This window comes from Schistocerca serialis, chromosome 5, assembly GCF_023864345.2.
Source record: "Schistocerca serialis cubense isolate TAMUIC-IGC-003099 chromosome 5, iqSchSeri2.2, whole genome shotgun sequence".
In the NCBI taxonomy this organism is placed as follows: domain Eukaryota; kingdom Metazoa; phylum Arthropoda; class Insecta; order Orthoptera; family Acrididae; genus Schistocerca; species Schistocerca serialis.
Genome location: NC_064642.1, coordinates 488,015,868 through 488,087,956, shown reverse-complemented (window position 1 = coordinate 488,087,956; position 72,089 = coordinate 488,015,868).

Here is a 72,089-nt window from a genome sequence, read left to right as displayed (position 1 = left end):
AGTGTAGCTCAGAATTGTTTAATAACTATGTACATGGGACTGGTTAATGTTGTACAAAATTCGCTAGCACGGAGATTTTTGTCTTATTATCGAAAAAGATCGTTTGCAAGCATTTTGCACAGCCCTTCCCATTGGTGCCCAGGAATTGTGTGGACTTGTAAGGAGAAGAGGAAACACTGTGCTGGTAGAGAAGTTTGGCTGCAGACCACGTTGCAAAATATGTGCAACGTGAGGAATGCCACACAAAGAGATCATGTACCACAAGTTCTAAATGCCGCTGTAACACGTTTCCAGGCCGTACCCGTCGGTAAGTGGTGCTCCCTGTTTTCAGCTTTCTGGGTACGGCGACCTCAGGTCAAGATATAAAGGGCCAAAATGTCCCTAATCTAGTTAAACAGAGGTTGCCTGTCCCGGCTTTGTGACAGTTTTGCTGAGTGACACTTGTGCGAAGATGGGTTGTTACGATATTTCCGATGAGGCCAAGGCACATCAGGTAGTGTTTCACATTCGTTGTCTTCTTCAACATACAACCAGACTGTCACTTTCAACCTGACCTAGACTTCCGGCTAAACTGCAGGTTAGTAGAACCCGGTTTCCAGCTTCCACATTTGTTAGCTTTGGCAACTTACAAACGAGCTGTCAAATTCCAACCTAACCGTGACCTCGTCTGAAGCGTCTGAAGATGGGTAAACCAATATCAGACTGCTAAGAGCCAGCTGGAGGAAATGTGTGTGAAATCTTATGGGACTTAACTGCTAAGATCATCAGTCCCTAAGCTTACACACACTTAACCTAAATTACCCTAAGGATAAACACACATACCCATGCCCGACGGAGGACTCGAACCTCCGACGGGACCAGCCGCACAGTCTATGACTGCAGCGCCCTAGACCGCTCGGATAATCCCTCGCGGCAAAAAAGAGCCAGCTGCAGATTTAAAAAAGTATATATATTATATTATCTGTTGTGTTCTGTTCTGTTTGACATGCTATACTGTGAACTTCTCAATGACTGACCAGATTTAATTGAGATTGTCTACTTATAGTTTACGTCACTGAAGTTTAAGTTCACAAATAGCGCTATACAGGCTGAAGAAAAATTCGTGCACTCCGACTCCGTAGAGTAATTCCTCGTATACTGGCAATACAAAAATGTTCATCACAAAATTTCGCCCTGTGCATATTTTGGGCAGTAAATGGACGCTAAAGATTTACAGTATGGCAACACTGTTGTCACATTTACGTTAACTACCTCAGTCGGGAGATAGACCAGTACTGTGGAGTTGGTGCATTTGATAGCGTTTACGATTAGCATCCGTGAGGTCGAGGGATCCATTCTGGGTCGAGACTTATTTGTTATTACTGGCAAAAGTAGTCTGAGTGGTACAAGTGTTTACAGAGTGTCTTCTACAAAATATTTGCATTTACGTACTATGAACACTGGTTACCTTTTAAGGAGCCTTTTGCACATCGTGGACTCTAATTTTTTCTCGCCACTGCATCTACTAAATTCCTAACCTGTTTCCTGAGTAGCTTCCCCGAATGGGCTCATGGAAATTATTTGCAAAGCACGTTGCTAGCCCTACTGATGACCTAAGGCACTAACGAAATGTAATGGAACTGAACATGCCAGGAATAATAATTCGTGTTAATCAATGGAACCACTGGGGAAGGTTCACACTAAACAAGTTTGGAATCAAGCAGATGCACTGGTGCGAAGAAATTCGCCTCCACGACGTACAAAAGGTTCTTTTAAAAGCTGACCAATGAAAGCGATTGTATTTCCATTTTTGTGTTCACAGTACGTAACTGCAAATATTTTGTAGAAGACCCACTGTAATTGCTGTATAACGATTAAGATGACAGGTATCGTACCACGCAGACTGCTTTTAGCAAATAAAAACAAAAACGCCTCCACCCAGAATCGAACCCTCGGCCTGTTGCAACCTAACCCAAAATTCCATCCAGTGCACCAACTACACAGCATTACTGCTGAGGTCTGACGGAGATAGTTACCTTAAACGTGATTACAGTGTTGCCATATTGCCAGTCTTTAACGTCCATTTACTGTCCGAAATATGAGCAGGACGAAATTTTCTAACAGACATTTCTTTATTGTTAGTACGTGAGGAGCCGCTCTGCAAAGTGCGTGGGCGCGGATTTTACTTCACCCGCTATATGTATGGAATTTCAAGAATAAAAATGTTTTTCTGCTATGGTTATAATTACTGACTTGTGATTGGTAGATTGCTAATATTGAAGTGACTATATTGTCATGTAGTCTGAGTTAAAGTTGAGCAATTTTGGTTCATTTAATGATCTGAAACCCTTACGCAGAATTGACAGTTATTTACACTTACGCAGGGCTAGATACTCTGTCAAAGTTGTGCATTCTGAAGTTGTGTGACTACAATTTCATGACTACAACTTACCTTGATTATTTTTAGATTAGTCACATTATTACAACAGTGTCAGGGCTCGACCACTGTTTAAAAGGAACTATAATTTTAGCTGGACTCTACTGGTGCCCGTAGAGTGTGCCATCTTGAGACGATAACATGATCGTAGCGCTCACAGGTTTTAGTGGGAAATTTAGTGGCTGTAATAACTATACTAGAGGTTAGTAATAGTCCAGAAATCTGCATCTACATTTACACAGCTACGGAATGGTGCGTGGCGGAGTGCACCCTCTACTTCTACTAGTCATTTCCTGTTCCACTGTTAAACAGAGCGAGGGAAATACGATCATCGTGGTCCTTATGAGCAGTGTATGTCGGTGGCCGTAGAATCGTTCGGCAGTCAACTCCAGATGTCTGTTCTTTAAATTTTTGCAATAATATTCCTCGAAAAGAACGTTGCTTTCCCTCCACGGATTCCCAGTTGAGTTTCTGAAGCATCTCCGTAACACTTATGTGTTATTCGAACCTACCACGTCAGAATTGCTTCCATGTCTTCCTTCAGTCCGACCTGGCACGGATACCAGATACTCGAGCAGTACTCAAGAACAGATCTCACCAGCGTCCTATATGTAGTCTTCTTTACAGGCGAACCACTCTTATCTAACATTCTCTCTGAAACTAAAGCCGACCATTCGCCTTTCGTGTCACAGTTCTCACATGCGCGGTCCACTTCACATCGCTTTGTAATGTTATGCCCAGTTTAAAAGACTTGACTGTGTCTATTAGGATAGTAGCAATACTGTACCCAAGGCTGCAGGCTTATCCTTCCTATTTACCCGCATTAATGTGTATTTTTCCACATTTAGTTTACACCACAGCATCATCAGCAAACACCGCAGATTGCTGACTACCCTATTCGACAATTCATTTATGTATATAGAGAACAACAGCAGTTCTATTACACTTCCCTGGGGCATTCCTAACGACCCTTCCCTCGATAGGACGTCCGCCACATTACGTAATTAAAAGTCAGAAAAGTTAAAATTCAGTTCAATCAAAACGCAGTTTGTCCCAGATAGTCATCCTACTATCATTAGTCCTTTGTACTAAATGAAGATAAGAAAATATTTTCGTCTACGGTGAAGAGTCTAAGTGAAATAACAGACGAAAATCTAAAGTGATAGGAACACAATCCTACAACTTCGAGAAAAGCATAGCATCCAACGATCGACTGCAAAAAATATAGAAGGTCTTCTCATGATAACTGAAAAAGAAACGTGTTTTTTTTCATTAGCTTTTCGTAATTATTTTTGTTTTGTTTATATCATACTTCTTAACTTTGTTTAATTTTTTATATCTACACACATTTTATTCAAGTACGCATGAGACTGTGTAAGCAAACATGTGAAAAACAACCACAAATTCTTAGTGCAGAGCCCAAAATAAACGAAAGCGTAAATAAGATACCGAACGAAATATTAAATGCTGTGGGAAGTTCACCATAATAATGTATGTAAATAGTTTATACGACTTACATGTACTTACGGAACGACCATATTACACCGATAAACATACTTAAAACCTTACTGAATCGCAAGCTGAATGATTCGTGGCACAGAAGCCTATCTGATGAAAAGTATACATCTTGTTATCATCTCGTATCTTAAAATTCTGGTGATTGTTTATTTAAATTATGCGCTAGTAAAAATTGAAATTGGTAAACCGCTAGAAAAATTCACGTGAATAATTTTGGCGTGAAGAGTGGCAACAGCCAATCCGAATTAAGTATCATCCTGATTGGCTGATATAAGAAGATCAACTGCCAAACAATGTACGTACGTCAAACTGCTATCAAATTTTGAGTCCTGAACGAAAACTGACGAGCATAAACTTCTTTTGTATGATAATAAATTTTCATCAAGATAACACAGAATTTTTTGAAGGAAACTAAGTAAAGCATTTTATGTTGATTAGAAAAAAGGTGATCTTTAATCTGAGAATCAATTTTTCTTGTAGCGATTTTCGGGTTAGCTAAATTCTTTGCTTACTCATCGATAAAACTTTAAATACTTCATGAAACAGCATATTATTTTGTACAGGGCTGGGTATAATTGTGGTTTGGTACATCGTTTTTTTTGCATATCCAAAGATATTTTGGTGATTTTAAGCCATTGCTGAATAAAACCTTTGATGTATAAACAACGAAATTATAATCAACTGTAATAACCATTTTTTAATTATGTCGAAGTACAGCCCTTAAAATATAAAGCATTTCTACGAAACAGTGTTTCTGTACACACTTGTGATTTCTCGCAGGTAAAACCAGAACGATGAAGATTTTTTTGTGAAGACTTCTTACAGTTACCGTATGAACATATTTTTTAATATCACCTGCATCGCTTTAAATCATCTCAGCCCTTGTGTTTCACGTGAAACCGGATTTTACATACTTTCTATGTGCAATATAAGAGCGCTGTATCTTGCCCGTGAAATCCGAATGAAGCTAAGTTTTTGAATGCGAGTTTTCTATTTTAACGTAAGAATTCATTTCTTTCTCTTTGTTTCACTTTAAACCATTTCCACGCATTCAGTACGCGTAAGAGCGAATTTCACGTGTTACATTATGTCGACTTTAAACCATTGTATCTTGACAAAGGATGAAGATCATCAGATAAACAGACATGTTTAGCTTTATAAATTTGTCTCGCTTCGCGCGAAGTTTTATCCGATTCGTACAAGTTGAAAGAATGGAAGTGGTGCGCTTCTAAAAACTCGTAGAAAAACGTGGATTTTGCATGTTTTTGCACGTAAAATCCAAACAGTGCACATTCAGAAGGCAGCATTAATTTTAGCCCAATTAAAGACTTTTTCAAAAGTAATGAATCAATTCGCACAATTTACCTGGGCACCAGCTCCCGTTTCGTCGTTCAAACCTTGTTTAATCTAATATAACATAACTACAATAAGACAAATGTCTGAATCGCTGCATAAATGGCTGCTGGTCTGGGCTACATCAAAAACATTTTACTCCATGTTCTTTGCTGAAACACGAACCTCCCCCCTACCAAACTGCGATTCTGCTCTCGGCCTTTCATACATACTTGTTACAGCACGGAAGCACTGTAACGATAGTTTCTTAGTTTGAATGTGGAATAAAAGCATACAAATCGGTAAAGAGACTTTATATATAAATCAAATGCGTGAAATCTTATGGGACTTAACTGCTAAGGTCATCGGTCCCTAAGCTTACACACTACTTAACCTAAATTATCCTAAGGACAAACACCCACACTCATGCCCGAGGGAGGACTCGAACCTCCGCCGGGACTAGTCGCACAGTCCACGACTGCAGCGCCCTAGACCGCTCGGCTAATCCCGCGCGGCCTTTATATGTAAGAGATTCCCCAATGGTACTACAAACTATGTTAAAATTAACATCTTTATTTGAATACTTAGTACTGATGTGAGTATTTAGTTCTGAAAACTATTTTATTTTTAATTTGATAACAGTTGCTTTAACGCTGCGTGTAATTCTTCTGCAAGGGTGAGAGAAAAAGACACTTAATTCTGTGTGTTGAATGAATAACATTATATATTATTCAAGTCTTATTATTGCTTGTTAGGCCCCTTGTTCCATACTAGTCCGATTTTTGCGATAGTTGCCTGCAGCTGCTGTTCGTTTGTATACAAATAATATTACTATTCTGTCAGCCACTTGAGCCGTACCGAATTATCCAGCTTTAAGTGGGACCTGGGCTTAGTAACTATTGTGGACAGTTTTCGAGGGCTGAGTTTAGCAGCGGGCTGTGTACACCGAGCGCCGACTGCGGGCTCCATTAGCGTAACCATTAGGCGTGTTTGCGCGCTACGGAGTCCGCCTGCTATGCCTCTTCCAGCAGCGGGCTCCACCGTTTCCGCGCCGACCCCGGCGATCGATAACTTATTTGCCGACAATGCAGGGGTCTACAAGGATCGATGCTAATGTGAAATAAGGACGGTGCTCAACGCTTTCAGCGATATCGCCTTGCTTCTGGAAACGAAGCAGTAAGGCCGTTAAGTAGAAAATTCAGTTACACGTTTCTAATCTCTCACACTAATTGTTCGGAGTTGATGAATCTTAATGATACTCAGTAATACTGTCTAATACGCCGTTTTAGTTGCAATTTTTTCATTCGTAACCTTAGTGGTTACAGTTAGTTTCAGTCGTTGGAACCTCAGTTTGTTGATGTTGTCGCGGTCTTCATTCAGTTCCAAGGATGGTTTGACACAGTTCTCCACGTGATAGTACATTAGCAAAATCTGAGCATTTATTTGGAATTGATATCTTATTTTGAGTTCAGCAATAGGAACATCTGAGTGGTTTGAAAACTATATTTTATCATAGTAAATAACCGAAAGTGTTGAAAGTCTTTAGCTTTCATACACTTCAAGACGTAGATACATTGCAATTTTTTATTGACATAAACTGTAAATTACGCGTTCTGGTAGACCGTCAAAATTGGATTCATGAACAGAGTAAGGCAAAAAGGTTATTCCGGAGTCATGGCTTAGCCACAGCCTGGGGGATGTTTCTAGAATGAGATTCTCACTCTGCGGCAGAGTGTGCGCTTGGGTATCTCAGACGGTAGAGCACTTGCCCGCGAAAGGCAAATGTTCCGAGTTCGAATCTCGGGCCAACACACAGTTTTCATCTGCCAGGAAGTATCATATCAGCGTTACTCCGCTGCAGAATGGAATTCTTAGTCTGGAAACATACCCCCGGCTGTGGCTAAGCCATGTCCCCACACAATCCTTTCTTCCAGTAGTGCTAGTTCTGCAAGGTTCGCAGAAGAGCTTTTGTGAAGTTTGGAATGTAGGAGACGAGGTACTGGCAGAACTGAAGTTGTGAGGACGCGTCGTGAGTCGTGCTTGGGTAGCTCAGACGGTGGAGAACTTGACCGCGAAAGGCAAAGTTTCCAAGTTACAGTCTCTGTCAGGCACACAGTTTTATCCGCCAGGAAGTTTCAACATTATCAGAAAGTAATGTAAAAGTCTGTGAAGAAGTAAATTCCCTGAAGTGACTATATTTTTGTATGCAGGAATTTTTCATCAGTAACAAAACTGTAAATTGCGGGAAACAAAGAACAACTTGCGGAGCACACGTTGTTATAGAATAATATGTTCAACTTTTTAATCTATGGCCTCCAACATGCATCAGTCGGTAAGGCACACGTCCCACAGCAAACTCACTTATTCTGAATGTTTATTGCTTGAGTCTTGATATTATCGCGCTTTAGCTGTTGTAAAGCACGTTGAATACAAGATCCATGCAAATCATTGGTAAGGTCCTTATACTCAGTGGAGGAATCGATACTGCTATCAGTACGCCTAATGATATGTTGTCTGTTGCAGAGTGGGGTACACGATAAGAGGGTTACGAAACTCTAAACAATAGAAAACTATAGTAAAACTGCAGGCCGACATCATCAGAAGATATCTATGTATCATGTGAAAGAGGTCACATACAGATAGGAGCACAGTAAATACTGGTATTTTGGTCACCATCTCCATTGTTCATGAGTATAATTACGTGTGTAGTTGCATGAATGGTTGTGGAAGAATGAGAACAGAGAGGAGGCCGACAAATGACGAAGAAAGTACCAACAAAATATCAATACTTGGGAGGTAATTATAAACGACTCTTTTCACTTCATGCCTCACTAGATCGACTGTACACTTCTGACCCTCGTTCGCTTCCGTTTGCACGAAACGAGCTATCGACGTACCATTCTCCACCTGAAAAATAAATATCATTTCCTCTCCCTTTCCAATAGATCTCATAATAAGCGATGGTTCCAACCAAAACAATAGCTGTTTATCTATATTCTTCATATAACAAATTTCTTTTAAAAATTATATGCCCCCATCTCAAGACCGATTAAACAGTAAGTTTGGTCTAAGAAAGAAAACAGTGTTAGCAAAACCCAGAATAAGATATTCGCTTCAAAAATGTGAGGTGCAGAAATAGCAGGGTCTTCTCAGAAAGAACGGTCAGACGGAGGCTGCGAAAAATTACATGCATTTCCTCTGCCACTTCCCAGGAATACTTCAGGAGCAGGAGTGTAAAACAACAATGACTGCATAACGTAGACGGGGAACGTCGCGAGACGTGCGTGTAGCTGCGGATCTGCGTATGCTCCGTGGTACGTGGTGGTGGTGGTGGTGGTGGTGGTGGTGGGGACGGAGGGTGGTGCTCTGGACGGAGGGTTGGCGAAGGGAGGGAAGGGGTGAAGGTGGAGAGTGGGTGGAAGTCCTGAAACGCGTTACCGTTTTGTCTGTCCCAGCCAAGCAGTACAGCCCCGGATGGAAACAGAAAACTGTTCTGTAACTTCATTTTGTTATGCATGCTCTTATTATAAATTTCAGCATCATATGCGAAATAGTTCTGCATTTTTATCGGTAATTAATCAAAATCTAGTTCTAGCAGGAAGCAATGTGCTCTTAAACAGCTGTTAAGTGAGTGGCTGATTGCCAAAGTGACCTTTCTTTCCTGGAAGGTATTCAAAATTAGCAAAATATACTAAAATACAGAGATGTATGAAATATTACTTAGGAAATTTGACTCATAAAGACATATACTGTCCGTCCATAAAGTTCCGAGATGTATTTTGCTTCTGGTGCACAAGCAACGTGAGTGGTACACTACTGGCCATGAAAATTGCTGCACCAAGAAGAAATGCAGATGATAAACGGGTATTCATTGGACAAATATATTATACTAGAATTGACATGTGATTACAAAAAAAATGGTTGAAATGGCTCTGAGCACTACGGGACTTAAGTTCTGAGGTCATCAGTCCCCTAGAACTTAGAACTACTTAAACGTAACTAACCTAAGGAAATCACAAACATCCATGCCCGAGGCAGGATACAAACCTGCAACCGTAGCGTCGCGCGGTTCCAGACTGTAGTGCCTAGAACCGCTCGGCCACACCGGCCGGCCATGTGATTACATTTTCACGCAATTTGAGTGCAAAGATCCTGAGACATCAGTACCCATAACAACCACCTCTGGCCGTAATAACGGCCTTGATACGCCTGGGCATTGAGTCAAACAGAGCTTGGACGGCGTGTACATGTACAGCTGCTCATGCAACTTCAACACGATACCACAGTTCATCAAAAGTAGTGACTGGCGTATTGTGACGAGCCAACTGCTCAGCCACCATTGACCAGACGTTTTCAGTTGGTGGGAGATTTGGAGAATGTGCTGGCCAGGGCAGCAGTCGAACATTTTCTGTATCCAGAAAGGCCCGTACAGGACCTGCAACATGCGGTCGTGCATTATCCTGCTGAAATGTAGGGTTTCGCAGGGATCGAATGAAGGGTAGAGACACGGGTCGTAACACATCTGAAATGTAACGTCCACTGTTCAAAGTGCCGTGAATGCGAACAAGACATGACCGAGACGGGTAACCAATGGCACCCCATACCATCACGCCGGGTGATACGCCAGTATGGCGATGACGATTACAAGCTTCCAATGTCCAGTGAAAGGGTTGTACAATTATAGTGCCATCTATAGTGTCAGGAGAAACCACCGCTTCTTTTTCTTTGTCAGAACGCCTTGATATTAGGGGACATGTCCGCTGTGAGCGTTAAGTTCAGTACAATATACCTTTAATAATCAAATTTAATTTCATATTATATAGTTTTGTAAATTTATTTGCATGCTTAACCGTACAAGGCGTTCTTGATAATCTTGTACAACAAACTTGTTGGCAGATTAAAACAGTGATTATTACTAGGACTCAAAACTGGCCTTATTTAACCACAAAAATGCTCTTACCGAATGAGCTATAAAGTCAAGACTTAAATCCCTCCTCCAGTCCAGTCGAAAGGTCTTGTGGAAGCAATTTTGTTTACTTAAGTGCGTTAAGAGTGATAAGTCTCAAGGTGGTAGTTTCGAGATGTTGGGCATTAATATTTCGTAACTAAAACATTTCAAGAACATGCACTGTGATTTTGTATTTGAGTGAATCACTGTTTCCAAACTAACGGCTAATTTTTAAAATGGTGAATTCTGCCCAGTCGGTACTTAACATCGTTTAGTTACAAACTGAGTGCTCTTAACAAGGGTTGGCATTGATTTTCCACTTATTACTTACTGGGTGAAATAACGCGCGAAACTTCTCGAAAAACGAATTTGAAAAGTCCGAACTGTTTCAGTTTTTGATGTTAAGACATGCGTTAAAATTTTTTGCATTAATAAAATATAATAAGCTGAAAAATTAATCCTAATTCAAACAATATAAAATTAACTTTAGCAAGTACCTTAGTACAGCACGTAAACAATGCTAAAGATGGGCCTAAACTTTCTACCATCATCCAGTCACGGAAATTCAAGTAAACTATGATACGTGACACAAGTAAACTGCTTACTTGCTTAAATATTAACATTTACTTTATTATCGACAAGTTTTGAAGCACTTTTGCGTTCAGGAACATATACAACATTTGTGAATCGTAGTTATCCATATCATCCTCAGATTCGTGCGAACTGTTCACGGAAAGAATTTTCTTGGCACGAACACTGCTTGTGTTACTAAATTGGCAGCTTTGTCTTTTGGCACTTACCACTATTAACTTGCATAGCTCCCGGCCAAGTTGCTATTAGGGAGGATCTCTAATCTAAGACAGTTTTGCCATTTATCGATTTACTGTGAAGCTATCAACTAATATGAATAATAGACATCGCTTGAGATGTTTTAAATGAAACAACTCTGATTCTTACCAATGTTTACAGCTGACGTATAGATATACATTTTGGGATATAAAATCTACAAAGCTATCTGTGATTACCGACATACACTGCTACCAGCATGTGACAACGTTGAGTGCTGAAGAGCACTGCAGAGCAATAAAAGTTCTAAGTTTCCGTTATAGGTACTGAAACAGTCTTTGCGTAAGGCAAATACACCGTCAAGGACAAGAGCACAAAAGGATGAGGAACACAGAAACAGTGACTCAGTTCTGTGCTCTGCAGACGAAATAAACATTTTACTGTTGTTTTTACTTTTGCTCAGAAACGTGGTAAGATGTATGGAGCTGTAGCGAAGTTTGTTGTGGAAGGAGGCCAACTCCAAACGAAAGTCAGTTCCTTAGCAAGAGTTCTGGAATGAAGGAGAACAACAAAAAAGCAAATCTTAGCAATAAATCGCGAACCTTGTCAGGCGAGACAGAAAACCGATGGTTGCATCTCGCACCGTGCCGCGCTGGAAAAGATTGCGTGCTGTCTGTCCCGCTACTGTGGCCAAGAGCGCAGCAGTAATAACCTCCATTGTCTGATGCTGGCCATGGATAAACGCCCTTCCTCTGAAGAGATGCGGCGCAGTCGGAAAATTGGTGAACTGCCGGGGCCGGACAGCCGATAACAACCCGCCGAAAATGGATGCGGCAGTCGGGCGTATCGGCTGGTTGCAGGCCACCAGGCTATTTTTCAGAAGAAAGGCTAAGCGTTTAACGTGTCACCGCCTCTTGTTCTGGCCGAGCAAGCGAGAAAAATTACAGTAATGGGGCATAGCGAATATGCGAAGAGCATCAGCTTAAAAGACAAAGCCTCCAGAGTTCTTTATAAAGGATAACGATCATGCAGAAAGCTGTACAACAAAAACGATCAATGGGAGCACCCTTTTATCGACTGCTGCTCACTGCCTTTCATTAATCTCAGGCAACCGAACTATAAATGCCGGCGTGGTGACTGCTATATAGTTTTGCATGAGCTGGGCCATTGAGAGGGCCAAAGAACTCTGGCACTGATTGAAGAACTGTGCGCAACGGAATTGACGACAACTCAGGGCGGCCCTTGTAAACGAGTCCAGGGTACTAGATGGCAAAAATAATTAAAGTTACACTGCTGTGGGCAAGAGATTCAGTTACTACTGAATCAAAAACTAGTTCCAAAGGCATATAGGCTTATTACAATCATTCTCAGTGTGCACACGTCTAGGGTAACTTAAACAGGTATCTCAATCGGACACACACACACACACACACACACACACACACACACACACACACACACAATCAGCATTGAATTAGGAGAAATAAATGAGATAGAATAAGCAGTAGTTAACTCGGCACGGTTCTTGGAAAAGGAATTCGGGTTTCAGAAAGGGTAGTACCCTAACAACTTTAGTGTGGGGAACATAGCCTCCAGTGGTTACACAATGATTGTAAGATCATACCGAATGGAGAATAGATAAATAAACATCTAACTACTCCTGCTCGCGTGGTCATGGATGTGTCCAGACGAATTTCATTGTGTGACGCCTATTGCTTTTTTCAATTTTTTTTATTTTTGAGTCATGAGTCTTCTGACTGGCTTGATACGACCTGTCACGAGTTCCTCTCCTGTGCCAACCTTTTCACGTCAGAGTAGCACTTGCAACATACCTACTCAGTTGTTTACTGGATGTATGTAGCCTCTACATCGCCCTCTCTCGCCATGGGAGTTATTCCCTGATGTCTTAACAAATGTCCTATCAGCTTGTCCCTTCTTCATGTCACTGTTCTCCATGTATTCCTATTCCCTCCGTTTCTGCGAGAGAGCTTCGTCATTCTTTGTCTTATCAGCCCACCTAATTTTCAACAGTCTTCTGTAGCACCATATCTGAAATGCTTCGATTCTCTTCCATTCCGGTTTTCCCACGCCCGTGTTTCACTGCCATACAATGTTGTGCACCAAACGTACAGTCTCAGAAATTCCTTCCTCAGGTTAAGGGCTATGTTTGACACTAGTACACTTCTTTCAGCCAGGAAAACCTTTTTTGTCAGCAGTAGTCTGCTTTTTATGTCCTCTTTGCTCCCTCCGTCATGCGTTATTTTGCTGCCTATGTAGCAGAATTCCTTAACTTCATATACTTAGTGATCTCCACTCCCTGTATTAAATTTCTCGCTGTTCTAATTTCTACTACTTCTCATTATTTTCGTCTTTCTCCGATTTACTCTAAATCCATATTCCGTAATCATTACAGTGTTCATTCCAATCAGCAGATCCTGTAATTCCTTTTCTCTTCCACTGAAGACAGAAAAGTCACCAGCGAATCTTATAACTGATATAATTCACCTCGAATTTTAGTTCCATTATTGAACCTTTCTTTTATTTCGATCATTGCTTCTTCGACTTACAGACTGAATAGCAAGGGGAAAAGTTTACATCCTTGTCTTACACGCTTTTTAATCCTTGTATTTCATTTTTCGTCTTCCACTTTGATTATTCCTTCTCCGTTCTTGTACACGTTGTATATTATCCGTCTTCCCTTATAGTTTACCGCTGTTTGTCTCAGAACTTCGAACATCTTGCAACATTTGAGAATGTTGAACGCTTTCTCCAAGTCATCTTATCCTATGAACGTATCCTGACTTTTCTTCAGTCTTGTTTCCATTATCAGCCAAAACGTGAGAACTACCTCTCTGATGTCTATCTGGCAAAACTGACTGTGATCCAACTGATCCTCCATAACCAGCCAATACCGCTAGATAATGTCACCACAACTGATGTTCAGAGACGCGCACTGCCTAAGGTCCCGATTGCTTCAACTGCCACTACACACACAATGCACTGGCTGCTTCTTAAAGCCGATACTCCGATTTCTGGTCCATTTTATCATCGGAGCCCTCACATCTCCACTCTTAACCGCGAACGGGAGTGTACTCTTCTAAATCATAGCACAGGCCTTCTCCACAAGCCCTACACTTAAATAAATCTCAACCGCTTTTCCTGTCCCTGCACTTAGCAAAATCCCTGCCACAAAACCTCCAATGAAAAAGAAAGCGCGAAATTCCGGCCAATGAGGTAGTTGTTAAGGGGCTGTCTGTTCTCTCACAAAATAACTGATGTACAAGGATCTCCGCATGCCGGAGTGGCCGAGTCTGGAACCGTGCGACCGCTACGGTCGCAGGTTCGAATCCTGCCTCGGGCATGGATGTGTGTGATGTCCTTAGGTTAGTTAGGTTTAAGTAGTTCTAAGTTCTAGGGGACTGATGACCTCAGAAGTTAAGTCCCATAGTGCTCAGAGCCATTTGAACCATTTTACAAGGATCTCCAAAAAGCCGGCTTCCCATCGATGCCATTTATACGTCCTCGTGTTTAGCTTTCTTAGATCATGAATTTCTTTTTTGTCCTTCCAATCCCTGGTGTTTTCGTGTACAAAATTTCCAAAATTATCTATCCTCTCTAGCCCGACATGAACATATCAGGTCCTTTTGGTTGAAGATATCGTCACACCATTGTGGCTGACGTCACACTGCTCCAAATTGATTTCTCCGAGAGAGCGAAAACGCAGTAAACTAAGTTGAATGGCGTTGCTTCTCTTGGAGAAGCAGCAGACAGGAACCTATTCAAGATGTCTCCCATAACTGGGTATACTACAATGCCCTCTACAAGAGCTCTTGCCCAACCAGGGCTCAGGTTGTAAAACGGCCATTTGCTTGCTATGAGCGACTCTCTTTTAGTGTTCAGCTGGATCCGAGTGGAGTGCAGTGTTTCCTTTAGCTAGGGACAAGAAAAATTTCGCGAAAACGAAATTAGCAGTTTTTAGCGAAGTAACGTGAAATCGGCGAGTTTACGAGGCGTCGTAAAATTTGTAATTTTGCCGTATAAAAATGTTATTGATCTGAGTTTTATTTACTGTTATCACTCTAATTTTCCTGATAATCTGCTCTAGGCTGAGTTTCGTGTATAATCTGAAAGAGCGTTTCCCGCATTACAAACTTCGGTGTGGAGAAGAAATCAACACCCAAATTACAAAAATAATAGGAATTAGGCAAAAAACATCGAATTTGACAAGAAACACCGAAGTTTGCAATATAAATAACATCGTATTTGGGAAAATGAACAGCATCGTATTTGGTAAAAAATAGCACAAGACCTGGCAAAACAATAATACCAAATTTGACAAAAATGTACTATCGAATTTTAAAAAAATAAGAGAACACTGAATTTGGCCATAAAAACACCGAATGCGGCAAAAAGCACTGTTCTGGCGAAAGTGCAGAGTTTGACAAAAATTACACAAAATATGACAAAAAAGTAATATAGAGTTTGGCAAAGAGAGACACCAAATTTGACAAAAAATTTCAGTATGTTTGACAAAAAGCCAGCACCGAAGTCGGTAAGAAAAGAAGATCGAATTTGGTAAAAGAAAAAGGCAGCAAGTTAAGCAATTTTTCAGAAATTAGTTATTTTTTCTAAATAACTAAATTCGGAAAAAATTGCTTTGTATTTTGTACGAATTCGGCAAAAGCATTAACTAATTTCCAAAAGTAACAAGGGTTCTTCCAAAAATAAAGCAGAGTTTCGCAGAAAATAACACAGAATGAGCCAAGAAATAACATCGAATTCGGTCATAATGTAGAACGATCTTTTACTTCCCTATCGACAACTCATGAAGAATATTTCTGGGTCCACCAGAACGACTCCAAGCAGAACAATGCTGGTTGAAAAAGTACCTGTACCCCTGCTGTTCGGAGGAAGTGGCTCTCCTTCTGTCGACAAGAGACTCAGAAGTCAGCCCCTGTCCTTTTGAACTTATCTCAACAGAGATATCAGTCCGTAGCCTTTGTTCGTGTATACCACTGCCCCCCCCCCCCCCCCCCCCCCGATCAAGGCTGACCTGTGATATCTGCTACTCTACATGAAAAAGTTCCCAATGAGAACTGAGAAGATTAACATAAAACAATATGGCTCGGCCTTCACAATCACACACATCACCACTGCAGTCAACAACCAATATAAATCGAGCGGCATAAAGATGTCTGCCGTTGTGGTATAAGAATTTACGAATAAAAATGTCTCTTCACATCACACTTGAAGTGACTGACGGCGACTTCTACCTTACTGCAGTTAGTGAATGAGCTGATTAGTAGAGGTAAGCTGGAAGAATCATGCCTTTGTTAGCGAAGTGTGGAGTTGACTGTAATTGGCGACGTAATAAGCAATGCGGTAGTCTACGACACTGTAATTTACTTTCTGTCATGTGTTCTAGTGAATTGATGATAAATATTAGCACCAAATAATTGGTCACGATAGCCAGCATCTAACTGGTACATGGGGGTATGACTTTTATCCGTAATCCCTCTCGTAGTCGTTAAAAAAGGAAAGAACAGTTATGGGAAGAACGGTGCTTCCTGAGTGAGTGACGCTGGTTTCTTAGTGGTACGATAAAGGAACAATCGTTAACAGTACTGTTCGAATCTCTCTCATTCTGTGGAATTTGATAAACTGACGTACAGAAGAATCATTTTTGCTGTCGTGGAGATTCGGCGACGCAATTCTTGATTAGCACTACGTGTAATGGTTTCGGGTTAAGAGTTCTGGTCCGATAATTTGTACAGTTATACCTCTTTCAGATGTGTTATAATAACTCTACTACCCAGATTATTGAGTTAAGATGCAAATTAACAGTGGTGAATTATGACTGAATTAAATGACCACTTTCTTCTTGCACCGCAGCTGCGGAAGTGAAGAATCGCAGATTGTGCTCATTATATTTGGTATGCTGGCTCTTATGCCCGTTCAGTGGCTATCGTTGCTAAAAGACATCTATTCACATCACATAAGGAGAAAGCAAGCTTTCGCTCAGTTAAGAAAAAGAACAGATAACAAAAATTCTTTTCATACATGATACCACCCAGAAACTTCCTGCATTTCTGCTGAAAGGTCGTCAACCAGTCCGGAGAATCACCATGAGAGTTGGGAACATAACTATAAATTTTGAGAGCTTTAGTCTACCTCCTGTTATCTGGTGCAAACTGAATCGAATTAGGTGTAGCTCCAGGAGACACAGCAGATGCTCTCTACAGTTGTGGATGGCGGGACTCTCCACGCTGTGACTACTGCAGCGAGGTGGTATCATTCAGGACTGCCCCTTACGTGCTTTCGCCAGAGTCCTGCAAGAACTACAGTAAGCTACCTCTAAGGCAATTGAGTGGTTGGGAATACTGGACACTGATATTTGATTTTTCTCATTTTGTTTATTTGACTGGTTGTTTACAATTTATTTGTAATTGTCAACGTGCTTGCGATTGTATCAGAGTATCGGACGCTAGAAAAATAAAGTTTTGTTTAACCCTCTCTTTTCTTCTGTATTTCATGTGGCAATCGTGAGCTAATATAAACATTTCTTGTGGCGGCGAAGAAAAACATCACATGTACATGTACATCTACATCTACATCTACATTGATACTCCGCAAGACACCCAACGGTGTGTGGCGGAGGGCACTTTACGTGCCACTGTCATTACCTCCCTTTCCTGTTCCAGTCGCGTATGGTTCGCGGGAAGAACGACTGTCTGAAAGCCTCCGTGCGCGCTCTAATCTCTCTAATTTTACATTCGTGATCTCCTCGGGAGGTATAAGTAGAGGGAAGCAATATATTCGATACCTCATCCAGAAACGCACCCTCTCGAAACCTGGCGAGCAAGCCACACCGCGATGCAGAGCGCCTCTTTTGCAGAATCTGCCACTTGAGTTTTTTAAACATCTCCGTAACGCTATCACGGTTACCAAATAACCCAGTGACGAAACGCGCCGCTCTTCTTTGGATCTTCTCTATCTCCTCCGTCAGACCGATCTGGTATGGATCCCACACTGATGAGCAATACTCAAGTATAGGTCGAACGAGTGTTTTGTAAGCCACCTCCTTTGTTGATGGACTACATTTTCTAAGCACTCTCCCAATGAATCTCAACCTGGTACCCGCCTTACCAACAATTAATTTTATATGATCATTCCACTTCAAATCGTTCCGCACGCATACTCCCAGATATTTTACAGAAGTAACTGCTACCAGTGTTTGTTCCGCTATCATATAATCATACAATAAAGGATCCTTCTTTCTATGTATTCGCAATACATTACATTTGTCTATGTTAAGGGTCAGTTGCCACTCCCTGCACCAAGTGCCTATCCGCTGCAGATCTTCCTGCATTTCGCTACAATTTTCTAATGCTGCAACTTCTCTGTATACTACAGCATCATCCGCGAAAAGCCGCATGGAACTTCCGACACTATCTACTAGGTCATTTATATATATTGTGAAAAGCAATGGTCCCATAACACTCCCCTGTGGCACGCCAGAGGTTACTTTAACGTCTGTAGACGTCTCTCCATTGATAACAACATGCTGTGTTCTGTTTGCTAAAAACTCTTCAATCCAGCCACACAGCTGGTCTGATATTCCGTAGGCTCTTACTTTGTTTATCAGGCGACAGTGCGGAACTGTATCGAACGCCTTCCGGAAGTCAAGAAAAATAGCATCTACCAGGGAGCCTGTATCTAATATTTTCTGGGTCTCATAAACAAATAAAGCGAGTTAGGTCTCACACGATCGCTGTTTCCGGAATCCATGTTGATTCCTACATAGTAGATTCTGGGTTTCCAGAAATGACATGATACGCGAGCAAAAAACATGTTCTAAAATTCTACAAGAGATCGACGTCAGAGATATAGGTCTATAGTGTTGCGCATCTGCTCGACGACCCTTCTTGAAGACTGGGACTATCTATGCTCTTTTCCAATCATTTGGAACCCTCCGTTCCTCTAGAGACTTGCGGTACACGGCTGTTAGAAGGGGGGCAAGTTCTTTCGCGTACTCTGTGTAGAATCGAATTGGTATCCCGTCAGGTCCAGTGGACTTTCCTCTATTGAGTGATTCCAGCTGCTTTTCTATTCCTTGGACACTTATTTCGATGTCAGCCATTTTTTCGTTTGTGCGAGGATTTAGAGAAGGAACTGCAGTGCGGTCTTCCTCTGTGAAACAGCTTTGGAAAAAGGTGGTTAGTATTTCAGCTTTACGCGTGTCATCCTCTGTTTCAATGCCATCATCATCCCGTAGTGTCTGGATATGCTGTTTCGAGCCATTTACTGATTTAACGTAAGACCAGAACTTCCTAGGATTTTCTGTCAAGTCGGTACATAGAATTTTACTTTCGAATTCAATGAATGCTTCACGCATAGCCCTCCTTACGCTAACTTTGACACGGTTTAGCTTCTGTTTGTCTGAGAGGTTTTGGCTGCGTTTAAACTTAGAGTGAAGCTCTCTTTGCTTTCGCAGTAGTTTCCTAACTTTGCTGTTGTACCACGGTGGATTTTTCCCGTCCCTCACAGTTTTACTCGGCACGTACCTGTCTAAAAAGCAATTTTACGATTGCCTTGAACTTTTTCCATAAACGCTCAACATTGTCAGTGTCGGAACAGAAATTTTCGTTTTGATCTGTTAGGTAGTCTGAAATCTGCCTTCTATTACTCTTGCTAAACAGATAAACCCCCCTCCCTTTTTTTATATTCCTACTAACTTCCATATTCAGGGATGCCGCAACGGCCTTATGATCACTGATTCCCTGTTCTGTACATACAGAGTCGAAAAGTTCGGGTCTGTTTGTTATCAGTAGGTCCAAGATGTTATCTCCACGAGTCGGTTCTCTGTTTAATTGCTCGAGGTAATTTTCGGATAGTGCACTCAGTATAATGTCACTCGATGCTCTGTCCCTACCACCCGTCCTAAACATCTGAGTGTCCCAGTCTATATCTGGTAAATTGAAATCTCCACCTAAGACTATAACATGCTGAGAAAATTTATGTGAAATGTATTCCAAATTTTCTCTCAGTTGTTCTGCCACTAATGCTGCTGAGTCGGGAGGTCGGTAAAAGGAGCCAATTATTAACCTAGTTCGGTTGTTTAGTGTAACCTCCACCCATAATAATTCACAGGAACTATCCACTTCTACTTACTACAGGATAAACTACTACTAACAGCGACGAACACTCCACCACCGGTTGCATGCAATCTATCCTTTCTAAACACCGTCTGTACCTTTGTAAAAATTTCGGCAGAATTTATCTCTGGCTTAAGCCAGCTTTCTGTACCTATAACGATTTCAGCTTCGGTGCTTTCTATCAGCGCTTGAAGTTCCGGTACTTTACCAACGCAGCTTCGACAGTTGACAATTACAATACCGATTGCTGCTTGGTCCCCGCATGTCCTGACTTTGCCCCGCACCCGTTGAGGCTGTTGCCCTTTCTGTACTTGCCCAAGGCCATCTAACCTAGCCCACGCCACACAACCCCTACTACCCGTGTAGCCGCTTGTTGCGTGTAGTGGACTCCTGACCTATCCAGCGGAACCCGAAACCCCACCACCCTATGGCGCAAGTCGAGGAATCTGCAGCCCACACGGTCGCAGAACCGTCTCAGCCTCTGATTCAGACCCTCCACTCGGCTCTGTACCAAAGGTCCGCAGTCAGTCCTGTCGACGATGCTGCAGATGGTGAGCTCTGCTTTCATCCCGCTAGCGAGACTGGCAGTCTTCACCAAATCAGATAGCCGCTGGAAGCCAGAGAGGATTTCCTCCGATCCATAGCGACACACATCGTTGGTGCCGACATGAGCGACCACCTGCAGATGGGTGCACCTTGTACCCTTCATGGCATCCGGAAGGACCCTTTCCACATCTGGAATGACTCCCCCCGGTATGCACACGGAGTGCACATTGGTTTTCTTCCCCTCTCTTGCTGCCATTTCCCTAAGGGGCCACATTACGCGCCTGACGTTGGAGCTCCGAACTACCAGTAAGCCCACCCTCTTCAGCTGCCCGGATCTTGCAGACTGAGGGGCAACCTCTGGAACAGGACAAGCAACCATGTCAGGCCGAAGATCAGTACCAGCCTGAGACAGAGCCTGAAACCGGTTAGTCAGACAAACCGGAGAGGCCTTCCGTTCAGCCCTCCGGAATGTCTTTCGCCCCCTGCCACACCTTGAGACGACTTCCCACTCTACCACAGGTGAGGGATCAGCCTCAATGCGGGCAGTATCCAAAACAAAGATACTAAATGACCAAATGAATATAACTAACCACTCAATGTCTACACTGATCGATCGTATAATAAACAGAAAGTCTAAAAGGTGATCACAAAACCCATTCACCTAGTTAGTATATTAATATTATTATTATTATTATTTTGAGCTTTTCCTCATTACAGAGGCTTATCTCCAACATGGTAATTTACTTGGAAATTACACTGATCGATCATATAATAAACAGAAAGCCTAAAAGGTGATCAAAAAACCCATTCACCTAGTTAGTATATTATTATTACTATTATTTTGAGCTTTTCCTCATTACAGCGGCTTATCTCCAACACAATAATTTACTTGGAAATTACAATACAATCAAGAAACGTTCTTAAACTATATTCTCGAAATATTCCTCCACGTGTTTCGATCTTGTGTGTCTTCTTCCTCTGCGCCCATTCTCCTCATTGTGTGCTGTACGTTTTGGAGCCAGGTGGTCATAGGTCGTCCTCTTCTTCTTCACCCCTCCGGTTCCAACTCCAGTATCAATTTTGGTATTCTGGTTTTCTCCATTCGTCTTACATGCCCGTACCACTGTAATTTCTTCCTGTCCATTACGTCATATATTCTTTCTTTTATTTCCATTCTCCTTATTATTTCGGTGTTCGTTATCTTTTCTTTCCTGGAGATTCTTGCCGATCTTCTCCAAAAGTTCATCTCTAGAGCTTGTAATTTCTTAATGTGCTTCATCTTAATTGTCCAGGTCTCCGTTCCATACAGACCCACACTCTCTAATATGGATTTGTATATTAATTTTTTAGTTCTGCTTATTACATTCCTGCTCCCTAAGACTGAGTTAAGTATCCCAATGACCCTCCGTCCGCTGCTAATTCTTTTATTGATTTCTGACTTTGATTTTCCCTCGATTTCTAAAATGGATCCCAAATAACCGAAAGTGTTTATCTTTTTGATTTTCCTTCCTTCAATGTGTAGCTCATCTGAATCATTAGTCAAGTATTCTGTTTTTTGGTAATTAATCTTAAAACCCCAAGTTTTGTATGCTACTGCTAGTTGATTGCACATATAGTTAGCATCCTCCCCATCTTGTGCTACGACTACTTGATGATCAGCAAATAATAAATGATGTAGGTAAATTCCATCTCATATTTCTAATCCCATACTATTACATTTGCGAGACCATGTTATAAGGCTAATATCTATATAGATTTTAAATAATTATGGTGACATGGGACAGCCCTGTAAAAGGCCTTTGCTTGTTCTAAATTTATGTGAAAGTTTATTACCAACTTTCACTTGGCAAATGTTACCTTTATACATCTGTTGTATTATTTTAATCAAAGAAGGGTTTATGTTTGCCACATGTAGTGCTCTCCAAAGTAATTTTCTTGGAACAGTATCATATGCTTTTTCTAGACCTATGAAAATTAATCCTATATTTTTTGATTTTTCCCTATATTTCTCCAAAATCTGTCGTAATGTGAAAATATGGTCTACACATGATCTCCCAGCCGTGAATCCACATTGTTCTTCTTGGGTTCTAAATTTTTTTCCAGTTTGTTTTTAATTACTTTTGCAAAAATTCTCATTAATGTGTTAGTGACACAAATTCCTCGATAGTTTGAACAAATTTGGCGATCCCCTTTCTTAAATATTGTATTAATGTAAACTAGCTTCATCTCGTTGGGTATTGAATCTCCATGTATCATTTTGTTGAAGAGCTGTGTTATCAGTTTCACAATTTTGTCGCCACCATATTTCAGACACTCCAGATTGATATTGCCTGGTTCCAGTGATTTACCATTCTTTCCTGTTCTCAACGCCTGAAGTACTTCACTTTCTAAAATCTGGATCTCATCATCTTCATGTCCTTTTTCTTCCTCTGTTCCTTCATCTAGATATTCTTCTCTGTTCTCATTTAATAATTTTTGGAAATACTCTTCGAATTCGTTTTGTGTTATCAGTTGGAGATTAGTTTTGCTTTTTGTATCCTGTCGAAGCCCTTTCAATAGACCATGCTTCTTTTGCTCTCCCAAATCCTAATTTGCTATTCACCTTGGCACATGTTCTTTCCCATGCTTCATTTTTTGCCATCCTTATTTTTTTCATCACTTCATTCTTCTTTTCCTTGTATATTGATCTTGTTTCTTCTGATTTATCATTCAACCACTGAAGGAACGCATTTAGTTTTTCTCTAACGAGAACCTCTAGTTCCTCTGACCACCACTCTGCTGCACGGTTGTGGTTGCTATCTTTTTTACCCAACACCTCTGTTGCTATGATTTTCACATTAGCTTTTATATAGTCATATATTTCCTCTGTACTTCCTTCAAATTATTCAACCAGTTATCTTTCCATCCTGGCCGCAAAGAGTGTTCTGATACTTTCGTCTTGTAGGCTGTCAATATTAAAAGGTAAATTTTCATCTTTCTCAGTCTGGTTCGTTTTATTTATGTTACTTGTATCACTCCTTGCATTCTTCCATGGCCAGAAAGACTTCATTTTAACTAGATAGTGGTCTGATCCGCACTGGGCTCCTCTATAAGATCTGACATGTACTGCTTTGAAACTACTTGTTTACCTAATGTATATTAGTATACAACTGAAAAAAACACGCTCTGTTAACATAGCTGTTGTCTTGTTGGGAGCTGCATGTACGCATAGCAACTTCAGCATGACGATATAGAAAAATGGCAACACTTGGTAACACGGAATGAGGAAATACACATCCCGGTTCATGTTCACTGTAATATGAATGAGTGGACCAACCTAACGCAAGAAAATACACGCACTAACCACCACAGAACCACATACGCCATGAACCATGTACTCTAAACACAGCCGATGAGACGCCTGGTTGGGCCACCGGCCCACTCACCACCCAAAGACTTTGTAAAGGGGCAAAATTGCGACTAGCCACACCACAACAGACGCTTCTAGTCACTAATGTCCAGTTTCTGGTTTTCTTGGAAATTTGTGGTCAGGTATTACGGGACCAAAGTGCTGAGGTCATCGCTCCCTAGGCTTACACACTACTTAATCTAACTTAAACTAACTTGTGCTAAGGACGACACTTACACCCATGCCCGAGGGTGGACTCGATCTTCCGACGCGGGGAGCCGCGCGAACCGTGCAGGGGGCCCTAGAACACACGGCTACCCAACGCGGCAGTTTCTGGCATGTTTGGACCACTGATTTGTATTTTTACAACCTCGTCTGAGAACACATTTCTTCGACATACACTATTCGCTCATAAACTATTCTAGATGGACCTAGAGGGACTCCTATCGAGTATGAATCCGATCCCTTGTCAAGGCCTGGCGTTTGTCTCCAGTCTAAGTCGGTTAGAACGTTTCTTTACGACACTCTGAACGACCGCGAGTCGTACACTATTCTTTCTAGCCACGTTGGCTAGTCCACTAACAAATCCGACTACTTAATGTACCACCATTCACAAGACAGCTCCTTTCTGACGTTCTGTCACTTACGCGTCCCCTCATCACTCTGCACTGTTTCACTTCCATTACTTAAAACAGCGGTGGACGGTCATATGACCGCCTGGAAACAGTTCTACTCTGTCTATATCGCTCCAAAGCGACTACTGTGGTCTTACTGCGGGAAGGGGTAACTACACTCTTGTGAGAAACTTAAAGACGAAAGTAACTATCGCATGAGGTGAAATACCTCGATGAAATTTGGATCATTGTTAGAAAAGAACGTAACTGAAAACGCAATGAGACGAATGTAAATTACAGCTATACTCAAAGACAATGATTACACTGAAGTTATGGTCCTCTGGACATTACACTTGATCGATGTGATTTAAGTCGGGCTACGCTGTTCGATGCGATCGTGCATCGTGATCTATAAAAATTAGATTAGGGCTGAATGCATACCTCAAAAGAAACACACCGTACTGACCACAGTGTACAATAAAGCTGATCTGTGACTGTACAGTGTTCAAACATTTGGAGGTCAGTATACCAGGGCAATATTATGCTTTCCCACAAAACAACACCTGGACCATCAAAACGATCATGTTTGACAAGGTTTCTGGGTGCATCACGTGTATCTGCGGTTCGCCAAATGAGGGTACGTAAAGCACTAAGCAGGACTCGGGCGTACACGATCCTGTACTTTGTCCGTAATGTTACAACGGACGCTATCACTTTCGTTCTTGAAACCGGTACCGCACCTTTTAGCAAAATGTAGCGTTTGTCTCGGAAAAGCATGAATATAAAGTTTATCCAACCGCAAGCTTAGTGACACGCTATCATATGCTCCACCAAACAACTATAAATCAGTGCAAGCATACGCCACAGTCACGTGATTTATGGCTACACCTCGTTTCATAGAATGAGGTATACTGCACAGCATGTCTACAGATATTCGTTCAGCATTGTCACTGTTTCGTATTCAGCACCTCGTTTGTATGCGCGCTCGTGAAGCGTTTAAACATTTAATGATGTTGTCTCATCTGTATGCCAAATCAGTAGCTAATGCATTTGCTCCAAATACACCCATTTGGGAAGGCTCTGTGATTGCGATAAATATTACCTCATCCGGTGTCTGTTTTTGTCGGTGACAAACGTACACGATGATTCTTGCGAAACAGGGAAGTGGTCCAGATGAGGATAGAATCCACGCGACCTAACGTAGATTCTTTGTCTGGTACACTGCACATACAGACTAGTTTTAGGCAGTTTTCACAATAGATTACGTAAACGCCTGGTTGGATTCCGACCGCCTCCTCGGAGCAAAACACTAAACACAACAAATTACACTATGATAACACAGAAAAAGAGCTGAAATTGGTTGCTCATTGCTCTCGCATTCGGGAGGATATCGGTCCAGTTCTCTTACAGGTCGCCCCGATTTTGATTTCCCGGGTTTTTCCTTATTAATGGTTCCTATCACAAGGACACATTCAGTGGCAACTCATCAAAACGTATAATGTCCATTGATTCAAATTTTTCAGCAAAAGCGAAGAACTGATATCTACTAATGTATGCAATGGAACATAATGCTGTTTTCACACTTTTTTCCGTGTTGGGATATTGAATTCGATACCACTTTGCAACAGTTCAAAATTTGATAACGATGGCTACAAAGTCAATATATGGTTTGAACAATATACGTTTTGATCGGTCACCTAGGACATTACTCATTGTGATGGGTTTTCAGGATTAAATCTTCATTAATTCTCTCGAGCTTTAACACCAGAAATTAATTATTAAATTACAGTAATTTTCAATTGATTTACCTTAATTATAAAACCGAGATCAATGTAACATTAATATTTACTTGAAAGAATGCTACGAAGTCTTAAATTACATAAGAAAACTGTTCAACATAGTAACTTGTTACAGGCAGAATTAACTAAATTTTGTTTTGTAAACAGTCACATTCGATATCTTCTGGAGTGCTGCATGGAATCTCTAGGGTCCGCAAAAATCAATTAAGTTGTTGTCCTTTTTTCCGAATCTTAAAGTGAGCAGTTTCTGCAAATCTTCCCTTTTCTCTTCCTTTAACATGTTTGACAACGTTAATACAGGTCACTGAGTAGAGGAAAACATCTTATGTCCACGTTTTGCCAATGTTGTGAATTATTTAGAATGGTCGTCGAGGTAATAATGAGTTTCTATTTTAATTCTATATCCTGATCACTGACACTCTTCAGTTTTGAATTTTTCAAAATGATTATTTTTACTTCGCTTACACCATCTACACTATGTGATCAAAAGTATCCGGACACCTAGCTGAACATGACCTTAAAAGTTCGTGGCACCCTCCATCGCTAATGCAAGAATTCAGTATGGTCTTGGCCAACCCTTAGCCTTGATAAGAGCTTCCGCTCTCGCTGGCAACCATTCAATCAGGTGATGGAAGTTTTCTTGGGGAATGGCAGCCCATTCTGCACGGAGTGCTGCACTGAGGAGATGATTCGATGTCGGTCGATAAGGCATGGCACGAAGTCGGCGTTCTAAATCATCCCAAAGGTGTCCTATAGGATTCAGGTCAGGACTTTGTGCAGGCCAGTCCATTACAGGGGTGCTATTGTCGTGTAACTACTCCGTCACAGGCCGTGCATTATGAACAAGCGCTCGATCGCGTTGAAAGAGGAAATCGCCATCCCCGAATTGCTCTTCATGTGTGGGAAGCTATAAGTTGCTGGAAACATCAATGTAGGCCTGTGCTGCGATAGTGGCACGAAGGGTGCTAGCCCCTCCACGAAAAACACAACCATACCATATCACCGCCGCCTCCTAATTTTACTGTTGGCACTACACACGCTAGCAGATGACATTAACCGTGCATTCTCCATATCCACGCCGTGCTATCGGATCGCCACATTGTGTATCGTTATTAGTCATTCCACACAACGTTTTCCCACTCTTCAATCGTCCAATGTTTACGCTTCTTACACCAAGCGAGGCGTCGTTTTGCATTTACCGGCGTGATGTGTGGCTTATGAGCAGCCGCTCGACCATAAAATCCAAATTTTCTCACCTCACACCTAACTGTCTTAGTACTTGCAGTGGATGCTGATGCAGTGTGGACTTCCTGTGTGATGGTCTGGATAGATGTCTGCCTATTACACACTACGGCTCTCTGAAACTGTCGGCGGTCTTTGTCAACAGACGAGGTCGGCCTGAACGCTTTTCTTTTGCGCTATGCTGCCCCTTCACGTTTCCATTTCACTATCACATCGAAATCAGTGGACACACGGATGTTTAGCAGTGTTGAAATCAATCACCGGACCACTTCCGAAGTCCGTGAGTTCCGCGGAGTGCCCCATCCTGCTCTCTCCTGATGTGTAATGACTTCTGAGATCGCTGATTTGGAGTACCTGGCAGTAGGTGGCAGCATAATGCACCTAATACAGAAAACGTATGTTTTTGGGGGTGTCCGGATACTTTTTATCACACACTGTACCTTTTTCCATTCATTTTAGAGTTTCTTATAGTTCTTAAGCTCCCTGTCTTTTGCAATTAACCGTATTTCCCCAACTTCGTTATAGGTCGGTACATACTTCGTGGATTCAAAATTTTTCAAATCTGCGCAGTATTCTCCAACTCGTCCAAATCCCCTGCCTGTAGGTAGAAAGGGATGCCCTCGAACTGGAAACTTTGTGTAATATAGAACTTTAAGTAGCCAGAATGCAGTACCATGAATCAGATGAATTTTATTCTGGCCACCACACCCATCAGCAAAGAGTCTGAAACATGTGGTGGTCAAGTCAGAGGATGTTTTAGAAAGAAAAGCTCTGATGGCTAATGCAATTTCTTGTGGCCCTCTTCCAGCTTGAGCTTCATGCCATACATATAAAACATGCTGTGTGCTTTCTATAATTGTTACTCAGAAGCTACAAAATGCAATTTGTTGGGCGTAGTATGCGTCTCTAGTGTTCAATTTTGGACTTAAGGGTGGACTTGCTGCAAGTCAAAAATCAAGATAAATCTTTTACATGAATATTTTTAGATAAGCACCATACTAAAATAGAAGTCCTTGTTAATGAACAACGCATATGTTCGCCTGATTGCCTTTATAACATGCATAATTTTTATCCTTGCGTCTCTAATCTTACTGATATTCAATTCACTGCCGCTGAAACTTCGTTGCTAAATAAAGGTCTCAAATACAATTTAAAGCCAGCTCTAAACTACGAAAATGTGAAATGGATAACTGCTCAGGTAAAGGTTGCTACAAAATGTTCTAAACTTAGTAAATCAGAAGTATACAAAATTGCCTTGTAAACAAAAGAATTTATTACCAGTGAAAAGTATAGATAACAAACAAACAGTAAATCTAACATAACTAAAAATATCAATAAAAAGTTGACCTTAGGCAAGGCTATTGTCACAAAAGCAGACAAAGGAAACACCTTAGTAACTGTCAACGAAGCAGATTACATTTTGGAAACTCTTACATTTTATAGCGAAAATGGGAACTTTGAAATCAGTGAAGATCCAACCCCTAAATTTCAAACTACGATAAGGAAACTAATCGATGACAATAATTCGCTATTTCTGCCTAATGAAAAAATGTTTTAGAAGGTGATAAATCTGCTGTTACCCAAATTAAGACCCCAACTGAAGATTGATAAGGATAATTTAGCTATTCGCCCTTCTGTGGGTAATAAGAGCTGTCCTTCGTATAAATTAAATAAATGTGTGAATGTTATTTGGAAGTCCTTTCATGTTTATGATAAAAGCTTTAACATTAAAAATAGCTATGATTTGGTACAAACAATTTATAATGTCAACATACCAAATGGTGCTAGATTTGCTTCACTTGATATTAAAAATTTATAAACTAATATACAAGTTAAAGAAGCAATTGATACTATTGAAAATAATTTGCAGTTGCACAGAATCATGGATATAGAAGATATTTTAGCTTTTAACTATTTCTCCTTCAATGGTAAAATTTATATTCAGAAAGAATGTCTAGCAATAAAGAATTCCTTAGCTGGTACCGTGGTAGATATTTTTTGTTAATTATGTTGAGTTACAATGTTTCAAAGATAACCCAGAAATCACTAGTAACATATACTACAAGCAATCTACCGATGAAACACTGTTGCTCTATAATGGGGCTAAAGATGAAATAGACATAATGAAAGACTGTTTGAATAATACACATCCCAAACTGATTTTCACAGTTGAACACGAAAATCAAGGAAGTATTAATTTTTAAGAACTCACCATTACAAACAGGGACAATAAACGTCATTTTTCAATCTACAGAAGGCTAATGGCAACAGATGTCATCATTAATGCTGCTTCTTGTCATCCACCCAAATATAAAAAAAGCATTTTTTCAATCAGTGATCCATAGAATTGTAAAATTACCGCTGACCCCAGATGAAATCCACAAATAGATGTCAATACTAAAGAAGATTGCTAATACAAATGATTAAAATCCCAAGAAAACTGATTTTTTTGTTTAATAAACTACAACATTCGTATGACACTTCTGAAGATGGTAATAGAAAAGTCACCAAAATGACATATATGGGGAATGTTTCTGACAAAATAATTAATAATTTAAAAATACCGAATTGACAATAGCTTTTACTACTAACAACTTCTTTCAGAAGAGACTTAGACACAGAATTGGTCTAAATGACATCAAATAAGAAAAATCTGGTGTTTATAAAATCTTATATAATGATTATGAGAAACAATATATTGGACAGAAAGGTCGCAACTTCAAGAGAACACACCTCAGGTACTAGCCAAGGTAAGTTTTTATTGGGCCAACATTTAACAGACTGTGATCATTCTGAAGGGCCCATCCAAAATAATTTAAAAATTCTCCACATTGCCCGTAAAGGACCTTTATTAAATTCACTAGAAGGAATAGAAATTTACGCATATCGTAAAAATGATCCTCTACCTTTATTGAACGAGCAGCCTGATTTTAGGGAAAAATATTTCTTTGACCTTTTTGATGACTTGTTATAATTTTGACTGCTCTTTCGTTTTTTGGCCAGTCAATGTTTCAGTTTACCTTCTTTCTATACAAACAATGCCGACTCGTGATTTTATCATAAGCACTTTTTTATGATTAATGACATTATAGTTTCTTTATATTTAAGACCGCTGCTATGTTAATATTCTTAATGTTCTCTTCCCAACAACCCCCCCCCCCCCCCTCTTTTACTTCACAAGCTGTTTTTTCCACTAACAGTCTACTTTTAACGGATTTTGTATCTTTTAATGTTGCAAGGGTTATTCTAGCATCACCATTACTTTACACAGTATTATCTATTACATGAATTTATAACCATTTCGTGTCTAAAACGAGATTTAATGGAGGTCTGTATATCTAAAACCTTATGCTGCCCTTTGTGTCTATTTTCCCTTCCTACATATTAGGCAAGATTGCTTGTTAACTAACGCCCCATGTTTCTCTATTCTGCCATTCATATTACTATGAATAATCTCTAAGGACTATTATATTCAATATTATATTTTCTACTTCATTTTGATGTTTCACATCGAAAGAGGACGCCGTCTTACGGCAACACTTAATGTTTACATAGATCGTCTTCGCTGTCGTTATAGCACTCTGTGGCAGCTTTTCATAATGGCGCATCGAAATAGGACGCCATTTCTACGACAACCCTCAACGTCGATATAGATAATCTTTGCCAGTAGCTTCTCTCTATCGCTATGTCAACCTTTGGCAGCTATTCCATACATCGTTGCCAACAGCACGTATATTACGGAACGGATAACAGAGGGCAGCCTAGACTACTTTATTTTAAACTAATTATTTCCTAGAGTGTATAATGTTTGACGAATAGTTATTTTTTAGCTATTTTACTATGTATTTTACCTATAACTCTTCTTCAAAACTTAGTAATATAGACTACTGCAATACATTTTATGCAAATCGTACACGCTGTACTTCTGATTAGTTAACACTGATGTCATACACAGGGCGGTGAGTGGGACCAGTGCTATTTAAGACCAATCCCTGCCTATCCATTTAGCAGTCAGATCAATGTCGTGAATCGGCGCTACCTGCTCTATGAAAGTCCACCTGCCGTTCTGGGTATACGTAGTTTGTAATCTTATTTCAGTGTATTTACGTTAGTGTAGGGATCCCTCTATCTGTACGTGTGTTATTTCAGAGTCTAAAGATGATCCTTAGGAATGGAAACCAGTCACTCCGATTAAAGGAAATTTGCGATCAAGACTGTGTTTTAATTATCATTGCGTTTCTGCCTAATGTGTTGCTGCACTTAGCAGCACAGCTGCGGTAAGGTCAGATAATTTATTTAAAAACAGTGACCGAATAAAAATGAACATACCTCAGCTGCATGAAGTATTACCAACATGTAACCTCCATGTGTGATTCTTATGCTTGATACAGCAAATATTGTACCGGCAGACATCACCTCACATCGTGTAATGGCTGTAGTCTTATGCATTTAAAAACGAATACTGTGACGGTGCAGATAGTGGATTAGTACCAAAAGTCAATGTAATCTCGAGCTAAGCCGCTTTTGAAATGAATACTGGGATTGTGCAAATACCGGATATATTACAAAAATCAACGAAGTCTCCAGCTAAATAAGTGTAAGATAAACTCATTCTCCAGGTGTGATTCTTGTGCTTGCTGCAAGGAACATTAAAACGAATACCGTGACGGCAACAGTGCAAATAGGGGATATAGGGATGCAGCTCTATAATCAATGAAATCTGCAGCTAAATAAGTGTGAACTTGTGATATGAACTTATGCTTGCTACAATGAACATTAAACCGAGGACACTGAATCTCGCGTTGAATACACTACAAGATCAGTGCTTAACACCGTCTAACTATGGTGATCAGAAAACTTTTGCGATAATGTAATGCTGGTAGGAGAACACAACACGATGACGGATATTGAGCGAGCATTCTGGAATGGATGGACATATTTTTCGTGTGAGTAGTACCAGTGTGTCTTACAAGGAGAGAAACGTAATTCTATCACGACTGAGCAACTATTAGAGGAAACCACAACAGCAACGACTGTGTTTCGCTATGACTGCATCCTAGCCTTGGTTCTACTGGAAGGCGAAATACTCTAATAACATCACACAACTATCGGAAAACAATGCCTTCTGATGGTACACACTCGTGACTGTGAAGCACGTGCCAGCCACCAAGTGCAGCACTCCCTGGGGAACCACGGCCACTCCAACCACGCTGGCAGTTGATTGCCTATCTTCACCCACACCAGAGAGACCATCACTGTGACTGTCCAGCATTGGACCAGTCTGTTTTCAAAGGGTGGGTGGGAATAATCACACAGCGGAAACACGCAGCGTGTTGAATCTTTTCAAATTTACATGTAAAACTCTGGCAATGCGCGCAACACATGCGTCCACTTCTACCACAGCTCAGCCAGCATAGTAACCACTTCGCTATCCAGCCACCCAGAGGGCGCCGCGAGCGCCACCACTGGGAGTAGCCCTCATGGCTGCTGACAGGAGGCGACCAGCCAGAATCTTTCTTTGTACCCGCCAGCTGCACGAGGCTAACACCCAAGTCTCCAGACGACAGACACTCAGATCGGTACCAAACGTTGTATGTTGATAGAGTACCAACCAAAACACCAATTTAGCTTGTTCTACATGCTGTCGTCCAGTAGAACAAGCGCTAACAGTAATTAAAAGTAGCATCAGAACTACAGCGCACAGGGAAAGAGTATCTGTGAGTGAGTGTCTTTGTAGAGTCTGTGTGGGTGAGTTGACAGTGCGTGAAGGCGTCGAGCCAAAGGTCTTGCGTTCCACCCAGATGCGCCAAGGGGCTACCGTCAGTGTCTTCTCAAGAATTCAGCGAACGTCTGCTGCAGGCGTCTCTTCGTGCACCCATGCTTACTGGCGTTTATCGGCAATGTAGGCTGAAACTTGCTTGCCAAAAGCGCAACTGGACGTCGAATTAGTGGTGACAGGTGTGCTTTTCAGATAAATCGCATTCTATGCTGCATAAAACAGATGGCCGTTGCACTGCAACAAAGGTCCAGATTGGGGGAGGGAACATTATGGTTCAGGGAATGTTTTGTGGCATTCCATGGGTGATCTCGTCTTTGTGGAAGACACAATGGCTCAACACTAGTATGCATCTATCCCTGGGTATCATTTCCGCCCCTAAATCCAGTTTCTTTTTTCTTGGCACAATGGCATCTGCCAGCAAGACATTGCAATGTGTCATATAACTCACAGTGTACATCCATAGTTCGAAAAGCACAAGGATGAGTTTACCCATATTCACCTAGTCACCAAGGTTCTTTGACCTACATCCAATCTAGAATATGTGAGACCACCTCGATCAGGCTCCTCGCAACAAGGATCCTCAACTGGGAAGCCTGGAGCAGCTGGCCGTGGCGCATCCCTGTTAGTTCCTTCCAGAACCTCAGGGACTCTTCTCCTGCGCGTCCACACCGCAGAAGGTGTTATTCGGGTTGTTGACAGGCGGTTACATTAATGTGACTGGACAGTGTAGGAACTTACTGCCGTCATACGAATGACGTTTCTCATCTACTGCTCTGTGCAGACGACCTGTATTGTAAGCAAGGCAACGCACTACCATCTATTTCTGAGAGTGCAGTTTGTTGATCGGTCACTCTTGAAGATGAATCCCTAATTACTTCGGTGTCTCGTAAGGTCAGCGCTCATAGGCTGACGTCTCTAATTCATTTGCAAGTAGGTTCAAATGGTTCAAATTGCTCTTAGCACTATGGGACTTAACAGCTATGGTCATCAGTCCCCTAGAACTTAGAACTACTTAAACCTAACTAACCTAAGAACATCACACAACATCCAGTCATCACGAGGCAGAGAAAATCCCTCACCCCGCCGGGAGTCGAACCCGGGAACCCGGGCGTGGGAAGCGATTGCAAGTAGTTATTGAGGTCCAGTCAGAAGACTGGATTGATGCAGCTCTCGGCACCAGTCTGTTCTATGCAAACCTTTTCATCTATGCTGTATTCAACCATTATTCTGTACAATGCTCCCTCTACCTCCCCCCCCCTCCCCCCATCCACACACACTCCCTTCCATACCTGAGTGCCTGATTCCTCAGGATGTGTACGATAAACTGAGTTCTTCAATTAGTAAATTTGTGGAAGGGATGTTAAACAAATAATATTTATCTATGAAGCTCTACTGGAGTAATGTATGGACAAATAATAACAATAAAATGAAATTCATGTTTGGATACCTGCTTGCCTTCTCAATACATCATGTCTTAGAGGTTCATATTTCTAAGTTTTAATTTATTATGAATAAACTATATTAATATATCAAATGGTAATATATCCCACTCGCGGACCTAAACACTAAAACAAAGTACAGACTACCGAGCATTGAAAAATGGTCTTTAACATACATTAATACGTTTTCGCAACTTCATTAATAACAAGGTACAGACAGTAACTACTTTTTATGCAACAATGTCATGAGTATATTTTGCGCTAGAGTTGCGATTCTAGTTGTATAGAAGGTAATTTTAGTGATATAATCCTATTACAAGTTTGACAAAAAATTACCTAGTAAAAGTGCACGGCATACGGGGAGTTATTTGTGGCGTTGTTGCGATCATTTGGTAGATAACATGGCCACAAGTTTTCGCCACTCTTCACACAAATCAGTCTCCAAGCGAAGTGGTAAGATACTCTAGACAGTGAGTGGAAAGTGGAATAGATTTCCCTTGGGAAATTGGCCACAACAACTGCACAAAAATACTCAGTTTGTCGTGTATATTTACTCTTCGTACCCCGTCAGACTAAATAAAGTGTTATATCACTGAATTTACCTCATACATATCTGCTGTTGTGGAGTCCATTATACGAGGAATATTCAGTAATTAATGAAAAAAATCATTCTCGACCATTTTCGGTTGAAAAAATGTGGAATGCTTTGTGTAACATCTTGAGATATTCCGGTTTCAGCCCGTATAGTTTCAGGAAATTTCGGTAGCTGGCGGCGCTGTAAGTAGCCTTGAAAGTGGCGTCTTCAAATGAGCTGCGTTCCAAACAGAGCGCTGTAATTGAGTTTATTCTGATAGAAAACCAGAGTATCGCAGATATTCTAAGACGCTTGCAGAGCGTGTACGAAGACCTGGTAATTAACAAAAGCACGATAAGTCGTTCGGTGAGGCGTGTCTCATCATCGCAACGAGGTCACGAAAATCTTCCTCATCCACCATAAATCCAGGATATCGTACCTTCCGACATCCATCTGTTTGGCCCAATAAAGGGCACATTCCATGGAAAGCAGTACTGTACGTGGATGATGAGTTGATTATTGATGCAGCAAGACGTTTACTCTGATGTCGGCCAGTAGAATGGTAGCATGTGATCTTACAGGCCCTTCCAGTAAGGTGGCGCAAAGCCGTCGTATTGAACGGATATTATGTTGACAAATAGGATATTGTGGCTGAAAGAGTAGAGAATAATATGACGTATTGGAATCCTGAATAAAACCAATCTGCTTTCAGAAAAAAATGTGTTGCATTTTCTATTGCTCTGTATATCGGTGATCAATAAAGCTGCAGGAAAAGTTACGTCTTTGATTCATGAGCCCAAGGTCAAAATTCGTGAAGTGAAAAGAGACTACAAATATCTCTAACGAGGCAAAAGTTTTTAGGTGGAAACGTTCGACGTATTCGACTGTTCAGCGTATAATATCGGCTGTAAGAAAACTGAGGTTGTAGTATAACGCTTTTAAAGTCCTTTCCACCCATATATTCAAGTTTTCTTGTTTCTTATATTTAATCCTGACGTAGCGGGTAGAACGTACCCCTTCTGTATTCCTGTACGGTGCTTTCTCATTATTTCGCTAAAAATATCACCAGAGCTTCGTCGTAATGCGCAGAGTATAAAGGCACGCTTCAAAGTCCTGTCACTTCAAAGCAACAGTACAGATTTTACTTACTGTTCCTTCTCTGGCAGGAGTCAAAACGGAATTTCTGTAGGAGCTCCGACCCGAATAGAGAACTAAATCTCCCGTGCAAGGGCGCACGGCATCGACCTATAACACACTGCCGCAGCTGGAGTCACAAAGCAAATAACTCTGCTTTGTGATTTCGTCGGAATCCGGAGAAGTGCAAGGTATGGAAATCTTTCGGTAGCGGTCTCGCCTGTTTTTCTTTCATTTAATTGGATCTATTGTTGTCGACGGGTTTGCCAGAGCTTGACAGGCAGCCGGCGCGGAGGAGCTAGTGCTCCGGCTGCCGCCTTAATTGCGTTCCTATAAGGGAAGCCGTATCCGGGGTGCGCGCGTCCGAATAATTGGCGATATACCGCAGGTGGCTGCCGCCAACTCCTGCAGGCGGTTAAGCCAGAAGCCTTACGGAGGGTTGCGTCACCCGCTAGCATAACACTGCCTTGCACTTGGAAACACAGTACGTGCCGCCGCTGCGTAGCAAAATCAACAAAGACGCACGGTTCCTTCGATGGGTGCTTGAGAGCTCACCCCGTGGTCATGAATACGCAAAACCGATGTGCTTACGCCACCGTAACAACTTGCCTTGCGGACCTATATCGCGGAGTTTTGCGCGTAATTTACATCTACATAAATACTTTAGGGGGGTACCTTGTACCACTGCCAGTCATTTCTTTCCTTTTCCACTCGCAAGTGTAGCGAGAGAAGAACGACTATCTATGTTCTTCCGTACGAGCTCGGAATTCTCTTGTCTTTGCGATCACTGTGCGAGTTGTACGTAGGTGGAAGCAGAATCGGTCTGGAGTCTGTCGAAATGCGGTTTCTAAACTAACTCACGAGGAGAACACGGAATGTGCCATAACCCTTATTTCCCAGAAACTTTACTCGGTGGAAGAGGTGTCAAAATAGACAAACATGTGTCTCCGCTTGTCCCTTGATACTCGATCGTGTCTGGTCTGAAAAAACGACGGTCAAATTTTTTGACGTAATTTAGGTGTCATTCAGCGGGCGATAATCTCAGCCGAAATGGAGGCACAGTGGCCATTGTCGCGGCCTTCTGCTTTCGCGCCTCGTCTTTGATACAAAATTACTGTTTTTCTTTGTCTTTTTTACTTTTCCATGTTTGCGATGTAAGGGCTTTATAGTAATTATAAAATTACAACCGAGTTTTACGAAAAATGTCATACATGATTGTATATGTGTGTATCGTATAGGCGATGGTTATAATGTTTTTAAATTCTAATATTCGTATATTTCATTCTTATCCATTCTTGTAGTAACTACTATATTTTAATCTTACGTTTATTCTTGAGAAATATTTGTTGCATTCCCTTGGATGGTGCCGATCGTCGAAACATTCGATACAGTAATTCCAAACAATACGACTGAAGGCAGGTTTGGCAGAGCGACATTTCTTCTTACGAATCTCATTCGGGAACGAAACGTCGGTACCATTCCTGAAGGTTTCACGCGTTGGCAGTAATTTCGCGACACCTCACGCATTACGGATAACTTCACCTACAAAATGGCGCTTGCAACTGATTATGAATCAAGATAAACGGAAGGACCTTCACCGTAAGCAATTTCAAATAATTTTCTTACTCATTTACCGTTTTCTAAATGAAGGCAGCATACGTACAATTATCTGTAATTCCATCTTTATATAAAAGGGTTGAGTGACGTAGTATGTAATATAAAATTTCAAATAAAAACACCTTCAGGCATGTGAGTTTCCAGTTTTATTTTCGAATGTTTATCTAACAGTTTGCGAGTGATGATCGAAGGGATCGCTGTGTAAAGATGAAACCTAAGATACTGGTGATTGAATGCTGGCCTCTTTTTCGACAGGACCAGAGGTTGGATTACCGTTGAGGAATATACTTAGAAACCGGAAAGTTATTACAAAAATTTAATCCTGATACATTTACCCACTTGTATCAGTTTGAAATTACACATAAAACAAGCACTGTTACAACAAAAACCCAGTTTGAGAAGATCATAACGTTACGTTGCACTGAGATACAACAAGAATCCAAGTTAATTGCCGGCTCAACTGCAACTAAATCCCAGCGAGTTGTATAAAGGATAATACCTCTTCATCCAAGAACACCAAGCAAAAAATTTATCATCGATGATGAATAATGCTAATACCGTACAACTCTACCTTTCGTCAAACCAGAAATCATTACGTGCGCCCATAAGAAAACAGCTGTTCTCCTTTGTCTACAGTAGAACAATCATCAAATGTGGAATTAAAGGCAACACTTGTTTACCGAGAATGTGGAAATAAACTCCATGGTAAGAAAAGCACGAATAATAAGAAAGAAATGATTTAGACAAACAAGTTTTAAGCTTAGCAGCCCGAGGAGCATTAATAATTGTAGTGACAATACACTTGATAGTGTGCTTATCATTATTTTCTCGCCAGCACGACCTGTTTCTTAACTTATCATACGCTTTTATTCACAGACCTATAAACTGGTAAAGAAACAGCAGACAACTTCGTAACCGCACGCTACAGAATCTCATTTTAGAAGCGTCGGGCAGTCCTCGGTCTTTTTACATCCTTCGGTCGAAAATCCACTTAGGAGCGAGGGAAAAAGTGTTATTCTGACGGGAAAGACAGCTCAGCGACAATATATCATGCAAGATCACAGTAAAAGATGGTGGATCACGACTGCAAATCGCTACTGTTCTCTCATACGGAGGAGAGATGAGACTGCGGCACATAATCTTGTGAAAGCCTATTCCGTTTCTTCAGCAGAGCCCTACTGTAACCTCAGCTCTGTCTCATTTGGATGGAAGCATTTCCTGACGTTTCGAGATTACTTTGTGTTACGAACATAAGGACATAAAAAAAATTTCGGACATTGTTTATCATCTGTAAAGGGAGCACTTTGTTAGATGTAACTTAAGGGATTTGGAACTGTGACGAAAAAAAGAATTTTGTTTGTGTTAGGTGGCAAAACCAGTCTAGAGTCGTCTTGCATGACGAACTACAGGTAATTCTTGGGGTGACATCTATGAATATATAAGAAAAAGTGTAGGAGTGTTTTGTAGCAGAACTGTAGTCTTGGCAAACTACGTACACCGATAAGCCGAAACAGTATGACCACTGCCCACCGCTACTTTGGATTTTGCCTGGTGGCGTTACGGGCACGTGACACACTAAAAAAAGTAAGCAGAGCAGACATGGACGGGGGATCACCCCAGCGAAGATATGGGTTGCAAATGGGGAAAACCATTGAGTAAACGACTTTGACAATGGGTATATTATTTTTACACAGAGTGAATGAGGATCTCGGAAACGGCGAAGCCTCTCGGATGTTCAAGAGGTACTGTCGTGAGCATATATGGAATGATGTAGAAAGACACTGAAACTAACGCTAGGCGCTAAATGGTTGGACGTCCACAACTCTTCACAGAACGTGAGGCTCGGAGGTTTGTCTGACCTGCCTTGCTAGTGCACGCACAAGTGTTTCGGGGAACACCGTCCATCATACACTGTAGAACATGAAGCTCCGCAGCAGAACACCCTACTTGTATACATACGGACCCAACGACATCGTTGATTGCTATTGCTGGGGGCACAGGGTGATCGAGGAACGTCCTTCAATGGAAACGTGTCGGCTCTTGGGGTGAATCACAATTTTACTACACGCCGCCATCGAGGTGAACGGGGGCTCGGACACATGCATCGCGCCAAGGACGCAGGCTGGTGGGAGCCGTATTTACGCTACGGAAGACATTCTCCTTCGCTTGCGTTGAACCTGTGGTAGTATCTGAAGACAGCTGACAGCAGCGAACCACATGCATCCCATGACGCTTGATGTCTTCTCCGACGGCGATGACACCTATTATCAGTATAATTGTCCCTATCTAGGAGCCAGAACCTTGCTACGGTGGTCTGAGAAGCTTTATACTGGACTCACGTTGATGGCTCGGCAACGAAATTCGCTTGACGTAAATCGTGTGGAACCCATCTGGGTCGCTGTCAGGCACCATTAGCGCGTAAGCAAAACAGCGGCTCGTTATTTACGCAAAACTGCATGACCTGTACGCAAACATCTAGCTCCACATGCCTCTAAAAACCTGTCAACAAACTGACGGATCGCTGATATGCAGAACCAGTGATTTATTTCGTTCCAAAGACGGACAATCAAGCTATTAAGGAGGTGGTCATAACGCTTTGGGTCGTCAGTGAATAAGGGAATAAAATGCAATGTTGTGAACTTGGAGTGCTACTGCATGCAAAATTCCGCCGCCTTCGGAATAAAGTAGACACAGATCTGCTGCATATTATACTAGCACCACTATTCCCATTGCAAATAGTCACCTCTGTGCTCTTTAGCACAAAGGACACGCAAAGTACTCTGCATAAACTAGGCGTACAGCAACAGCAGGAACGCTAAAACATCCCCACCCAGTAACTACCCGGGAAGTCGTGTTAAAAAGGTGCTTATTCCTATAAACATTCCCTATTTACTTATTCCCTAGGAATTACCGATAAAAACACGAATCACTCAAGTTGCGTACGTCAACTACAGCGTTGATCCCTTAACATAGCTACACCAGTGAACGGCTCTTAAGTTTCAACCTCTACTACCTTCTTCCTTCAAAATTAACTGTGCCTTAATTTGGTGGTTGAGGGGAAACCACAACTGCGGACGAGGAAAGAAATGTACAAGGGACGTTCAATAAGTAAAGTAACACTTTTTTATTTATTTGCTGAACCCAGGTGTGATTTGTTGTCTATTCCAATACACCATATTATTCCTTTCTCTTTTAGTTACAAAACTCTATTTTTCGACGTAATTTCCGTTCAGTGCGCGGCCTTGCTCTATCTTACTGGGAGGACCTGTTCGCCCGCCAGGTACTACTCCACTGGTCGACGTCAGAACCAAGGTCTTGCTACGTCAATAACCTCCCCATTATCCGCGTACTGCTTCCAGCGGAATGCATCCTCCATTGGGTCAAACGAAAGACGGAGGGTGCGAGATCCCGTCTGTAGGGTGAACGAGGAAGAACAGTCCAATAAAAGTTTTGCGAACTCCTTTCGGATGATGCCTTTGTCACACACAGAGGAAAGTTCATTTGCGTTTTTGTAGCGAGGAACACGCTGAAGTCGTTTCTGCAGTTACCTGAGGGTAGCACATTGCAGAAGTCAAAGCTGTGTGCGGCCAGCGGGCACGCAGGAGATCGGACAAGTTTGTACGACTTTGTTGCGATGATGACAGATGCCTCCGCAACGACTCATCATGATTTTGTTCACTGCCAGGTCTCCGCAGACATTCTGCTAGTCTCTATGGACATCTCCGAGCTCCTGACAGCTCTCTGTTTGGAAGGCTCCTCCGTTAGGAAGCCATTTTGTTCGCTGTGTGTAGTGGCGCCACCTATCGGAACTTTATGAAAGTGTAGGGACTGAAACGGGAAAATTCCTCTATGTCTCATAATCAAGTGCAAATTTTCTCAACCGAAATTAGCCTTGAAAAGTATTTTGCATTATGTGTTAAAGACTCCTCGTAAGTCCATGCCACTCATCCTGTCATCATCTGGCACCTGTGACCCAGCTGAGATCCCAGCAGCAATTGTCCATCTCCAAGTCCTGAAATGCTCACCCAGCTAACGGCTGGTTTAACCTACAAATCCTTAATCCGTCCCATCCTCTGTTATGCCAGTCCTGCCTGGATATCTGCCTCCCCCCCTAATTCTATAAGTCACTCCAGATCCTTGAGCGTCATGCACTCCGCCTCGCCTTCCGTATATGCCTCCCGTCCCCCACGCGGATCCTCTATGATCTCATTCTTTTCCCCCATCTGCTCCTATTCCTCGAACATATCTGCATCCTCTACACCTCCCGCCGTCTTGAACCCCCTCAACCCCTGGTTGCTCCTCTCCTCTCCCAGCTCCACCCCCTACCACGCCTTCTCTGTTGTGTCCCCCCTACCCTCCATCTCTACACCCTACATCTCCTTTCCCGAGGTGGCTTCCATCAACTCCCCCTCCCGGATGATGCCCTCTCTCTCTCCATTTATCCCTCCTATCAACTCTGATCCTCACTCCCCCTCCATTCCTCTGTCCTTTCCCTGGGCTCCCTCTTCCCCCCTTCCTTCCTGTTTTCTCCCCACCAAACCTCTCCCTACTTCCCTTCTCCCCCCCCACCGAGTCCTTTTGTACTCCCCTCCTCTGCCTACCCCACTCCCTGTCGCGTCTGCCCAGCGCCCCCCACCCCTCTTATGGGTCCTCATCCTCCATCAGCTCCTTTCCCGGCTCCCCACTTTTTTACTTTTCCCATCATCCGTCCAGCCCCCCCCCCCCACCTGCTCTCTGCTGTGGTATGTCACATTTGCCAACTTTTTAGTGCAGTGTTCCAGTGACTATTCAGTGTTGTTCATCTTTCTCGTGTTGCGAACAGAAACCAGACTGTCACCGTGTTTTTTTTTAATTGTCTGTCTATTGTTTTACCTGTCTGCTTTGTATGTATTTTCTTAGCATCATCATCCATCTGGTCTTTGTTTTAAGTTCCACGATTTCTTAAGTCTCCGATTTTATCGCCTGTTTTTCTTATTTATTCTATTCATCTTTCTAACAAAGTCTGTAGGCTGAAGAGCGGCATACTAAGCTGCTGCCAGCCCGCCCCCTTCGGGGGGAATTGAAATTCAGTAAAGGAAAAAAAAAAAAAAAGAAACGGCTGATTTATTCCATCCTGTTTTCTCCCGACCTAACCTCTCTCTGCCTCCCATCTCCCTCCCCCCCCCCCCTCGAGTCTTTCTGCATCCCCTTCCTTTCCTCACTCCCTGTTGCATCTGCCCAGCCCCCCCCCCCCACACTCTCATGGGTCCTCATCCTCCACCGGCTCCTTCCCCCCTCCCTCTCCCAGTTCGTTTTTTCCTCTCCTTCCCCCCCCTTTTCTTTCCCATCATCTGTCCACATTCGTCCTGTCTGTCCTCGGCTGTGGTATGTCATATTTGTGCCACCTTTTTAGTGCAGTGTTCACGTGAGTGTTCAGTGTTGTGCGTCCTTCCAAAGTGTTGCGAATAGAGATCATGCTGTCACTGGGTGTCAATTTTATATCTCTTGCGAACAGAAACCAGACAGTCGCCGTGTATTTTAATTGTCTGTCTATCATTTTTCTGCTCATGTGTATTTTATTAGCATCATCAACCCTTTTTTCTATGTTTTAAACCCCACAATTTTCCGCCATTTTACCATTTAAGTCACTGATTTTATCGCCAGATTTTATTATTTATTATTTTCATCTTTTTGAAACAAATTCTTTGGGCTGAAGAGCGGCGTACTAAGCTGCTGCCAGCCTGCTCACTTCGGGGGGAATCGAAACCCAATAAAAGAAAAAAAGGCTGGTTTAGGCGATCAGTGGCCAGCACCTCCCCCACCTTACTCAAGTCTATACTATTAATTTTTATTTCAAATGCCGGTAGTACAAAGGGAAAAAACTACCCATATGAAATGCTACAACAAAGCTTCTCGTCGCCTGTTTGCAATGAAGTTATACATCTTTTTTGTAGTAACGAGAACATCCACATATCAAGTGCCGGACTGTGATTGTCCATTTGTGTCTAGATGGCAACGAGCGCACTTTTGGCGGCAATGGAAAGCGAGGTCCATCGCGTCCGTTGCGTTTTGACCCTGCAGGGCCTCAGCGCATTGATAGCAGATGCATTTATACCCTCACTGTCAACTTTGAGACCTGCTTCCACGTGGCCACACAAGCGGCAGTGGTAATTTGTTTCCTCTCACGACATGAAATGGATGTTTCTCTTCACTGAAAGGACTTGAAATCGATTGTTCATACCAAAGTTACTCATTAACAACGAACTTTTGTTAATGCAGTCACCTTATGATTATTATTATTATTATTATTATTATTATTATTATTATTATTATTATTATTACTAGCAGCACCCTGCAGCATTACCCGGTTAAACAGTTGCTTATAAAGAAATATTAATGCCAAACGCACTATCCACACATATTCGCCGTCACAATTGTTATCTCTATGTGATTCTGAGGCGCGAGTCACTTGCGGCTAAGCAGTTCGCACGACATCGTAAAAAATGGGAAACACCATATTTTGAGACGACGGGGCAAGCTGACAGAATACATCTACCTTACAACTCACTCGTTTACCTGCAGAAAACATTTTTGCGCAACCGAGTAGAGAATTAAAAAATGTGTCAGTAAAGGCAGCAAATAATTTCACAAGTGTTTGCGACGCGCCTAGCACGGAAAATATCATAATTGTCTTGGTATGTGTGTATGTAGAGCCAGAAATCTACAGTAAAAAACGTGTCGAGACTTCTTGTTCTCTGCGTATGTGTAGACACTGCTGGCTCTTGATGCGTTCGACCAGGCAATGTTCAGCTTGTCCGTTCGAGAAACTTGGCGTTCCCATATTAATAACTGCTACTCTCAACGTTTGTCCCTAGCTCGTATGGATAGTCATCCCACTGACATCACAAACCAATACACTTTTAAAACATCCTACACCCTGTGCAATATTTTTATGCCCTTACGTCACGCTGTTAGTGATGATTTTATCCTACAGGAATATTTCTGCTTCCTTAGGTGTATGTATGCGCTTATATCATTTGTCTTTTTGCACTAAACTTAATGCACTCATTTCGTAGTTAAATTTTATGAATGACTTTCTAGTCACGTGAACCATCCCATGGGCTCAGTTGACACTTGACAGTCCTACAGGGATAGTGATTTTTTTTCGGAATAAAGTGTAGTCTGTCTGTTAATTCAGGCTGTAGTATTCTTCCAGTTCGAAGTTCATTCAAATCAATACAGCCGATTCAGAGGTATGGATTAACAAACATACTAACTCAACGAAGAAAGAAAATAAGGAATTTCTAGTTCAGTCCTGTACAAATTTTATGATATTTGTACATACGAGGCCGACATCTATCTTCTCGTCTGTGCCTCTTACCAGTGGACGCGTTCTCACATCTTTATGAAATGCAGTCTCCCTATTAGCTAACCACGTTCTACATGTAATGGCACTACGTCTCTTTGTTCTACAGTATCTAAATGACACCGTCGTTGTGTCTTCATGCGTCTCGGGAACTATAAGGTACACCTGACGCTCATTGGCTAAAATGTTGCAACGGGCTCGTATGCAGATATGGACCAAAAACTTTGAGGATTGTATAATCATTGTATTCATTATGTTGAATGGTATTATGTAGGACATATTAAACAACAAAGGCATTTTCGTAACGACTAAATAGCTTTTTCTAAGAGTAATTATTGTTCCACATATCACGTTATATTCTTCAAATCAATAAATATCTTGTACCACACACTTTTAAAAGAAGCCTACAGGTTAATCCATGGTATAAGCCAATCACAGTCCAAATTTTTTCCGTATCCTTCCAGCCGTTTCAGTGCTAAGGAGTAACAAACATAACCACACACAAAGATTTGCGTTTATAAAATATGTGTCAGTAACTGACTCGTGCGAGTAATTTGGACTCTACCCTGATCACTCGCTGATAGGTAGTACCGTAGTGAAGAGATAAGTAAATGGGAATATTTATTAATAAACTGTATGAGATTCTAGACAGTAGCTACAAATGAACAAATATTAATTCGTCTCGTTGTAAAAAAGTTGTTGGCATTATGTACATTATGGCTAACTGTAAAACATAAAAGCAGACAGTGTCTTCGTCAGATTAATTTTATTTTTTGAAACTTCTGTATTTTGCCGAACTTTGTATGAAACTATGTTACCAGTTATAATCTGATCATCGCCAAGTCTCTGACTGTATGTATCCTTAGCACAAATACAAATATCACTGAACATGCGAACTCGTGAAGAAGCCAGGTGCAGCTGTCCACGTGAAAAATGTTTGTCTTAAAAAAATCCTGCCTTTGTAGCGGACCTTACAGTGATGATCCACTAGCCTGATTTATCACCATTACTTAATTACCGCCACTAATTAACCGACGATAAGCATGAAGACTTCTAGTTAACATAATAAATATTAGCAATTATCTTTAATAGCAATCTAGAGTTTAACAATTCTACATGATACATCTGAATATCGATTATTTCTTCAAGTTCTACAGAATCAGAACTGAGGTAACGTTTGCCTCTCCTAGTAACAAACTGCAAATCACATACTCATTAACTGTTGCACCATCACAATTTTTTGGAAACAGAATCACCATTGAAAAGATTTGCGAAAGATTTTGTTCATTGTTTTTGTGGGACTGAATTTGATAGCAATAATAGTAACGTAATTACAGTAACAATGTTTAGGAATTTTGATTGTTTCATTGAATTATTCTGTTTGTTCTTCTAAATGACCGTTACCCAACTTAAGTAACCAGTAACTGAAAACGGGTTCGTCATTTGCTGTCATATTATGAATGAAATTATGAATTTTAACGTGAGACCGAGAGACTGGTGATTTAACTGCAACTTCAACAATGGCCACTCTATTGTGATATCTAACGACTGGCAATACTTGCTGGAAATTTTCACAAAGCAGTAATTTTACCTCAATAAATAAGTCTAACCGCTGTTGTGCGTAGTAGTAAAATCAGATTAAAATAGATGGCTGCTTCTATATTCTTTACATTGACTTGTTTGACTGAAATCGCGTGGAAAAGGAGCTAAACAACTACAACAGCTGTCATGTATGTTAGTTAAATACACTGCTAATATATAGCATCTCATATACTGGTTTTATAAAAATGTTTTAAAAATATAGTATTTTAAAGAAAACAGCAACCTTAGAGCATGTATGTATTTTTCGTTAATAGAGGTGAATGAGATCTTGAAAATGATGTCCGAACTATTAATTTTAATTAAGTGGTAGGAGAGTGATATGATGTACCGAAAAAACACAGTTGAAAGAAGTACTAAAAAACACCATGCGAGTCCACCACAACACAGGCACAACCACCCGCGAAGCGCCTCCGAGCGAGGTGGCGCAGTGGTTAGACACTGGACTCGCATTCGGGAGGACGACGGTTCAATCCCGTGTCCGGCCATCCTGATTTAGGTTTTCCGTGATTTCCCTAAATCGCTCCAGGCAAATGTCGGGATGGTTCCTTTCAAAGGGCACGGTCGACTTCTTCCCCATTCTTCCCTAATCCGAAGAGACCGATGACCTCGCTGTCTGGTCTCCTTCCCCAAACAACCAACAACCATTTCTGAGCACACAATCTAGACATCTTTCTGCTTCCACGCCATCTCCGTGTGTTGTATTCATCCACCAATAGCGTTTCTAGCTGCTAAAACCGCTGTCAATTGTGGACTACACTGCATCCAACTTGTGCTGGTGAACATGGAAATTGTTCTGCCGACAGGCACGAAACACGATGCGCCATGGACACTAACAGTTTCGGACTAGCAGCTGGACGCTTTAGTACTGTGCCTGCAGCCAGCTAAATTCTTGCTAGACTACATTCCAACTTCGCAGTCACTATTTATAGGGTAATAAATCGTAATTGCCTGCCATTGTACTTTCAGTGATATTGATGATATGATAGACTGGGAACTTATTTAGATATATTCGATATAGGACATCGAGTGTCACGTATCAGACTATTGACAAAGTTAATAATTACATTGTATCACAACTTTTAAGAAATGTTATTGGTCACAAGTTAACGTGTCGCCATATTCGTGGTTTAGTGGCATCCTGTAAAATTAAGTGTTGTGGTATCGACAGCTACGATGCCACGGCGTAGGTGCAAGTTCTTAGGTTGGCAACACAACACAGACAGCGCCCTCTAGCGGGTGCTGCGCTGCTCTACGTGCGCCGCTCCAGGTTCAGCCCATTTGATTCCGAGTAGACGACCAGGCAACATTGTTTCTCTTTCATAGTGGGCGAGCCACTGCAGATTTTGCCTTTGTAACTTGATGTACAGCTTCGCACCTATGTGCTCATCTCAGCCAAAGTTAAGTACAATTGGCGTATTCAGTTATGGTGTTGTGATATAGTAAAACCACTTTTAATTGCAGTACCGAAGCATTTCTCCTTTTCCTGCTCCTACTCACTTCCTACATTCGGCCTACCCTTCAGTTTACGGGAGCAGACCCAGGCGCCGCCTTCCAGGCGGGATACAAAATGCGTTTACTTAATAATCGTAGTGTGCTGTTGTCACTTTTAAAAACATTATAGCGGTGAACCACTGTGCTTTTACTGTGGATGTTTGGGCTGAATTAATGGTATCATTCAGTTGGAATATTCATGACAATTGTTATTATTATTGTTATTATTATTATTATTACCATTAGTTTCATATGTATGACATTATGGAACAATTATTAACAACTTTACAATGTAACCAGAACATATTTACAGAATATACGTAAATATAAGTTGGTAATTTTATAAAACGAGGTACATAGTGAATGATGAAATCTACGGAAAGGCATCCTTACCGCTAGAAGGGATGGAAAAAGGAATACGTGTAAGCGGCAGCGATGCTTAGCTGTTAATTTAGGCTGCATACATGTACTTCTCTCGATTCGCTACACTGTTCCATTCTACATCTAAATCTACGTGAATACCCTGCAATTCACACTTACGTGTTTGGCAGAGGATTTATCGAGTCACTTTCAGACTATTTCTCTACAGTTCCGTTATCAAATAGCCTGCGGGGATAACGAATATCTAAATCCTGCTGTACAACCAGTGATTTCTCTTATTCTATTGCAACGCTCACTTCTCCCTATATAGGTGGGAGTCAACAAAACATTTTCGCATTCGGAGTTGAAAGTCGTCGATCGAAATTTCGTAAAAAGATTTCGTCGCCACGAAAAACGCCTTTATTTTAAAGGTTGCTACGCTTACTCCCGTGTCATATTCGCGACACTCTCTCACCTGTTTCACGATAATACAAAAAGAGCTGCCCTTCTTCGAATTTTTCGATGTCCTTCGTCAGTCCTATCTGGTAACGATCCCACAATGCGCAGAAATACTCCAGAAAAGATCGGACAAGTGTAATGTAGGCAGTCTCTTTGGTAGATTTATAGCATCTTCTAAGTGTTCTGTCAATAAAAAGCAGTCTTTTATTCGCCTTCCCTACAACATTTCCTGTGTTATGGTTTCACTTTAAGATCTTCGTGATTGTAATCCGTAGACATTGATTTGAATCTACAACCACTAAATTTGCGTGAATGATTGTGTAACCGAAATTTAAGGGATTCATTTTGGTACCCATGTAGATGATTTCACATGTGGCATTACTTAGAGGCACTTACCTCTTTTCGCATCATACAGATGTCATTTTGCAAATGGTTTTGATATTCTGATGACTTACAGGACGATAAACTACAGCATCAGAAGTTTCGTCACGGAGTTATAGCTACGTGTTGAATACAAGTAGCGCATATTCATTTACTAAAGCATTGTGTACATTACTAGAAACTGTTCTTTCCGGTAATTTCGCACCCGAATTGTTGCTAAATGGTGCAGACTTGGAAATACAGCTGGTGGGAAAGGGACTGCTGAATTTTGACATATTATGCGACGGCCATCCAATTCTGTTATTATTATTGGTGTTGTAGTTAACGGGGGTAGGAAGGTAAGTATTGTTGGAGACCGAACCAAATACATCACTCGCCTAACTCAACGTGATAAATCACTGGAGTGTCTTACTTAATTACGCTACCGATCAAGAGCATAGTGCTCTGCAAAATCTTCATTAATTTTAAATATCATCGCCTCCTCAGTGGATCAGTAACGTAACCGTGTTTGCCGTTCCGTCTCTGTGCAATTCAGAATGCAATGGCTTAGACACTGGTGTCGACAGCACTGCTATACAACTTGAAAGTTGTATCGATATCGGGTGTTTTACCTCCCCCCCCCCCCCCCCCCCCGCCCATGCCCACCACCCCCCTTCTTATGAATGCAGCTAGAAGGTTCTCATTTTATGAGCAGTAGCCAGAGACACTAGTGCATTTCGATTAGTGTGTCGTAAAATGTACAATAAGAATGAAAACTTGTTTCATGAATACTGAATACAGCGTTACATATGACTTTTGCAAATCTGGATGCTTCCGCATAGAACATCAGAGCTCGGCGTGAACCGCTCCGTTGGCCTGACGGGAGGGTTGGCTCTTACGCTTTATTTCATATTGGACGGCGCGCCGAAGATTCCAATGTGGCGTTATATATAGTCTGCAGAAATTGAAATACCTTCGTGAAGGATGGAGCTCCTCTGTCCATATTGCTTTTACTGGCCAAATGAGTAAATCGTTTACTGTCTTCATCTCTTCCACAGCACGTAATCAAACAGACGTGTAACAAGACAGTATTTGCCTTTCAGTTTCTAATCGTGCACAGCTGTTGATAAAAATACGAGCAAATAATTTTTCTGCTAGCCTTAGTGTCGTAAGAAAATAAAATGATGGTCCGAAAAGATTGTGGGAACCTACGTTTGTAGAATAAAGCACAACGAATTTGCTTTGATTGTCGCTTCTCGCAGTAAACATTTTGGAGTTGTGTTAATAGTGATGCTTAGCATAGTTTATAATGAGTACACTAATCAAAATGTAAAGCAGATACCTCATCATTTCCAAGTTCACCAATGACAAACTAAACGTAATGATATGGTCGAAATGTCAATCGTCTGAGAAACTTTTGTCAGTCGAGGGATGCGTGACAGATACAGATGTAGAGGTCAAAGCGTCCACCGACGTTAATTGAGTCAAAATCACGAGCTTTCGTCGAATATTGTTTGGCTGCCTTCAACTTATCATATTAATAACTATGGTGATCTCGCTACAACTGTGTCCCAGCCGCAGAGCATTATCCCCACTGAAGATATCTCGACTACTTCAACATCTTTGGCGTCTTTGCACGGACCCACGTTATCAGCTTTTTTGTTAATTCAGATGAAATGTAATTCACAATCTTTTGTTTAGAATGTCTATCCGTCACACAATTTTAATATATAGCAGATGTTTAAGATAGGAAATACATCGTTAAATAGTAAGAAATATCATGTCAAACGATTACTACACTTAAACGTTTTCGATAGTACATCACAAATGGAAATACGTCACTTTTCAAAAATTCGCTTGTTATGTTACTACGAGTGGCTTCAATACCACATATACCTTATTAATTGACTTTGGATTGAACTTTTTACCGCTTGGAAACTTTAATTTTTGGGGGACCTTAATCTGTTTCTAACGGTGTCTAACTCAAAAGACTGAGCCTTCTCGGTGCCACGAATTATTTAGTCTGTCAGCATGTAGTCTGCGGGTAGCCACTTCGAGATTGGAAAACTAACCTGAAAAAATAATCTTTCTGAAGGAAGTGAACCATTCAAAAAACATGTTTTGCGGTTGGTCAGCAGTAGTGCTAGGGGTGATAATTGCTCATAGGTAACTTCGCGAAGATAACGCCTCCAAATAATATGTGCAGTGGACGTCGATCCGGGATTAGACTTGGCTGGAATGACGACATAGGTTCTGAGTTCAGTACCCGTACGCGAGCCTGAGAGATCTCTCTCGGCGCGTCTGACACTTTATGTGCCAGCGTGCGGCCGTTATGTGCATACGTGGTGTTGAGTGTAGTCCGCAGACACGTCGTACGATACAACAAGTGACTTTTCCGCGACCCGGAAAATGTACTTTTCTTTTGGTCAATCTCACATTTCAACTGGCACAACCCGTCAAACGACTTTCCAACATACGAGTGTATCTAAGAAACATTCAGGGAAATGTATCTCTTGTAATGTGAACAGTGAGTAGCAACTGACGGGAAATCATTCGAGTTTACTCAGGATTCATCATAGCAGACGACGATCTCAAATGTGAGGTAGCTAACGCGGAATTAGACATATTTTGTACTTGAAAAGGGCCATATGTCTTTTGCATACACAAAGGAAACACAATCTAGTTCAAATTTTTGAGTCTTTCGTGGAGCCTTGTCTAATTGCCTGTGGGCTATTGTCTTAGGTCCTTCGGCTGTCGTTTGCTTAGCGGATTTTCAAGATACAAACGTCGGCCGAGAAACTCGAGACCGGGGCCAACAACAATACCTCAGGCAATCAAGAGCTGCATACGTGGAAGAGTTTACCTATATAAATTTGTGTTACACCCACTGTTCACCAGATATATCGTAATTTTTTTATAATTTAAATACGAGGGTTGGAACTTTCACAGTGGCAACTATTTATTTACAGCCCTTAAAAATAGATACTTGTTTCAAAGTTTTACTGACCTTCAGAATAGTCACCAGAATTTTGTATAACCCGTTGCCAGCGATGTGGAAGTCGTAAGATACTCTTAGCAGTGCCAGTTGTGTTGACAGTTCGAGCGGCGCAGTCTATTGCCCAATTTGTAGCAGTTCTGAAGCGAATGCCGTGAAGTGTTTTCTTCAGCTTATAAATCGAGTTGAACTTACAAGGGCTCAAATGAGGGGTGTGCAGTAGGTGGTATAGCACTTAGCAGCCCCATCATTCAAACAAATCAGTAACAGTTCGTACGTGCTTGTGTATTGTCCTCCAAAATAATGGTCAGGTCCTGCAGAAACTGTATCTCAGCTGGTCGTAGGTTGTGTTCCAAACATGAACAGCACAGAGACAAAAGTGATGACAGTTTCTTCAGGACCTGACCATCATTTTGCAGGACAATGCTCAAGCACGTACAGTGCAAACTGTTACTGATTTGTTTGACTGATGGGGCTGCGAAGTGCTGTACCACCTACTGCACACCCCTGACGTAAGCCCTCGTAAGTTCAACTCGATTTCTAAGCTGAAGGAAACACTTCAAGGCATTCGCTTCAAAACTACTACCAATTCGTCGTGCAATAGAGCTTGCCTCTCAAACTGTCAACACAACTGGCACTGCTAAGAGTATCCTACGACATCCACATCGCTGTCAGCGGGGTATACACAATGCTGGTGACTACTTTGAAGGTCAATAAAACTTTCAAACACGTATCTGTTTTGTATGAGCTCTAAATAAACAGTTTCCGCTATTAAAGTTCCTACTCTCGTAGCAGAGATAGAAAATGAACTATTGGCCATCCTTTATATGCGAAAAATTACGTTGGTCCAACGGCGGTGTTTTTTTCCCTTCTTCATTTTCCTCTTATACATACTGTAATGATGCAGATGAAGAGTAGACACAGAGTTACCGAATCCCTTTACCTCCATGAGCAAATTTTAGAAATTTAACATTTTACACAAATGAATGTAGGAATTGCTTTCTGTTTCTCGTGATACAAAAGTATTACTGAATGCGAATACTAGTCTACCTTCTTTATACATATCCTTTTCCTGTGCCTATTTCTCAGACGCATAAATTGAAACGTTTCAAATAAATGAAATTAAAACACAAAAATAGCTATGACTCTTAGACATTTACGTTGACTGCAGTGGAACGTAATGAAACTGTAGAACACATTACACATTACAAGAATGGATTCAAAGAAGAGCTGAGTAATTCATCATATATTTATCTACTCAGCCCATGAACCTCATACAATTGGCTTGTAGAGTTGCAGAGACGAGCTGACGATGTTTGCGAGGACGTGATCACATGCGATGACTCATTAATGAAAGAGATGGTTAAAAACTCTTTAAAAAAAAAGAAAAATGAAACAAATATACGCAATGTGTGGAATTCAGAGGTACTGTTGGAGAGCTGAGTTGATGAGGTTTATGAGGATGTGGGCATAAGCGAGGATTCATTAATGAAAGAGTTGGTCACAGACCAAAAACAATAAATAAATAAATAACATAAAAAAGTAAAAAGCAGATGTATGCAATGTGCGGAATGTACATGGATAAATCGACCTTTAGGAAGTCTTGATGGTTTTTGACATTTCGGAACAAAGTCCGTAAAAATTATGGCAAAGGAATCACGCCGTTGTTACCTGGAAACCAGAGTCGAGTGGAGAGAGCTTTTGACTTGGAGCCGACGCTTTTCGGCAGCGACCAGCAGGAAACGCTTCTTATTGGCAGCCTACCGGCTGCCCACACTGGATATACACTGTAGTCAGCAGATCGCGTTCCACAGAAACAATCACCCTCTGCTGAAGCGATGATCCTATTTGACACGTAGGTCGCAATATTAAAATGAAAAATTTGAAACAATTATCAGAGTGGCTAGGAGACTTGCGCAGTTAAACGAACGTTAATTGATAGGGCTACAGGAAAGAAGGTATGTGCCGCAGAGACCCTTATGTTCAGACGTACGGGAGCTCACATACCAGTACTACTCAAGAAACGTATTACGCTCACGTAGTCAGCACGAGAGTTAAGTAAGTATAAATCAAGCGGACACACATGGCTGCAACCAATGGCGTTTTATGCAACCCGAATTACTCCTGAAACAGGAATGGTATCTAGACAGTTCATTGCCACACAAGCGATATAAGTTACCCCTCCAAGCTTTGGGTGGCTGTTGGCAAACCGAATCACAGTGTAAAAAATATAAGTGTGGATTGGTCAAGAATAGCACTGTATTTTAGTCCAAGATATAACTTACTTCTGCCATACTTGTCTAAGTGTCTTCAACGTTTCTTTGTGCAATTAGCAGTGTAGTCATAGAGGTTTTGTATGTCTTCAGAATATTATTAAATTTATAGTACTTCATGTTTCGTAAATGGTTCAGAAACATTGGCTTATAAAGTGCGTTTCATCACCAGAAACCACTAAATTAACAGGTGATATCAAAATGGGAAGTGTGAAAGTAAGAATTTTCTGATATACAGCCCAATGAAAACATTAACATATGATTAACCACATTAATGTGCTGAAGTTGTTGTATAAACAATATATGTACAATACATTTCATATGCCTTTGTATACTTTTCCAGTCATTCTATGACATTTTGACAATGTTTTTCCTATCCCAGGAGCAAACTGGCCAACAAAATTGTTCTGTCATGTGGTGTTGCGTAAAACGACGTCAGTAAGGGCACCCAACGCATTGATCTTTTCCTTGGGTAATATATCAGAAAGTTGCTACCTGCACAGTTCCTCTTTTGATATCTACTGTTAATTTAGTTGGTTTCAGTGGTGAAAGAGACTTTATATGTCGACGTTTCTGAACTATTTACGAAATGTTACGTAAACATAAAGAGACATACGAAATCTGTATAGCTACACTGCTAATTGCACAAAGAAAGATTAGATACACTTGGATAAATATGGCAGAAGTATGGTGAATTTTTGTCCTACAATACCATTTAAACTCATGGCCAATCCTAATTTGTGTTTTTTACAGTCGTCCAAAGCTCTGAAATGGAACGTACATCGCTTATCTGACTGACGCCTGTCTGGATACCGTTCCTGATACAAACGAACTGCGGGTTGCATAAAACGGCATGAACAGGGGCAGCTGGATCACTCTGTACAGTTTTTATGCATCACCTTGTGCCACCAACGACACATCGTAGCTGACTTATAGAGTACAGACGGATAGGTAGACATTAAACATGAAACATAGTGCCATACATGATGAAAAAAAATTACACAGCTGATAATGCCTCAAGCCCTACGAGGCTGTTCCCGGACGTCCCTGTGGAACTTACACGGTGCAACAGTGAGTAGTAGCCTCTGCCATGTATTTCACAGTGGTTTTTCGGAGTATAGATGCAGATGTAGGCTCATTCTCAATCGAACATTTTCTGTAATGAGTCTACACTGCAGTCAATGGATGACTGATACGTGAGTGTCAACAGAAGCTGAAGACGCGCAGAGCGCCGGGGCTTTCGCAGGCGAGACGGTAATTTCCTGCAAGCGGCCCGGATGATGTAGTGGCAGCTGTTTTTCGCTGGCCTCCGCAGCTGATAAATTAGGCAGGGCGCGGGCCGGCTGAGAACAATCGCCCCCCTCCCCCGCCGCCCCCTCCACCACTCTGGGAACTCGACACCTCGCGCTGCCCTGTGCTGCGTCCCTCAGCAGCGCTGGGCTGGGCTGCCGCGGTCGCTCATGAATTATGGAGCCGCCCTCTGACGCCGGCACAGACTCGCTTTCAAAATGCAGCCACCAGCCCTGCCCTTCCGTTCCCGCGCTGCGGGCCAGCGCCTCCCTGGGAGGCCTACACCACGGCCTGCCAGAACTCGATGCGCCTGTCCGCATTTACATGTAAAACAACTGCCATTGCTCAAGGTCGGCGAGAGCAAAGTGGTGAAATGGCAGTTTTTGGCTCCTTTGTTACCCATGGGTGAAATATACCACCCCACAATGAAATAGAGACGAGCACGCAAGCAAGGTGCTCACATTCCTACAGCATCTGAATATTACATACCTGTTAGTACATGGTGCTGAAACAATGCAGAGAACAAACTCCCTTTGCAATGGACTACACCGCGAGTAAGTCTTCTTACCTCAGCAGTACCAGATGTCGCCACATCGGAAGAGTATCCGTGGAGAGAATAGACAAATATACTATTCCTGAATAAGGTCGGCAGCGTTTCCAGTATTTGCAGGGGAACACTCTGAGTAATTTTATTGTGCTGGTACAGTTAATGGATACAAATTATGTCTTTATTTTTTCCAAGGGCGTGCAGCTTTACTGTACGCTTAAATAATAAAGGGGTTCTCTTCAGTAAAATACTGTAGAGATTAAACAGGCCTAAATTTGTATCTGTGTGTGGGGATAACACAATCAAGCCAAAAAGGAAGAGTAGTTTTCTACAGGGCAGAGCAAGAAGTGTTACATCCTTTAATAATGTAGGTATGTTAGAGAATTTAAAAAGAGAAACGGATATATTGTTGTTATTTATAATAGAAATTAGTGCAATTTAGTGGCAAGGAGGACAGAACCAGTGGCCTAGTGTGTACTGGGTTATAAATGCTAAACCAAGTCGTGCTAATCCAGGGCAAGTTCTCATAATGTCCAAGACGGTACTCCAGGTGGGTGTAAAATGAATGTGCACAAAGTAAAATACTGAATGCAAAAATGAAGATTTGGCCCTGTCTGGCTACCCCCTGAAGCAAATCTTAGGATCTCCTAATGGTGATATTATCTTCTCCTTTCGGTCTTTAACATATAAATTAGAAAATAAACCTAAATGATAAATGAATGATTAAGGCAACTAGTAGCTACAAAGTGATAAATCCTGTTCCGCTTATACATTTATTGTAGATTAAAACCTCTTTTACATATTACAAATGTCTATATACCGATGTCCAATGGACATACAGAGATACAAATGAATTTCCTAACTAATATGATTGATCAATTGCCCAAATCTGCCCTGTTTATGGCTACGCGATCTAATATAAATAACGCGAGATGACTGACATATACATACCAAATAGTAGAAGACACTACTTTCAAAGATGGTCTAATGTGGTGTGCAACCTCAGTGGAAATAAAACTTACGTGATCACAGCTGTTTAGCCGTATAGACCTAATAAGCCGAAGCAATTAGCAATATCACCATATGTACTGCATCCAGTGCGTCGGAGTGATGGTTCTCGTAAACGTCTGCGACGATGGAAGAACTCCAGCCACAAGATAAACTATTTCTAACACTAGGACAGCAGAAGGCGGTCCTCTGACTAGTATAACATAATACTGTCTTCTCCTCTCTGCGTTCTACAGACAAAAAACGAGAACCTCCATCCACAAGGACGGAATTCAGATACGTTCCTACATGAGTATAGATAGAAGTGCTCTCAATCACTGAATGCTGCACACTCAAAGATGATTCCCTACCCGAAGACGAACTCGTATAAGTTCGCAACTGTATAGTGCCTAACTAAAAAATCTCCTGAGGGCAAAGACAGCAAGTCCGTCTGTACCAACAAAAGTTGATACTGAGTCACTGACAAATACGGGCGCTCAAAACGGAAGACTACTTTCTCTCCACCACTGGCTTTCCAGCAAAGCTCGGCTCCCCTCCCTCGTAACTGCAGAAAGCAAATCATCTCCTCGAAACCACGGAATATTCTCACTCTCTACAGATTCTTCCGAACGCTGACCAACGATACTTTAGTCTTTTGTCGTCCAGTGCGGAAAGTTTTAGAGGAAATACCTATCCCTTTTAATTAGGAATACATACAATGGTAGTCTTCTCAGAGTAAAAATCCTCGGAAGTAACTCAGACTGCGTGATTTTTGAGGTAACGCTTCCCCGTTCCTCTTTGCTGCGTCCAAGATTTTCAGAGTGTCCGAAGTATTATCCGGTTATCCTTCCAGCCCCGCTACAATACCGGGAGGTAGCCACCGTATTGTGCATCAGCGCTGAGGTGCCCCGACCGTCCGTCTTGGCTACTTCCTGTGTCAAGCAGGAGCAACACACCTGCGTGGGCTTTTCCACCCAGGGCTTGAGTTACGCCTGTCATTTTCTTTCCATTGTGGTTCCCACCTCTACAAGTATGGGCAATTATCATTACGCCGTTTTGGTAATAAAGACACTCTATCGCCTTTCATGCAATAAGCATTGACAACTATTTACAAGGTGTATGTGACAATATCAGTGTTCAAATGTTCATGTATACGATGTACAACCTATCAAATATATCTAATTCCGGTTGTAAATCACGGCAAAGTATGTAGTCGAGAGCTTTTAAGGTTCGAAATTATAGCCACCTTACAAATGAAAAAGAAAACAAAAATGCATAGAATATCCTATGAACAGCATTACGAACATATCGACATAGCCAAGACACGCACGAAGGCAACACCTACCTCTGCAGATGGTAAAAGGTTGAAATAATGTACGATGAGATAAAATAAATAATTCAGATAAGTACGAGGGCAGTTCAATAAGTATTGCAACACTTTTTTTTTCTCGGCTAATTTTGGTTGAAAAAACCGGAAATTTCTTGTGGAATATTTTCAAACATTTCCGCTTCGACTCGTATAGTTTCATAGACTTCCGAAAGGTGGCAGCGCTGTACGGAGCTGTTAAAATGGCGTCTGTAACGGATGTGCGTTGCAAACAACGGGCAGTGATCGAGTTTCTTTTGGCGGAAAACCAGGGCATCTCAGATATTCATAGGCGCTTGCAGAATGTCTACGGTGATCTGGCAGTGGACAAAAGCACGGTGAGTCGTTGGGCAAAGCGTGTGTCATCATCGCCGCAAGGTCAAGCAAGACTGTCTGATCTCCCGCTTGCGGGCCGGCCGTGCACAGCTGTGACTCCTGCAATGGCGGAGCGTGCGAACACACTCGTTCGAGATGATCGACGGATCACCATCAAACAACTCAGTGCTCAACTTGACATCTCTGTTGGTAGTGCTGTCACAATTGTTCACCAGTTGGGATATTCAAAGGTTTGTTCCCGCTGGGTCCCTCGTTGTCTAACCGAACACCATAAAGAGCAAAGGAGAACCATCTGTGCGGAATTGCTTGCTCGTCATGTGGCTGAGGGTGACAATTTCTTGTCAAAGATTGTTACAGGCGATGAAACATGGGTTCATCACTTCGAACCTGAAACAAAACGGCAATCAATGGAGTGGCGCCACACCCACTCCCCTACCAAGAAAAAGTTTAAAGCCATACCCTCAGCCGGTGAAGTCATTGTTACAGTCTTCTGGGACGCTGAAGGGGTTATTCTGTTCGATGTCCTTCCCCATGGTCAAACGATCAACTCTGAAGTGTATTGTGCTACTCTTCAGAAATTGAAGAAACGACTTCAGCGTGTTCGTAGGCACAAAAATCTGAACGAACTTCTCCTTCTTCATGACAACGCAAGACCTCACACAAGTCTTCGCACCCGAGAGGAGCTCACAGAACTTCAGTGGATTGTTCTTCCTCATGCACCCTACAGCCCCGATCTCGCACCGTCGGATTTCCATATGTTTGGCCCAATGAAGGACGCAATCCGTGGGAGGCACTACGCGGATGATGAAGAAGTTATTGATGCAGTACGACGTTGGCTCCGACATCGACCAGTGGAATGGTACCGTGCAGGCATACAGGCCCTCATTTCAAGGTGGCGTAAGGCCGTAGCATTGAATGGAGATTACGTTGAAAAATAGTGTTGTGTAGCTAAAAGATTGGGGAATAACTTGGTGTATTTCAATGCTGAAGAAAACAACCCCTGTTTCAGAAAAAATATATGTTGCATTACTTATTGAACTGCCCTCGTAAAAAAAAACGAAAATGTACCTCTGATTGTGAGAGTGTAACTCGATATTAGGAAAAAGGAGAGAAGGAAAAATAATAGGTGTGAATGAACTGGGGGAAAAAATGAAAGAAGAAGTCGCCTGGAAGAATCCTGCACAGAGCATTATTTAATCATCGGTAACACTTGGTTTCATAAACATGCGAGATGGTTTGAGACACTGAAAGGTTTCATAGTAGTTACGTAACGGCTTGATGAGATTTCGAAACCAGATTTCCGGGATAAAATGTATATTCTGTCCAAAATTTACTTGTTACAATCTGTAGATCAACATTCAAGAATTTGCGGTTATGGAGGTGATACATTGATAAACTGAGGAATTCACAGATCTCTTTAGAATCTGAGAAGGAGCATTAGGCAACAGTTTACTGACACAGGACGCCTGACTGCCTGTCCTTGTAACTTTAGTCAATATGGCCTTGCTGCGTTGGTGTGGCGAAAAACTGAAAGCAAGAGGAAACTATAGCTTTTCTGTTTCCTAAGGACGTTCTACTCTGTTATGACTTCATGATGATGGCCGTCTACTCTGTTTTACACCGAGTGGATACAATTAAAATTCAACTGCTCACAGTTTTCCAGTGTGGGCTTTAATTACTGTCTGGCAGCGAAACTTGATAGATATAATAATGTGTTAATGCAAAACCGATTTACTTTGAAAAAAAAGTTAGTTGCGGTTTTGACAATTAGGTGCAACTCTAATGCTGTGAATGCAAGATAGACATATAGAAATGTTTCAATATGTGGTTGATTAGGAATAAGACGTGGGCAGAAAACGTCAAACAAGTGAAAAATGTGTGATGTTGATTTTATAATAAGAGGTAATAGCCTGTCGAAGAACAGAATAGATACAACACCATCATACAGACACTATACAGCACCATATTTGTATTTGGTTACCAAAATTGGAACTAATATTTTTGTGTCAATCAGTTCTGCACTAACGTAATAGCGTATGTACCAAGTTCCGCTGCCATATCACAATTACAACCACGGTGCACCTTCTGGAGTAGCTACACTTAGTTATAACCACCTGGTACCACACCACAGATGTTGTCATGCACAACCATCCCTCCAAGAATGGGTAGGAACACCACACGCAATGATGCAGTGGCAGACATCTGGTGTATTTATGTGCATAAATAACCACACAATTAAAAATTAATCTCCAGCCGCTGTGCCTGAGTGGTTCTAGGGGCTTCCGTCCGGAACGGCGCTGCTGCTCCGGTCGCAAGTTCGAATCCTGCCTCGGGCATGGATGTGTGTGATGTCCTTAGGTTAGTTAGGCTTAAGTAGTTCTAAGGTTATGGGACTGATGACCTCAGATGTTAAGTCCCATAGTGCTTAGAGCCGTTTGAACCAATTTTAAAAATTAATCACCGTCAGGAGACGTCGGACTGATACCGAGAGTCGCCGCCTCTAGCCTTGATAAGGACCTCGATTTGGCAAGGAAGCAACTCCACAGGTATCTTTAAGTATACAGTATCCTGCTGAATCCACTCAGTGGTGACTGGATCCCTCCCATAGAGCTACCAAAATGATAGGAGGTTGCAGTTACTATAAATGATCCTAGACGATTTATGTGGGTTTAAGGTCTTGCTATTTACCGCGCCAGAGGAAGTGGAATGAGGTTTCCTGGTGTTCGTCGAACCAGGAACATATATGTGCAGTCTTGTGAACATGACCATTGTCATCTTGGAAGATCAGAGTGTCCACAGCAATGATATGTAGAAGAAAGGCCAACACTTGGACACCGAGAGTGCTGAAATAAACGGCAGGGTTCATGTCCACGCCATCCTAAACCATTTGGTCCAGGTCATGTTGTGACACACTGACTCAGAAATACCACAGTATCATCCACGGTCTGAACCTCCCCGCCACACAGCGCATGAAACGCCTCAGTGGGTCATCGGTGCATTCGGCGTGTTTGATCGTTTGAAAACGGGCCACATCGCCACTCTACGGACAACACAACTCTTCAGTGGGCTACCGCTGAGTTTCCGTTTTCGCCAACTGAAGACGTGCGGCTTCATGTACCTCTGTGAGAAATGGACATTCGCGTGGTACTGGAATCCAAATGACGACTGCAAGCATTCCCTTCGGAATTTTAGTTCGAAAACTAGTTGACGTTGACCTACGTTCACTTAAAGGAGAAGTTTCTTCCGATTTGAAACAGATTGTTATAGAAAAGGCGTGACGCTCATCTCTGGTCCCAATTAATTTGGGTATTTTTAATACGTAGTGATGTATAGTTGTGTCCTTACGGCCATTCTGCTACGATACTCTGTCTTACTTCGTCGATCCCATACGAACGATGGCACTTACAGACTGATTCATTGCCTTGTTTAACTCAGCAGTGTGAAGGGTCAAAGAACCAGCTGATACAACTTCTATACATCTACATTTAGATGAACACTCTGCAATTCACACTTAAGTGCCTGGAAGAGGGTTCATCAAACTACCTTCAAGCTACATCTCTAGTATTCTACTCTTGTACAGAGCATGGAGAAAACATACACTAAAATCTTTCCGTGCTTGATTTCTCTTACTTCATTTCGATGGTTTCCCTATGTAGGTGGGCTGCTTCAACAAAACGTTTGAGCATTCGGAAGGGAAAGGTGGCGATTGAAATTTTTTGACAATATCTTGCCGCAAGGAGAAAAACCTTTGTTTTAATGATGTCCAACTCAGATCCTGTATCATGTCTTTGACACTCTCTTCCTTTCTGACTGAGAACGTGCTTTAGTTTCTTTGCGTACTAGTTTTAGTTACGTATCCAAGTGGACCATAAGTTTCATATATGCTACTGTCATCTGTTATCGCGTCAGGTTTTAAACGCCCTCTCATTCAGGGCAAGTAAGTTCGATTCTCTGATATAATTCCTTAAAAAAAACTGTCAAATAATTTTTCTCTTTGTTATTCACTTTTAATAGATAAAGTTCAAGGTAAGCTTGCTGATTCTGTAAAAGGAGTTTTTCTATAACAGGCCTAATTGTTAACAAATCTTGTGTCGATGTGCCCATTTCTCTAGAAATCTTCTTTGTGCCTTTTCCAACGCATAATTATAAAAAAGCATGGGCACGGTCGGCGATAGTGCTCTCAAAGAATGCATCTCCTGTTTAATTTCACCGATACTCAAAGCTATCCGGTACGTTTTAGAACACCACGAGTATTACCTCAGATCAACTTTTACCAAATTATGAGACGAAATCTCTATTTAGTGAATTCAGAGGTCCAACATTTAGTGTTTGAGTAGCGTTCAGAGTTCTTTCAGTCTATAAAAACTGCATAAACATGTGCATTTCTCGAAAATCAGTCTGTAGGGCTAATCCCATTACAATAAGAATTTCATAGTTATACCCATCACCCCACCACATATTTATTGCTTTCGCAGTACTGAATAATTATTTTTGTCCGAGACACGTGGATCTGCTTACCGTAGTGCTTGCAGAGGTTAATTTCTGCTCAGATGCGTTTTCACTAGGGACTGCCCGATAAACGACTGTAATCATTTACTTGTGATTCAGATTGTTTTGGTTGAATGGTTAATTTTAGGAAGCAACAACTGACTTTCAAGTTATTTACTACTTATCAATGAAGTTTCACCAATTTATTTGCATAAGAAAGTTGAAATATTCCACTATAAACACAGTTTATAATATAAATTAACTTACGAACACAAGACAGGAAAACATTTTCTGATGGGATGATTCTTCCTTAACCATACTTAGAAAGGTGTGCCTTCACTTTCCATTTTCATTAATTCTCAGCACAAATGAACATACTTTTTAAATATCAAATTTTGATGGTGTTCTGAGTGGCTTCTTCGAGGCAAGCTCATGTCATTATCTCTAGGAGTATTATAATATATATTTCAAACGTCCTTACCATGACAGTTGATGTTTTCTGCAGTCATCGCCCTGTGACTCGTATTAATCTACATCTACATCTACATCTACATCGCTTCTCTGTAAATCACGATCAATTGTCTGGCAGAGGGTGCATCGATGCTGCTTCACAATAATTCTGTTATTCCACTCTCAAACATCGTTCTGAAAACACGAACACCTGGATTTTTCTGTGCGAGTTCTTATTTCCCTGATTATATTATGATAATCGTTTCTCCATATGCTGATTGACGTCAACAAATTATTTTCGCATTCGGAGGACAAAGCTTGTGATTCAAATTTCGTGAAAACATCCAGAAGCAAACAGAAACGCCTTTGTTTTAATTATGTTTACCCCATATCCTGTATCAGGTCCGTGACACTCTGTCCCTTGTTTCTCGATAATACAAAACGTGCTGCCCTTCTTCGAACTTTCTCGATGTACTCTATTACGCCTGTCAGGCAAGGATCCCACACGGGGCAGCAGTAAAACAAAAGGGGACGGACAAGCGTTGTGCAGGCAGTCTCTTTAATAGATATACTATATGATAAAAAGTATCCGGACACCTAGGCTGAAAATAACGTACACTTTCGTGGCGACATCCATCAGTAATGCGGGAATTCAATATGGTGTTGGCCCACCCTGAGCATTTATGACAGCTTCCACTCTCGCAGGCATAAGTTCAATCAGGTGCTGGAAGGTTTCTTGGAGAAGGGTAGCTCATTCTTCGCTGAGTGATGCACTGAGGAGAGGTATCGATATCAGTCGATGAGGCCTGTCACGAAGTCGGCGCTTCAGTCCGGAATCGCGCTGCTGCTGCTGCTGCTACTATCGCAGGTTAGAATCCTGCCTCGAGCTTGGATGCGTGTTATGTCCTTAGGTTGGTTAGGTTTAAGTAATTCTAAGTCTATGGGACTGATGACCTCAGATGTTTAGTCCCATAGTGCTTAAAGTTATATTTTAACGAAGTCAGTGTTGCAAAGCATCCCAAAGGCGTTCTGTAGGATTCAGGACAGGACTCTGTGCAAGCCAGTTCATGACAGAGATGATATTGTCGTGTAGCCACTCCGCCAGAAGACGTGCATTATTAACAGTTGTTCCATCCCATTGAAAGATGCAGTCACAAACCCTGAACTGGTCCTCAACAGTGGGAAGCAGGAGGTTGCTTAACACATCAATGTGGGCCTGTGCTGTGATAGTGCCATGCAAAACAAGTGGTGCAAGCCCCCTCCATGAAAAACACGACCACACCATAACACCACCGCATCCGAATTTTACTGTTGGCACTACACACGCTGGCAGATGAAATTAACCGGGGATTTGCCATATCTGCGCCCTGCCATAGGATCGCCACATTGTGTACTGTGATGTATGGCTTATGACCAGCCACTCGATGATGAAATCCAAGTTTCCTCACCTCCGCCTAACTGTCATAGTACTTGCAGTGGATACTGATGCCGTTTGGAATTCTGTGTGATGGTCTGATAGATGTCTGCCTATTGGAAATTACGACCCTCTTCAGCTGTCGGCAGTCTCTGTCAGTCACAACAGACGAGGTCGGCCTGTACGCTTTCCTGCTGTACGTGTCCCTTTACGTTTCCACTTCTCCAACACAACGGAAACTGTGGACCTAGGGATTTTTAGGAGTACGAAAATCTTGGGTACAGACATATGACACAAGTGACATCTAATCATCTGACCACGTTTGAAGTACGCTAGTTCTGCGGTGCGCCCTATTCTACTCTGTCATGATGTCTAACAACAACTGAGTTCGCTATTGCGGAGTACCTGGTAGTAGGTGACAGCACAATGCACCGAATATGAAAACTGTATGTTTTTGGGGGTGTCTGGATACCTTTTACCACATAGTGTATGTTCCCTCTTCGATGTATTCTTCCAAGAAATCGCGGTGTTTGGTTCGCTTTCACGACAGCATTTTCTATGTGTTCTTTCCAATTTAGGTTATTTGTAATTCTATCTCCTAAGAATTTAATTCAATTTATGACCTGTAGATTTGATTGATTTTTCATATATACAGAGTTTAACAGATTCATTTTAGCGCTCATGTAGATGACCCTACACTTTTCATTATTTAGCGTCGATTCCAAATATTCGCACCATAAAGATATTTTAGGTAAACCATTTTTCAATATGTTTTGATCTTCTGATTACTTTCCTAGACGATAAACGACAGACGGCTGCTCAGATTGTCTCCTACATAGATAAGGAACAACAGAGGGCCTATAATACTAACTTGCGGAACGCCAGAAACGCTTGTGTTTACCTCGATGATTTTCCGTCAGTTTCTACGAACTGTGAAACATCTGACAGGAAACTGGGCGCGTGGATTGGCCGCGCAGTTTGAGGCACCAGGTCAAGAACTGCGTGGCCCCTCTCGCCGGAGATTAGAGACCTGCCTCAGTCATGGATGTGTGTGTTGTTCTGAGCATAAGTTAATTTAAGTAGTCTGTAACTCCAGGGACCGATGACTTAGGTGGTTTGGTACCTCAGGAATTCTCTCTCTCTCTCTCTCTCTCTCTCTCTCTCTCTCTCTCTCTCTCTCACACACACACACACACACACACACAGGACATCAAGAGTTCAGTATCATAATTGAGCCGATATTCTATCATCTTGTGAGTAAAAAGCTACTTGTATTTCACAGAAACGATGTTTTATAAATCCTCGTTGACTATGTGCCAATAGACCGTTCTCTTCGAGGTAATTCACAATGTTCGCACATAATATACGTTCCAAAATCTTGTTGCATATCGACGTTAAAGATATGGGCCTGTAGTTCAGTGGATTACTCCCACCGTCTTTCTTCAATATTGGTGTGACCAGTGCAACTTCTAAGTCTTTGTATGCGGATCTTTCATCCAGCGAGCGACTATATATGATTGTTAAGTATGGAGCTATTGCATCGGCATACTCCGAAAGAAACCTATTTAGTATACATCTTGAACCGCAAGACTTGGCTTTATTAAGTGATTTACGTTGCTTATGCCGAGTATTTCTACACTACTAGGCATTAAAATTGCTACACCAAGAAGAAATGCAGATGATAAACGGGTATTCATTGGACAAATATATTATACTAGAACTGACATGTTATTACATTTTCACGCAGTTTGGGTGCATAGATCCTGAGACATCAGTACCCAAAACAACCACCTCTGGCCGTAATAACGGCCTTGATACGCCTGGGCATTGAGTCAAACAGAGCTTGGATGGCGTGTACAGGTACCGCTGCCCACGCAGCTTCAACACGATACCACAGTTCATCAAGAGTAGTGACTGGCGTATTGTGACGAGCCAGTTGCTTGGCCACCATTGACCAGACGTTTTCAGTTGGTGAGAGATCCAGAGAACGTGCTGGCCACGGCAGCAGTCGAACGTTTTCTGTATCCAGAAAGGCCCGTACAGGACCTGCAACATGCTGAAATGTAGGGTTTCGCAGGGATCGAATGAAAGGGTAGAGCCACGGGTCGTAACGCATCTGAAATGTAACGTCCACTGTTCAAAGTGCTGTCAATGCGAACAAGGGGTGACCGAGACGTGTAACCAATGGCACCCCATACCATCACGCCGGGTGATACGCCAGTATGGCGATGACGAATACACGCTTCCAACGTGCATTCACCGCGATGTCGCCAAACACGGATGCGACCATCATGAGGCTGTAAACAGAACCTGGATTCATCCGAAAAAATGACGTTTTGCCTTTCGTAGACTCAAGTTCGTCGTTGAGTACACCATCGCAGGCGTTCCTGTCTGTGATGCAGCGTGAAGGGTAACCGCAGCCATGGTCTCTGAGCTGATAGTCCAAGCTGCTGCAAACGTCGTCGAGCTGTTCGTGCAGATGGTTGTTGTCTTGCAAACGTCCCCGCCTGTTGACTCAGGGATCGAGACGTGGCTGCACGATCCGTTACAGCCATGCGGATAAGATGCCTGGCATCTCGACTGCTAGTGATACGAGGCCGTTGGGATCCAGCACGGCGTTCCGTATTACCCTCCTGAACCCACCGATTCCATATTCTGCTAACAGTCATTGGATCTCGACCAACACGAGCAGCGATGTCGCGATACGATAAACTGCAAACGCGATAGGCTACAATCCGACCTTTATCAAATTCGGAAACTTGATGGTACGCATTTCTCCTCCTTACACGAGGCATCACAACAACGTTTTACCAGGCAACGCCGGTCAGCTGTTGTTTGTGTATGAAAAATCGTTTGGAAACTTTCCTCATGTCAGGACGTTGTAGGTGTCGCCACCGGCGCCAACCTTGTGTGAATGTTCCGAAAAGATAATCTTTTGCATTTCACAGCATCTTCTTCCTGTCGGTTAAATTTCGCGTCTGTAGCACGTCATCTTCGTGGTGTAGCAATTTTAATGGTCAGTAGTGCTTCGAATTTCGGAATATTTACTTTGTCTTCTTTGGTGAAGAAATTTAGGGAGGCAGAATTTTATAACTTTGCTTTAGTACCACTGTCATCGAGAGTATTTCCATTGGTATCGCGCAGAGAAGAAATTCATTGTGTCTTGCCCGTAGCACACTTTACATACGAACAGGATCTCTTTGTATTTTCTGCCGGGTTTCGAGACGAACTTTCGTTGTGGAAACCATTATAACCATCTCGCATTGAAGGCTGTCGTAATTTTCGAGATTCTTTGTAAAATTACCAGTCTTGGGGTTTCACATTCGTTTAAATTAGGCATTTTTTTCTTTTTTGTAGTTTCTGAAACAGTGTTCTGACCTGTTTTGTGTACCATGGGGCATCAGCTCCGTTGATTGTTAACTTATTTGGTACATATCTCTCAACTGCTGCCGGTACTGTTTCTTCGAGCTAAAGCCACATCTGGTCTACACCTGTTGTGTTAGTATGGAAGGAGGGAGATTCTCATTCTGGAAGCCATCTAGCGACATTTTATCCGCTACTTTAAATAGATATATTTTAGTTTGTTTTTGGTGAATTTGGGAGCTACGGTATTCCGTCTCGCTATAACTCCGTGCTCACCAATCCCTGAATCCCTTTTGACGCTCGTTATTAGCTTAGGATTATTTGTTGATAAGACGTCAAGTGCGTTTTCACAATCGTTTAGTATTCGAAAGGACTCATGAACTAATTGCTCGAAATGATTTTCAGAGATTGAGTTTAGCACGATTGCTGATGACGTTTTATTCGTACTTCCGGATTTAAACATGTATTTCCGCCAACATATCGACGGTAAGTTGAAGTCACCGCCATCTACAATTGTATGAATTTGCTACGTGCTTGAAATTAGACTCAAGCTTTCTTTGAATCTTCCAGAAATTTTATCATCTGAGTTGGGAGGTCAGTAAAAGGGTCCAATTATTATTTTATTCCGATTGCCCAGAATGACCTATACCCATACTAACTCACAAGCACTATCTATTACAATTTCGCTAGATAAACTACTTCTAACAGGAACAAACACGCCACAAACACGCAAAACCATTATAAAAGAATAACCTGAGTACAAATGATATTCCTCCCTCACACTGGTCTTCTGTACCTAGTGTACGCGATATCACCGCTACACATAATTGTGCATACCGCTATCCCATGACTTTTGTCACCTTATTGCATGTCACCGTATGCAGTATTAAATTATCAATTCAGTGTACTACAATGTATGGAGTCGTAAACTCTACAATGAATCTAGCCGTTTAAGAAATTCCTTTACTAAGATCCGACAGTTGACTGTCGCTGCACTGATAGAATTAACTTCCGATTTCCTGGTCATATCAATTTCCTCTCTCCTACTTGTAGTTCAGTGACAATTACAATATTTTACAGTTTCCATTCCAATAAAGCTTCGTAATTTCAATGTTCCTTTTTAGTATGGAATGTGTGTTCATCTTTTCGATTAGACTTCTGCAGTTATATCATCTGTGCAGCTTTGCGTCTGATGCTACAAAGTTGTAAACGGAAAATTTCTTATACTCACTGTTGACATTGTTTTCCTTTAATACGTTTCCAATCAGTTCGATTAGCTATAGCTAAGAAACAGTTTTGTTTTAAAATTGTCTCTGCAATGTGCATAGGTTGAGTAATTTTATTTCTTTGCTTTTTTCCTGTACCTTAACGGTTTCCAAAGTCCTTCCCTGCTCATGTCTTCCGCGTTGACAAAGACCTATTGTTTTCTTCGACCATAGTAAGAATTTCCCTTGTGGGGAGCACGACTGCCTAACGCAGTGAAATGGAGCATTCCTGAGAACCCCAGTGCCTGAGCCCCAGAGATTCGTAATCAGTTGCTCCCGCAATAACGTAACGCATTTAGTTTCTTTAGTGCAGCAGCGAAGTATTTCTGTTTCCTTTACTGAACTTAATGTTTGTGTTCCAGGATTTTACTCTGATATCGTATCATTTGCGAAGATTTCTTTTCATATGGCTTCATTCTGCCTATTTAAAGACTAAAGCAAACGTAGTGCTGTGTACACGAATAACAGCTGCACTACCTATGTACTGCCTACACCCACCATTCCCGGTAAGGTACATGATATAAGGCAATAGGTTTAGAAATATTAATTGTTAATGCTTAAGCTGTTTTCCGCTGGGAAGATTTAACAGGTTTCCAAAAAAATAACTTATCTCTGGCTCTAATCAAAATTAAAAACGAAGCTCTGACATGTTTAGAAGACACTGAATTTCAGAATCTGAAAGTGATATTTGTAGAAGAAGGAGACCCTAAAGCAATTTTCTTTTCCCACAGAGAGCGAATGACTGTGGCAACCGTCTGCAGATAGTACATAGCTCGACAACGTCGCAACTTTGGCCCATGAAAGTCCGACGCCAGCTAATGTAAATTTTGATTCTGCAGCCACTAAGAATCAAGACACAGAAGGCTTAATGACATTAGCTGCCACCGGACACTGATTAGATCAACTTTGTTTATTGATTATATTAATGAGGATAGTTGAAAATTTGTGCCGGACTGCGATTTGAACCCGTGTCTCCTGCCTACTAGGCAGATGCTCTGACCACTGTGTCATCACTTTTTTTTTTGTTCTTTTATCCCTTGTGAGCATCGAACCCACCTTCCTAGCGCCCAAAAGGTGGGGTGGAGCCAAAGTGGGCAGAGGTCGCAACCCGAAGCCTGGCCATCATGGCCCTATATTTACAGGCATACACACACGCATACGCACACACACACACACACACACACACACACACACACACACACACACACACACAGCCTCTCTAAACGCATTGTGAACATGTAAACTGCAGAAAAGTGATAGTGCAATTGGGTGATATCATATTTATCGTAGTAGGCCCGCTCAAGCTCCCAGTTAACTCTGACAATTTCTCCGGTACGGTCAACAGCAGGGTCAGGTTGTTCGCTGATGATGTTGCTTCCTACGGACGTGTATTTTTCTGGATCATCGTTCA